The sequence below is a fragment of the Muscardinus avellanarius genome (genome assembly GCF_963383645.1).
Source record: "Muscardinus avellanarius genome assembly, chromosome: 11".
Classification (NCBI taxonomy): Eukaryota; Metazoa; Chordata; class Mammalia; order Rodentia; family Gliridae; genus Muscardinus; species Muscardinus avellanarius.
In genome coordinates this window covers 62912734-62972145 of record NC_137797.1, presented here as the reverse complement: position 1 = coordinate 62972145, position 59412 = coordinate 62912734, and the positions used below count along the sequence as shown (strand labels likewise).

General features: G+C 50.9%; 1 protein-coding gene across 1 annotated transcript; it reads right to left on the bottom strand.

The window, feature by feature from the left end:
- Window positions 1–7077: 7077 nt before the first annotated feature.
- On the bottom strand, window positions 7078–29623 carry CTDSP2 (CTD small phosphatase 2; the record flags this gene model as incomplete). The annotated part of the gene is made up of 8 exons (XM_080706252.1): window positions 7078–7203; window positions 7363–7548; window positions 7665–7757; window positions 9856–9912; window positions 10426–10527; window positions 11059–11097; window positions 14974–15122; window positions 29560–29623. 8 exons carry the CDS (start codon window positions 29621–29623, stop codon window positions 7078–7080), a joined length of 816 nt encoding a protein of 271 aa, XP_080562378.1.
- Between the last annotated feature and the right edge of the window lie 29789 nt (window positions 29624–59412).

Genomic DNA, 59412 nt, shown 5'->3' with positions numbered 1-59412 from the left:
TTGATTCACTTTGAATACGCTGTGTGCCTCTTTTCCCAGGAGGCGGGCACACTTCCTTCACCCTCATGGGTGTGGTAGAGCGAGGCTTAGAGAGGTTAGACAACTTGCTCAAAGGCACACTCTACAATGAGATTCATAGCTGATCTTAGAATCTGTGCGTTTAGTCACTCTGACATTTGGCGGCCCTTCCTAAACTTTTCTGCATTTGGTGGCATGTGGAAACTTGATTAGAAAAAATAGCTCTCAATTTTCACTCTCATTCCCTCCAATGTCCCAGATTCCATACTTGCAAAGTCTTTTCCATAGTCACCTTTTAACCTGAAATTTTGGCTTTTACCGTGAAAAATATTATCCTAAAACTCAAACAGCCCTTTCTGCTTTTGTCTTATGACTGTTATACGCCCTGGGCCTGGAAGAAGGAAAGAGAAAGTGTAAAATGTCAGGGCCGGGCCTGGGACAAAGGGCTCAGGGTGCCCGCCCGCAGGGGAAGGCGGGGTGGCCTGGTGTCCCCAGCTGGCAGGTAGCTTCCTTGTCCCCCCATAGACGAGCTTCTCTGGAAAAGCCCCACCCTGAGGTCTCCAGTTCCTTTGGGCCTGAGCATGGAAGAGCTGGGAGGAGGAAGTAGCAGAGAAGTCCAGGTGGATCGTGTGCTTGCCGCAGTCAAGGCCTGCCTGGGTTACAAGGCACCTGCACAAGTCCAAGGTCACCTAGAGGCTATGACATAGTTTAAGCACATCCCTGGGTAGGAGCTTACAATCTGACAGTACACATAGTTAATGAATGCTTTCTCCCAGGAGGCAAAGGAAAAGGGATGCGATTTATGGATTTGTGTCAAATTTAAAAAAAACCCCACCACTCAGGAAGGAACATGGATTTTGCTGTTTGGAGGCATAGTGTGCTTTTAAGAGGAGCATGTCTGGGGCTGGGGTGTAGCTCAGTAGTAGAATGTTTTCCTAGAATGCTTGAGGCCCTCGGTTTGATGCCTGACACTCCCACCCCTCACCTCAAAAAAAAAAAAAAAAAAAAAAAAAAAAAAAAAAGAAAGGAACTTATCTATTCTCTTCTTGAGCCTTGGATGAAGTCAGGTTTTGATATTATATGCCATTATCTAATATGGACTTAGGGAAAAAACAAAGCAAAACAAAAAATAACAAAGGGAAACTCCCTTTGTGTACTTCGAGAGCAGTGATGCAGAGCAGCCAGTGTTTGAGGATTTAATTTGATAACTTGCACTGCCCCACCCAGTGCTGCTCAGAATTGCCAGGAGATGTTTGAGCTTCCTTCAGACCCTGGATTTCAGTCTTTAAAGGCAAATGCACGACGACCCAACTAGGGAAGGAGACCAAGGCAGGGAGTTCATTACTTGGAGATAAAGAAACAAAATGGCATTGATTTGGGCTGAGTCTCAGAGCCCCAAAGCCATCCCATCTTCCCGAAAGAACTTCGGAGTCAGAAAGGAGCTCACTGGGCTGGGGACCCTAAATGCAGGAGAGGTATCCCCCCAAAAGGACTTGTCACACTGGAATACCCAGAAAACCTAATTCCATCTGCAACATCAAAGTCTCCCGAAGCGGGGACCTCCCTCTCTCCTCCCCAAGACTCAATTTATTAACTCAGTATCTTTTGCAAGGACCACAGAGATGCTTAGGAGGACAGGGGCAGTTTTGAAATTCCAGGTTAAAAGCCAGTGGCCTATTATCTCAGAGATGCCCTCATGGATGGACCCCAAGCAGGAGAAGCTGGCTTAACTTCTGCCTTGCCCCCTACCATCTTTCTCTAAGGAAGGACAGGGAAAATGTACTCACTATTTGGTTGTGAAGGGCTTCTGTGCTTCTCAACAGGAAGCTTCTAAAACTGGTCACAAACTCCTGGCTCAACCCTTTAAAAGTCTTATCCCAGAAGAAAAAGCCAAAGGAATTTCCATTTCCTTTTTCTTTCCTTTCTCATTTAGGGTTGACTGACAAAGTACTCATAAGCCCAAAAGACCTTACCTTGCCTGGTGTTCGCAGTTTCTGGTGAGTAAGCAGCAGCAGTCGAGGCGCTAGCCCCAAAGCAGGAGGCTCCAGGTGTGACTGCCCTAGCAATGGCCGCACAGACACTGGGTTTTATTTGCTTGTGTTTGCATCTTAACCGCATTTTCCTTGTCCTGGCCAATCACGGCCAACCTAGCCCTGGGCTTGACTTATTCAAACTAGAGGGAAGGCTTTATCTGTTCCTATTCAAAACAGCAAAAACAAGAGCAGACTTTTAAAGGCTTCTTTTAACTCCAGCTCCACGCCCTGATCTATTGATTTTTTAAAAGTGCACAGCCCATCAATAATGCAGGAAAGAGGGAGGGAGGATATGAAATTTGCCATCTTGTAGATATGAATGCATTATGCTGATGACAAGGAAGAGGCCTGCTGTGTGCCGGGGTGTGCAGGCCAGCAGCGCCTCCCTCACTGGCTTCTGGTTATTCTGCAGAGGGAGGGGATGTCTGGGAGAGGGACCAGAGGGTCTTGCTTGTGGGGTTCTCCACCAGCCAGCCATCAGTCAGAGTGGCACTGAGTGCCTACTGTGTGTCGGGAACCGTGCTGGGCTCTGAGCCTCAGGGCTCCTGGTATGGCCGCAGCAGGGAAGGGCACGGGAGAATCAAGACTCCAAATCCCTCAGGGCTCTGGTTCTGCCCAGCAGTCAATAGGACACCAAGCATGTGCTTGTTAAGAATCTCCAAGGCAGCAGGCGCCAGGGAGGAGCTCCGGCTCCTGTAACCTCCACGGGTGCTTCAGCTTCATCAGGACCAAAGGGTTTTTAAAATTGTGTTTTGTTTGTGGTGCTGGGGATAGAACCCAGGGGGCATTCTACTTCCGAGCTACACCCCCAGCCCTATTTTTTATTCTTTATTTTGAAACAGGGGCTCGTTAAGTGGCAGAAGTCCTCATTAAGTAGCTGAGGCTGGCTTGAGGACCATTGATCCTCCTGTCTCAGCCTCCCAAGTACTGGGATTACAAGCATGTACCACCATGCCCGGCTCCAAAGGGGTTGTTTATTAATTTTATTAACTAATTTTTTTTGTGTGTGTGTGTGTGGTACTGGGGGTGGAACCCAGTGGCTTTTCTGCCTCTGGCCTTTACTCCCAGACCTATTTTATATTTGGAAACGGTCTCACTAAGTTGCTGAGAGTCTCACTAAGTAGCTGAGGCTGGCTTCGAACCTGTGTGATCCTCCTGTCTCAGCCTCCCAAGCACTGGGATTACAAGCGTGCGCCACCACGCCCGGTTCCAAAGGGGTTTTAAGGGAGGTTAAGTTCAGTCAGCTAAGTGCCCCAGGGAACAATGACAGGTTAAGAAAGCAGTTCTCATTCCTGGTTAGGTTTTTAAAACCTGCTTTTATTAATTAATTGTAAGTAATACAAATATTCCAAAAATATAAACAGACACTTAATGGCGTCCTACATTTCAAGTTTTTGAATATAACAGATTTGTCAAATCATGAAGCAAGGTAGTCAGAACCCACAGCCCAGTCACAGTGGGAAGCAGACTCCTCCCCTCCAAATGGCGTCTTGAAGCAAGGTAGTCAGAACCCCACAGCCCAGTCACAGTGGGAAGCAGACCCCTCCCCTCCAAATGGTCTTGAAAGGGGAATGTGGCAAACTTGGGGGTAATTACACGCAAAGAAGCTTGTGGGCCCAAGAGGAGGGTCTGTTCCATGGCGGGCCCCACAACAGGGGTGGAGCAGCTTGGCCAGACCCCGGGCCTCCTCTCCCACGTTGAATATGCATTTATTGGCATAAAGAGAAAAGAAAAAGGCGAAACTAAGCCCCCATTTTACAAAAGAGGTGACCGAAGGACAGGAGCGGTTAAGTAACCACCGGAAGCTCTGATGCGCAGCGGCTTGCCTTCCTCACCCCCGCGGCCTGGCTGGACATCTTGCCACCCTTGGGGCTGCCCTCCCGAGGCCCCAGAACAGGGCAGGGGCAGCACACCTGCACGGGCTCCGCTTCCCAGGGAACGGCTGCCGGAGGCTCCCCTGCGTTTAGTGTGAAGAAGCTTCTGGCCATGTCAACAGAGGTGAGTTTATACATTTTCACAAAAATCTTTGGGAAGCAGGAGGGAGCTAAACAGAAAGTCCCCGGTTAACTGAAGGCAGAGTCACTCAACCTCTCTAGGAAGGGACCCAGGGCCCGCAGAGTGTCCCCTCTACAATGTGCAGAGTGGAAACCCTTACTTGACCCTTTACCAAACTGGTCCTGTGTCCAAGGCTCCCCCTATAAGAGGGACACGAACATCAGGCTTTTGATTTAGAAGCCCAATCAGAGAGACACACTGTGTCCCTGAAGAGGCACCTTAAAGAGCTGAACCTGGCAGGTGGGCAGATTCCTGGCATGGCTTGAGTTGGTGCTGACATCAGGCTTGGCGGCCCAACACCCCAAAGACCAGTTCCAAGTGGGAAGGGCTGTTAGAAAGCCCTAGAACAGATCATGGGATGAACTGGCTCCCTTCCAATCTTGCCCTCCCCCAAAGGCGGGTCTGCCCGATTCCTCCAATTCCTCCGAGGAGCAAGGCTCGCACTCGCTTGCCCCGAACGCCCTGCGAAACCAGACAGAGGACAGCAGTGACTTCAGGCTGGCTCTAGTTCACATGAGACCCTGTGTAGGTCTGAGTTGTTTCTCTAAAAGAGAGGGGAGTGGATATGGCATTTTTGTGGGAGAACCGTAGGGTGGGCGAGAGGGTTGTATCGGGACGGGAAATAGAGAGCAGGACTTCATGCGGAGCGGCAGGGACACCCCCTAGCCAGCTCGGGCTTTGGTCATGCACTAAGCACTTGGACAGGCCTGACAGGGAAGGGAGGGCACAGGCTCTCCCTCCACAGAGAAATGGGGAGATGCAATGGAGGGCGGAAGTTCCTTGGAATTCAACTGGCTTGGAGCCTCTTATTGCTTATTTAGTTAGAAAATCTTGGCTGGGCCAGATGGCAGAAAGCCTGGACAAGGGCTGACCCTCAGGGCGGGGCTTGGGAAAGAGGCGCCTTCCTTCAGGAGACGGGGTCCTGGCAAGCACCTGCAGCCCTCTTCCCTTCAGCTGCGCAAGACCCCGCAGGCACCAGGGAATGACGCTGGGGAAATGACCACATGGGCTTTGGAGGCTGCACTCCACTTCTGTGGCACCAAAGAGAAAGAGAAGGCCTCACACCTTGCAACAAGGAAGGAAGAGGGCATTAGAACAAGAGAAAGATGCTAGCCAGCCAGCGAACACTCAACACGGCTGCTGCTCACTGCCCAGCCACTTTTTTCTTCTTCTCAGTACCAGGGATTAACCCAGGGGCATTCTACCTCCAACCTACACCCCTAGCCCTATTAAAAAAAATTTTTTTTTTGAAACAGGGTCTCACTAAGTAGCTAAGGCTGGCTGTGAACTTGTGATCCTCCTGTCTCAGCCTCCCAAGTACTGGGCTTTCAAGCCTGTGCCGCCACCCCCTGCTCCACGCCCAGCCTGGTCAGCTCCTCAGGCTGGACCTTGTGTGGGGAACAAGAGGATAATGGATGATCCTGAGCAGGCGGTGTCCCCACACCCAAAGCAACCCACAAATGCTTGATGATACCTGCCTCCTGGGAGTGCAGAGATGGGGATAGGACCTCAGGAGAGAGGGGAGAGAGGAAGGAGCCAGCCGGTCCCAGGGGAAGCCACGGTTAAGGCAGTGATGCTGAGGTGGGACGGCTGTTGGGGGGCCCTTCTGCTCCCAAATACATTAGCACTTCCCCATTTGTTTTCCACCCTAGGGGAAACTTTCATTTTGTGACCTTTAAAGCATCCGCTATTAAGAGAACCTTTGAAAGCCAGACACCCAGACTGCAGTGCGTGAGGGTCTTGCTCACTCCCGCTGCCCAGGCGGGAGCTGTGTGTGTTAGCTTGGCAATCGCACAACAAGAACGCCTCTCCTCGTCCTGGGTGAGCAGCAGGTCTTGGGCCCTGGAGAGGAAGAGTGACAGCCAGGAAGGATGAAGCCTGGGACACACGGAGCTCTGTGCAGGACAGGCCCCCAGGGAAGACACAACAGGAAAGAGCCTGCTGGGGCAGTGGAAGGGACCGAGTAGACCGGGAGCCCTAGAGCCAGCACAGCACCACACAGAATCCCTGAAGAGCAGACTGACGGAAGCAGCTCAGCTGATGTACAAGCCACGGGGACACAGTCATGCTTTGGGGATTTACCTCTTTCTTGTACCCAGCACCTCCCACACTGATCTCAGGCCCAGGACTGTTGCTGTGCCAGAAACAAAGCAGGCCCAAATCTCCATGTTTAGAAAGAGGATTTTAAAAAGAGTCAAAAGAACGGAAATCGGCACCCGTTCTCTTTCGGGGAAGGGAGAAGACCTTCCCCACAGGATCGCGACTCTGGCTAGGGGGTGAGGAAGGCAGGCCCAGAGCCGAGCCTGGGGAGGGAGACGCGGAAAGGGCCGCGGCAGGCACTCGGCTGGAGGCAAGTGCAGCCCTGGGCCCCAGGACCCGATGGCTAAGGGGTACTGGTTCTGGAAACAAGTTCTCATCTTCCCAGAAATGGCATCTGTGTGCAGCCACAGGCTGGAGAAAGTTTTCAGAAAGGTGTGTGTCCAGGGCCTCCAAAGGCGGCCTCCGGCCCGTTCTCTCTTCTTGGCATGGGCCTTACAACCCGGAGCAAGGCCATGCTTTGGCAACAGAGCCTGCAACAGTCTTCATCCCTGTAAAGCTCGGTGGCTCATACAGTGACAGCAGAGATGAACTCACTCAGGGGAGTATTGATCGTTCCGCTTCTCCCCAACCGCAACACTGAATATCCCGGGGCCACAGCTCACCGCAAGACACTCCATGCACACACTCCTGCTCCCCACACGCACACACCTCGGGAGCCCCACTTAGGCAGCAGGCGGCTCTGGGCACGGTTGGTCTGATCTGCCTGCTCGGCATGAGACCTGCCCTCAGGCTCTTCCCGATCGCTTCCCGCTGCTCCCAGGCCCTATTTGGTGGTGTGCCCCAGCTTCTGCTCGGTCTGTCAGGCTGATCAGAAAAGGCACAGTGTAGCAAAGTCCCCTACTGGGATGGCTGTGGCTTGGAAGCAGGAAGGCTAAGGGGCCCGCAGCTGCCCGAGGCTGGTGTAGACGTCATCTGCTCCGCTCAACTCCTCGAAGATTGGAATTAAGTTCAGCAGCTCAGTATCTGCCATGTCATCAAACCAGGACTGCACAGGCACCTGGGGCAGGAGAAAGGCTGTGTCAATCTTCAGCTGCTGTCGTTTCTTCCCTTCCTCACCAGGCCCCCTGGAGGCTGCTGGGTATTGCGCTCTTCTGTGGAAACCCGGCTTCCCTGGACCACTCCCAGCCCCCGCCACCTGTGCCTGTGGACCACTCACTGCATTCTCTGGGTGGAAGATGTATGACGCGGGTGAGTTGTCCAGAATGAGGGTTTTCCTCAGGTCTCTGCCCAGGCGGCTGAGGTCCTTGACATAGCAGCCCTGGTGGAACACACAGGATTCCCGGAACAGGCGGGCCCGGAACACCCCACAGCGGTCCAGCAGGTCCGTCACGGGGTCGGCGTACTGAGACGAGAAGAGATGTCTTAAATCCGAAGGCCCAGCGAGCAGCTGCCGCACCAGCCCCGTGGCTGCCACATCCGTTCCTGTTCTTTCCTCCCCCCACTTCTGCCCCCAGGTACCTTGGCCAGGCTGGCAGTGAAGAGAACACATTCGAAGAGCTCCCCCATTCGTCTCAGGAACTCATCCACGTAAGGCCTCTTGAGCACGTACACCTGGGGAGAACAGAGCAGCCCGTGGAGGCGCCCGCGAGGCCACGGCTGCATGGAGCGGGCCCCTTTGCTGCCGCTGGCATGGAGAACAGCAAACAGGCCCAGACTCCCATGCCCCGGTGTCTTGGGCAGCCAGATCCTTCACCTTCTGCTCCAGCCCAGACTAGTACCATCCCTTTGTCAGGTTTCTGGGGGCTCGGCGGTCCCAGCGTCACCCGAGTGCAGGAGGAGTGCACACACCACGTCCTAGGAGCCACTGTCCAGCGGTGGGCCATCGGCTGCCTCCAGAAACAAGTAATCAAGAATAGGCCTCACAGATGGAAACAGCCTATCCTGGATTACTTGAATCCAGCCACAGCCTCTGTGGGAGCTTTCTGTCCTCAGCTCCAGCAGGACAGTCTGTCCAGGTCCCCGTCAGGCAAGGGCACAGATACCTCCTCAAACCTCATGCCCTCCCACGGCCTCTCTGAACTGTACTAGGCAAAAATGACATTCTCCCTGTGGTGACCACAGCCTGCAGGCACCTTGCTGCATCCCGCTCCTGCTCCCCCTCCTTGTGCTCACTCCTGCCAACCAGCCTGTGTCCACCTTTCACGATCGCGCACGTGTGGCTCTAAAAGGTTCTTTGGCTACGCATGCCTCATCGTGTGCACTGTGCTGCTCCCGGCTGTCAGCCCAGGCAGGTGCATCTGGAACGATCCCTCAAAGCTCCCTTTATCCACGCCACTCCCTAGTTCACACAGTGCAGGCCTGCCGTAACTCCACCCACTCACCAGACCCCTTAGCTCTGCAGGAACCGTCTGCTCTAGGTGGCCACACTTCGCTCCCATTAGCCTGACACTTCTTCGGTCTTCACAAACGAGCCCTTCCCTCCTGCAATTTGTCAGGCTTGACCGCCCCTCGCCATTCTTTGTTCAGAACCCATCTTGGGTAGGCAGCACTCATCATTTTAACGTCACCCCTCTTTTTACTATTTGTGCCTCCCTTGTTTTAGTGGTACTGGGGTTCCTGGAAACCCTTCTATCTCCGGGCTACACTCCCAGATCTATTTTATACATTTTATTTGGAAATAGGGTCTCCTAAGCCAGCGCGGCTGGCTTTGAACCTGCGCGATCCTCCTGTCTCACCTCCCATGCACGTGGATTACAATCGTGCGCCACCACGCCCGGCTATTTGTGCCCCTTCTTGTTAACTCGAGTTCGTGGTATATATTTGTTTGCTTCAAGCGTGACTTCATCTTTTCCCCATGGGTTCTGTACATCTCTGTATCCTCAACCAGACTATAAGAACTGCTGGGTCTAACAGAGCACCTTAGTTGGGTTAGTGGTGCAGACAGCCTTTAATGGAGGTGGGACCTTGACCAACCCACAGAAGCCTCAAACCCCATTCCCCATGGATATGCAAATGAGTATCAAGGCTATTAAGCCCCAAGGGCCCCTGATCCTCAGTGCAGGCCTTCTAGAAGAGCCAGTGTTCTGAGTAAATGGGGAGTTTCCCCCTACCAACCTCACAGGGTCTGTATCCCCGGACTGAGCAGGCTTTGCAGGGCCAGACCTGGTTCTGTCCAGACCCAAGTGCTCTTTATCTGCCTACTGGGCACTTATTTGGGCAGTATCCACTGTAGGGACCCACAGGGACGGAAGCAGAGGTTCCACAGAGGGGGAGAGGCCTGGGCTGGGAGGAAGTTCCCTAGCTTCTCACAGGCGCTGGGCATGGGGATGGGCCTTCCAAGCAGAGAACCACCACTACGGGTTTGCTTGCCTGTACCAGGCCGATACCAACTATTCAGGAATAGAGAAAATGTAATAAATCCCTAACAGTGTTGGCCACGTGGGAGGATAGTGATTAATGAATATTACTATTATTAAATAATATAAACTGTTTTTTCAAACCACCTGGCTACAAAGAGGAAAAAGGGTGACAGCTCGAGGGGCTGCAAGTTCTCTTTCCAGATGAGAACATCTCAAGTGTCAAATGTGCCAATAAAACAGGAGGGGCTAAAGTCACAGAAGAGGATGGGTGATGGCACCCAGGCGGGAAGTGCAAGCAGGCAGAGGGCAGACTCCCGCCCTGGCTGCACGCGGCCCGGCAAGCAGCTTACCTGGTGCGTGGTCCCCTCGATCTCTACAGGCACTATGAAGTCGGCATTGTTGATTGGCTGAAATGCAGAAAAGTCAACAACTACACATGGTGGGAGAAACAAGAAGTTCCTGCCATGCCCTGATCGGGTAGGGGAAGAGATCTTACAGACTCCAGGAAGCTCCTCTTGCCAGCCCACTTCGGCGGTTTTCCCCACTTCTGGTTTTCCCCACTCCTCAGTACCCCTAGCCTGGCCAAATTCTACCTGAGCTCAGAGTGTCAAGGCTTTCCTGAGTTAAGGCATATCCTGAAATTGGGCCAGGCCAGGACTGACTGGGTGGTTGTGGACCTGTGTAGGCCCTGGCGGCTCCCTGTGCTCCTCGGCTGGGAGCAGGCGCAGCCGTTAGGAGGAGCAGAGGGTTCCTACTTAGCACTCTTCAGCACGGCCTCTAGATACCTGTGACACCAGGTGGCCTGGCCTCTCCCTTCTGGCCACTTCTTTTTGAACCTTCAGCCTGCCTCCCAGCACCTGTGGTCAGGCTCACGGGCAGGCCTGAGATGGGCATAGGAAAGGTTCCAGATGTCAACTTACCTTAAAGGAGCTATGCACGAGGGTTTCATCCAGGTCGATGACCACACAGATCCGTCCTTGATCTTCCTCTGTCACCTCTGGGAGCAGGCAGGTCCCAGGAATCTAAAACCAGATAGCTAGGCTGCTGAGCCATGTTGGCCAAGAAAACCCAATTGTCCCCCTCCGCAGAACTCTGGGAAGAGCCGGGCTCTTTGTGGAGATGGAACCACCAACCCAGGACAGGCACCACTTAAAGGCAGGGAACAGAGGAAGGAGAGCTGGACCTTGGTTTCAGCCTCCCAGCGGGACTACAAAGTGATGTGGTCACTGGAGATAGCAGCCAGGGCTGGCGTGGGGTGCACAACAGCTACAGGGAGAGGGGAGGTGGCAGCAGCTAGCCCCAAAGACGTTAACAGTGGGTCGTTGGCAAACACTTTCTTTTTTTTTAGGTGGTAGTGCTGGGGATTGAACCCAAGGCCTCACGCATGCTAAGGCAAGTGCTCCTCCACTAGGCCACATCCCCAGCCCTCTCAGCAAACACTTGGTATGAATGGCGTCCTCGGACAGGAGAGTGGCTGGCTGGGCCACAGAAGTGAGGGCATCACCCTGCCCGCTGGGCTGGCAGGGAGCACAGGGTCAGCCAGATCCACATACCTGATAGAACTGGTACTGCAGACACTGGAGCAGATCCGACTATGGGAGAGAAGGGAGGCATCAGTGCCCACTCCCCACCCTCCTCCTGATGCTGCAGACCACCGCTCTGCGGCCCCAGACCCAGCCACCTGGAGATCCCTCAGAGGACGAAGCTGGCCTTTTTAGGAGCTGGGCAAGAAAGGGAGAGGCCAGAGCTCTTCTCCACAGAAGACCTAATTAAAGACGGACAAGAAGGAATCCCTGGTTTTCAGGGGCCGCTACCTCTCGGCTGGATGAAGTGTGGAACAAGAACTTCAGTGGCTGACGCTGGGACAAAGGCGAAGGCAGAACCAAACCCGAATTCCTACTGTGGCCACTTAGCTCCCACGGAGTCCCTAAACCCAGCCTCTTGGGGAGCGTGTGTTCTGTGCCCTCCTCGGGGAGCGTTAGGGAGCACTGAGCCACCACGGAACAGCAAGTAAGCCGATGTAAAGCCTTTGTGGGCACCCAGAAAGCAAGGGAGGTGGAATGCAGAGCTATCAGGAAGACCCTATCCCAACCCGCCTTTTGCTAATAGTAAAAATGTCACAGTTGTAAAAATTAGTAAGTGATCATAATTAAAATGTGGAAGAAGCCGGGTGTGGTGGCGCACACTTGTAATCCCAGCATTTGGGAGGCTGATCGCGGACAGCCTCAGCTACTATCGAGTGAGGCCCTTTGCAACTCAGTGAGACCCTGTTTCAAAGTAAAGAATAAAATATAGGACTGGGGGTGTAGCTCAGAGGTAGAATGCCCCTGGGTTCCATCTCAAGTACCACTTAAAAAAAAAAGTGGAAGAAAAATTAAAATTCGAGCACTAGAAAACTTCAGTACTTTTTTTTTTTTAAGGGTCTGGGGATGGAACACAGGACATTCTACCTCCGAGCTACACCCCCAGCCCTATTTTTTTCTTCTTTATTTTGAAACAGGTCTCACTGAGTTGCAAAGGACCTCACTAAGTAGCTGAGGCTATCCTCGAACCACAATCCACACGTCTCAGCCTCCCAAATGCTGGGATTACAAGCATGCGCCACCATGCCTGGCTTAGTGCTGGTTTTTAGTGTGTTTCCTTCAAGCATGTATTAGCAGTCTTTATTCCATTATTAATATTATTATTATTGTTATTATTTTGACTGGAGCTGATTCTATCCTCCAAATGCTAGACATATCCTTTAGTCATCTGACCAATCAAAAATACCAAAACATTTAGCCGGGCGCACGCTTGTAATCCCAGTGCTTGGGAGGCTGAGACAGGAGGAGCGCAGGTTCAAGGCCAGCCTCAGCTACTTAGTGAGACTTGCAGCAACCTAGCAAGAACCTGTTTCAAAACAAACGAACAAACAAATAAACAAACAAAATATATATATATATGACCGAGAGTGTAGCTCGGAAGTAAAATGCCCCTGGGTTTAATCCCCACTACCATAAAAGAAGAAAAAAAAAAATAGTAGGGCATAACCATTGCTCTTCACTGCCAGCTCGGCCTCTACAAAGTAAGTAAGGAGGTCTATCATGGCTTGTAGACACCAAGCAGTGGTAAAGCACCCAGGAATCAACTAGCTACAGAGCCACTCGCAAGAGTGCACCGTCCCCTGGAAGGGTAAAGAAACCTTATTTCTACAGGTCTGGTATTGTGGCACTCCAGGAATTTATTTTATTTATTTATTTATTTTTTTGGTGGTGGTACTGGGGTTCCTGGAAGCCTTTCTACCTCCGGGCTACACTCCCAGACCTATTTTTTACTTTTTTATGTGGAAACAGGGTCTCTTAAGCCAGCGAGGCTGGCTCCGAACCAGCATGATCCTCCTATCTCGGCCTCCCAAGCGGGGATTACAAGCGTGCGCCACCACGCCCAGCTCAGGAATTTCTGATATTAGGAAAAGTTCACTGGACTTCTAACTTGCAAATTCCCCTTCCAGGGTCTTCTGTAAGAAACAACTCAAGACTTTGATCTGTGCCTCCAGAGCGCAGCTACTGGTGCTTTGCAGGATGCCACAGAGGCCTATCTGGCTGGCTTATGCCAGACACTAACCTGTGCGCTAGCCACGTCAAATAAGGAACAATTGTGTCCAAGACAACCCACTGGCATACTGCAGAAGTGGAGAACTTGCTTAAGAATCCACTGTGAAAAAAAAATTTAAAAAGAGAAAAAAAAAAGAATCTGCTATGATGAGAACATTTATCAAAACTATTTTTTTCTCTTCTTCCTGTTGTTGGTAGGTCTGAACATTAGATATTTTCCTCCCACTACATATTTTAGGGTAAAAAGTACCTACATTTATGACTGAGTGGAAAACTGGGACAGAACTCAGGTATTGAAAGTATTTCTGTTCTTATTTATGTGTAAATTTTTAATGTAAATGTTGAGTTCTACAGTCTCAGTTACTTAGTAAGGCCCTCTGCAACTTAGTAAGACCCTGTTTTCAAATAAAGAATAAAAAAAACAGGGCTGGGGGTGTAGCTCAGAGGTAGAATGCCCCTGGGTTCCATCCCTAGTACCACACACACAAAAAAAAAATTAATCCAAGTTTCAGTGAATAAGTTCGAGCAGTTAAGCTTTATAACAATTATAAATAAACCTATTAAATGTTCCTAGAGCTAAAGCTAGTGGCACATGCCTGTAATCCCAGGACTTAGGGGGCTAAGACAGGCTAGTTCACAGCTAGCCTCAGAAACTCAGTGAGGCCTTCTGCAACTCAGTGAGACCTTGTTTTAAAATAAAAAATAAAAGCCGGGTGTGGTGGCGCACGCTTGTAATCCCCACGCTTGGGAGGCTGAGACCGGAGGATCGCACAGGTTCGAAGCCAGCCTCAGCTACTTAGGCTCTCAGCAATTTAGTGAGACCCTGTTTCTAAATAAAATATTAAAAAGGTCTGGGAGTATAGCCTGGAGGTAGAAAGCCACTGGGTTCCACCTCCAGTACCACACACATAAAAAATAAATAAATAAAAATAAAATGGGCGCAGAGGTGGAATACCCCTGGGTTTGAACTTCAGTACCCCCCCACACATGTACAAAAGGTAAATTTCTAGTTGACAGCAACTAAAAGGTATTTGTAGCATATATATCACATAGAACCACTTCATACATTCACGGTACTTTTCTAAGTTGTCCTGCATGCAAATATATATTGTTAATGCTGTCTGTCTTTTATGCTGTCCTATGAGCTTGCTTAAATACATTAAACTATGAGACACCAGTCGGGCACGGTGGTGCGCGCTTGTAATCCTAATACTTGGAAGGCTGAGACAGAAGGGTCACAGGTTTGTGGCCAGTTTCAGCAACCTTCTGAGGCTCCTTGCAATTTAGTGAGATCCTGTTTCAAATTAAAAAATAAAATAGGGCTGAGAGTGTAGCTTAGAGGTAGAATGCCCCTGGATTCAATCTCCAGGACTATAAAAAACAAACAAAACAACAACAACAACAACAAAGATCCTGGTGGTTCTAATTAATTCCTTGGCTCCTTGCAAGTCAGGTAAACCTGGAAAGTAGCTTTGTGTAATAGAGAACAACAAACAGGGGCTTTAGAGCCAGAGGGATCGGAGTTTGAATCCTGACACTACCACTGAGTAGCCATAAACTCCTCAGGGCTGCACACTCCCTGGGTCTGAGCTTCCAGTATCCTCCCCTGAGAGTGGGAATCCTGTGACTCCCTGTGAGTTTGCTGTGTGAGTAACAGGAAACAATGCAAAGCTCCCACAGGGGCCCCAGAGGGACCTCTGGATGGCCCACGCCACAAGTGGGAGGCCAGAGAAAGGACTAAGTGAAGGACGGAGCGAGGGCCTTCGAGCCAGAGACCTTTGCAAGGTCAGGCAAGGCCCCTGGCCACAAGGCAGGAATCCCGACCCTCTCCCCGCAGCCCCTTTCTGGCCAGCTTGCACCACCCCCACCAGCTACCTTAGCAATGGTGTTGGCTTCCTCTTTGTATGCAGCGAGCTCAGTGGAGGAGCTTGACTGGCCAACATGCTGGGCACGAAAACAGCAGAAAAGGGCCTTGAAGATGTTACGTCCACGAGGCTTCTTAGGAGAAGACTTGGAGACCAGGCCTAGAGAGGAGGGAATGACAGACATCAGCTACAGGGACATCAGCCTCTGACAACAGCTACCCCATGCCTCACCCCTGCTAGGCTGTAAGCCTAGCAGACAACCACATGGCTAATGGTGAAGCATGCAGGTTTACTCCATCATCTGCTGCTCTCTGATTTGGAAAACAGGAGCCCTGAGCTGCCGAGGGTTTGCTCCTCACTTCCTGGGTGGCCGTGGGAGTGAGAGTGCCCAAAGACAGGCCAGGTACAGAACAGAAGGTGCCCTCAAACCTAATTAATGAAGACAAACCCTCCCTAACACCAGCCCCCAGAAAGACCACCATTCTAGAAAAGGGAGCAACCTGGTCCCCTTCAAGTCAATGGAGCTGCAGTTTGGTTCCGTGTCAGCTCCCCAATACGCTGGGCCAGTGGCTGCAGAGTGGAGCCCGGTGTGTCTCAACACTCCAGACTAAAAACTCCGGGGCCACATCCTCAAGGAAGAAGGTACGTTTTTTGTTAACACCCGTGTCTCCCTCCCATGTCCTAACCACTTTCTTTAGTACTCCCTCCCTTTAGAGACAGGAGCCTTACTGGTAAAACACTGGTGGATCAAGTTTGTAGGACATGCACACCAGCCCCAGATGCCAGGGCAAAGAAAGCCTCTGCTCTGCGCAGTTGAACAGGAGTGGGGAGCTGCGATGGGCACTGTGGCCAGGAGGTGGCGCTGTACAACCACTCTCAGCATGGTCCCTCATCACTAAGACCCAAGAGCCCCAGCAGAAGCTCAAAACACTCCTTAAAAGCACAGGTACACTCTCTTTGAGGGGGGAAAAATGCAAACCAAATGTGCCACGAGGCTTCCCTGTGTTCCTCTTTGGGAAGGGATAAAGGAAAGGGGAAGGTGTTATGGCAGGGTCCACCCAGGAGCCACCGGGAGCTCCCTTAGCTCAGACCAGTTCTTAGAGCCGCAAGGAGGTGGCCCTTGTGCACAGTTGGGTGAGGGAGGGCCACAGAACATCCAGTTACTGGGCTGCCTATGACCCTGGAAAGGAAGAGAGAAAACCAAATGTTCCCAGGACCAAGGGTGAGGAAATGACCCTACACAACAGCGACTCAGCTGCACTGCGACTCGACTCGGGAGGAAGGCAGGGCCCGCCCACTAGTGCAGCCTGGGCCCCTGCAGGGTGGGGGGCCCCCGGAGCTTTTTCCCGCTCCTCCCTGGTGAGGACAGATCCCTGACACTGGTATGACCACCTGACTACCAGGAACCTTCTAGAAAATGATAGCCTTTCCAGCAATTAGCCCCCAAGCCTGGCCGTTACTTTCAAGTTCCTGGCCCTGGAGGAAGAACTAAAATTCTTTGGCTATTTTTGTCATGAAGTTGTTGTGCTGGAGACATCCTTTAAGTTTGTGTCACAGAGACCACATTCAGAGCTGAAACCAGCACTTAAAACAGTAAGGCTGAGAGGTTCCTTGAGCCCTCTGCACCCCGTACACACACACTTTTCTCACAAATCTACACAGAAATCAGAGGGAAAGGACTGCTTCCCCACCTGCTTGCACCCCTGTTAAATTCCACCCCAGGGGTGCAGGGCAGACCCTGCCACAAAGCTGGAAAACCAAAGCCAGGCCGCTGCTTTTCCTCTGCCTTAGGGTTTCTCATGCAGAACCACACTCAGAGGCTTAGCCAGGCACTGGGCCTTTCTAAGAGGCCACATGGGCCTTTCCTGAAGAGAAGCTTCAGGAATGCACTCAACATCTTAGTGACAGCCACTGTGAAGCCTGAGTAATCCCCAAGAGGCAGCAGGGCGAAAGGGGCAGCTGGCTGGGGCCAGGAGAGGCCTCCTGGTAGGCACAGGCGCCTGGGGCCTACAGGGGGATGAGGATCTTCTCAGAAACACAATGTGACTGGCAGCCCCTGTGCCTCGGAGATCACAAGTGTGCTGACCCTGGGGGCAGGCACTCAAAGCAGAACACTCCAGACCCACAACAGCAAGGTCAACACCCGCTGTCCCTTCCCCTCCCCTGCAGTCCCCCCTTCCTTCTCCAGAGCCTGCCCTCGTAAACATGATGCCAGAGATTTCCTCAGGGCCTGCTTCAGCCTCCCCGCAGGGCCTGCCATGGCCCCAGGGGCACATTCTGTACAGGTGTCAGCCTCTGTAGCAGGTGCTCAGAAACTGATTGGCTGAGTGAGTGAGTCTGGGCACCTTAGGGCCTCTGTCACTTCCACAGAGGTAGGTCCTGGGCAGGGCCCCGCCAGTCAGCAACCACCCAGAAGAGCTACAAACACAAACGCCTCCTTTATGTGAGGAGAGGAAGGCTGGCTGAGGAAGCTGGCCCCTGAGGCAGGCCACTGAGTCTTTCTGGGTCCCCACCATGTTTACTGAGCACCATCGATGTGCCAGGCCTATAATAAGACCCTTGACATTACTACTACCTCACCACAAACCTATCTATAGGTACAAACCCTCCAATTTGCAGAAGGGAAGTTGGGGCACAGATAGGTCATGCTCAAGGTCATGCAGGTAGTGTAACAGCAGAGGTAGGATTTGAACCCAGATATGCCTCAACCCAGAGCCAAGGCTCTTCGCCATTACCCTATATGGCCTTTGACAGTGCACATTTATTCATGCAACTAGAGAGAGTACCTCGAGGACTCTTGGGGGAACTTTTGCTCTATTCCTCTTGATGGGCTGGTGAAGGATCAGTTTGGGGTCTGGCCCCCTACTGTGCTACGCCCTCTTGGGCAAACCAAAGGCACTAGACATTCTGGAATTTCACTCCAGGGAGCCCGCCGCCATCCCTGCCCTGCACCTGCTTGGATGAGCAGATATGGGGGAGGGAGGGGCTGGAGCCAGGGGCTTTGGTCTAAGACCTGCTTTGTTCAGTGGGTTAAAAGGTGAATGGGAACCATACGCTACAGTGGAATCTTAAACTTGTGTCAAAGAGGAGCTTTCAAAGGCTGCTTCCAGCCAGCACCAGCATTGTGGTGCCTGAAGGCCAGGTACAGACCACCCTCTAGCCCCAGTGTGAGGTGGGGAGGGGCACAGCCCACCGCCCCAGGAGAGGGACACTGGACACAGGAGCATGTATGTACAGGCCTGAAGAGACCTCACTGGGGACAGCTTGCTTCCCCAGGAGAAAAGGCACATTGCAGTGGGTGGCGTGGAGCGCTATGACCAGCTGCTCTTCTCCTCGTCCCTCTGCTGCTGCCCTCTTTGTGGACACCCAGTCCTCCTCTCCTGCCTGACCGCTGATGTGTGTCTGCTCTTCCTGCTCCAAACATGTCAAGGCTGAGACATGAGGAGTCCAAGTTTGAGGCCAGACTCTGCAACTTAGCATGGACCTCTGCAATTTAGTGAGAGTCTGTTTCAAAATAAAAAAAAAATAATAATAAGGCTGGGGTATAGTTATGAGGTAGAATGCCCCTAGGCTCAATCCCCAGTAACCGCCCCCCCAAAACACACACACAAGAATTAAGTGGACAGCTAAACACAGGGAAGCCTGGCCACCCCTCCAGCCTATGGATGCGAGGCCTCCTCCAGAGGTGGGGTGTAAGGGGTACCCCTCTATTTTGAGGGTGACCTGGGCTGGGATCCAGACTCCACCAGTTACTCGTTCAACCACACACCTTATTTTCTGCATCCATAACTGGTGTAGTACGAAGACCTCACTGAGGACTTAAAGCATAAACAAATTTGGAGCAGGTCCGCGCAGTGTTGTCTGTCATACCAGCCACTCAGGAGGCTGAGGCAGGAGAACGGCTAAGTTTGAGGCCAGCCTACACAACTTTGTGAGACACTGTCTCAAAATAAAGTATAATGCCGGGCGTGGTGGCGCACGCTTGTAATCCCTGCACTCAGGAGGCAGAGACAGGAGGATCGCGCAGGTTCAAAGCCAGCCTCGCTGGCTTAGGAGATCCTGTTCCCAAATAAAAATATAAAATAGGTCTGGGAGTATAGCCCGGAGGCAGAAGGGTTTCCAGGAACCCCAGTACCACCAACAAAACAAAACAAATAATAAAAAATAAGTAGGACTAGGGGTATAGCTCAGTGGTAGGATGTTCCTGGGTTCAATCTCCAGTATCATAAAAACAAAAACAAAAAATAACAACAAAAATCCCCCAAAATTGGAGAAGGCCTTGTGCAAACTCAACACTAAATGTGGTAACTGTTTTAATTATCTAACTGGCAACATCCTGGGCCTCATTTGTGGAATTCATCATGGATCACTAACTGGTGACATCATGGGTCTCATTCCAGGAGACCAGCAGCAGGGGATTAGAAGTCCTCCTACCCCATCATGTGGTTGAAGCCCAAGAACATAAGATAAAGGGAAAGTGCCTGGGATTTTCATTGGCACCAGGTTCTGAAAAATCAAAATCCCTGTGTCTTCCCCCAAATCCACTACAAAAAGTTATTTCAGTTCACAAACCCCAAATGGTACTTGTGAATGACAAGAAAGCTGCTAAGGCTGTCCTACTGATGTGAATACTGCCCTCTCCCCTTGCACCCCCCCCACTCCTCAAGAAGTACCATGCATGTAAGAACTGTAGATCTCTGACTGGAAAGAAGTAAGCGTGTGCGGGGCATGGTGATGCACACTTGTAATCCTAGTACTTGGGAAGCTGAGACAGGAGGATTGCAGGTTTGCCGCCAGCCAGCCTCCGCTACTTAGTGAGACCATGTTTCAAAATAAAGAACAACAAATAGGGCTATCAGAGGTAGAATGTCCCTGGGTTCAATCCCCAATATGGTAAAAAAAAGTGTGTGTGCGTGTACACACACACACACGCGCGCACGCACACACACACACCCCTTACCAGGATAACACTATTTTTAACCTTCTCCTGAAGGTCAGGTCCAGATAAAAACAACACAGTTTCGTGTACCAGCAAAGAACTCTTCCCAGGAAATCCGTCCAGCACTGAGCTGAAGGCAACCTCTCAGACTACAGGGTTTGAACAGGCCCATTCATAGGCAGGGATGCTTTCTTGACTCACCCCCACCCCCGGCCCCCAGAAGTACTTCCTTCCCCACCGCCTTCCATCCCTTTATAGCAAAGGGTTTGGTCTGGCTGTCACTATAAAATGGCCTCTCTGAGGGGCCCCCTCCTTAGCAATTGGAGGAAGAAGAGTATTTGGAGCATTTCCGGCCCTTCTTGGCCAGCTGCCTGGGCCCTCTGGCCGCCACATCTGATTGGGGCTCCAGTGGAGTGGAGTCTTCCCAGGTTGTCAGCAAGAGGCATCTATGCCTTGGCTAAGGACAGGCGCTAAAGTGCCAGGTGGATGGAAGGGTTCCTTGGACCAGCAGGGGAGTGGGCAGAGGTACACAAGAAGGTAAGGGATGCTTAGACATCCCCCACATAGAAAATACTGGAAACAAGGGGGAGGGTGTACCTCTTTCCACAGTGTCCAGTCACTGACACTGGTAGCTTCAGCTAACAAGGTAGGTAGGACCTCGCCCAGCTCAGAACCAGGTCCCAAAGTTTCAAAAAATAGCTATGAATCTGACTACACAGACCTTTTTTTTTTAGGGGGGAGGGGTGGTCTGGGGTTGAAATCCAGGAGCATTCAACCTCAGAGCTACATTCCCTGCCCTATTTTTTTTTTTTATTCCTTATTTTTGAAACACAGTCTCACTAAATTGCAGAGGGCCTCACCAAGTAGCTGAGGGCTGGCAGTGAACCGTGATCCTCTGGTCTCGGCCTCCTGAATACTGGCATTACAAGCATGCGCCACCACGCCCAGCTTACATGGGCTTTTTTTTTTTTTTTTGTAAGCAGTTAGAGACGTGCTCTTTGGCTCATGCCAGCACATTCTACACTGCTGCCCTTCTTGCAGGCAGCAAGCGGGGCAGCCCTACGCAGCCAAGGCCTCCATTAATTCCCCTTCCCTGGGCAGGAGGGCTCCCACACTGCTCTCCTTTCTAAGAAAGGACTTCTTTCAGTCTTGGGTCCTTAATGCTACCTGTGGGACGGGGCGTGGGCATCACCAGTAACAGGCTACCATGCCTCCTGGCTTCCCCTGCCCCCTTCAGCAATTTGGTCTCTCATTTCTCGTCTTAGGAACCTTCCCTCGGGATGGACTCAGTGTGGGGAGAAGGGGATTCCTGGCAACTTGTAAAGCATGAACAACATACTCTATTGATTTCAGAACTGGCTACAAAGGAGCTATTGGCAAAACCGCTCCAATGTTCTATAAAAAGTTGCTGGGGTGTGGACTCCAGAATGAGAAGGTCCTAGACCAGAGACAAAAAGGAGGCCTTTCCTTACAGATAGGTCAGATCTGATGGCCCACAGAGCAGGGGGGACAAATCTGAGATGCCAACTTTAAGGGCTGGCCGGGTATAGTGGTGGGCGCCTATAATCTTAGTGACTCTGGTGGCTGAAGAGGGAGGCTCACTAGTCTCAAATTAAAAAAAAAATTTTTTTCTGCGGTACTGAGGATGGAACCCAGGGGCATTCGACCTCCGAGCTAAACCCCCAGCCCTATTTTTTTTATTCTGTATTTTGAAACAGGGTCTCTCTGAGTTGCAAAGGGCCTAAGTAGCTGAGGCTGTCTGCGAACCATGACCCTTCTGTCTCAGCCTCCCAAATGTTGGGATTATAAGTGTGTGCCACAATGCCCAGCTTCAAATAATTTTTAAAAAGGGCCGAGGACGTAGTTCAGTGGTAGAGAAAGCGCCCCTGAGTTCAATCACCAGGATTTCTTTCTTTTTAGGCCCAAGGGCTGGATCCTGCGACTGCCTTGGAGGAGGCCCTACCCCACGCAGCACCAGCTAGAGCTGGTGACATTGTAGGGAACTGGAAACCTGCCACACTGAGCCTTCCTCCTCCTAGGAGGGTGCTGAGCAGCTCTCTGGGGGCTGACAGAACCCCGCCAAGTAGGACACACACACCTTCGTGGTGGCTATTTCTGTTCCCTCATTGGCTCTCTGCCCCTGACTCTTGGAATGCTCCAAAAAGACCAAAAGGAATCCAGAGCCTCTTCCTCCTGCAGCTGTGTAAGCCTGCTTCAGGTTGACACATTGGGAGCGCAATGAGGAAACGGTGGTGGAGGCACAGGACAAAGTGAGGGACCCCTCGGGCCAGTGACCACGACAGTGGCGGCCCAAGGTGCGAGGCTTGAGTTTAAGTCCTGCTCTGGGGGTTGGGGGTGCAGCGCAGTGGTAGAGCGCTTACCTAGCATGTGCACAGCCCGGGGTTCCATCATCCCCAGCATTCAAATACAAAAAGAAACCCTGGCTCTGACAAGTGTGCAGTGTGCGGACAGGGGCCTCAGTGTCTTCACTTGTGAAATGGAAGACTGCCTGTATCTCAGAGGATGTTACAAGGATCTTGGGGGGGGGGGTGTCCTGACCCTAATAAGAGCTCAGTAAGTGGCAGCTACTACTCATGAAGGCCAAAGCACTTTCATACTCTTATCTCAACCTCAAATGTTCACAATCAAAGGGACCACAGATAATTTCTCCTCATTTCAGAGGTCACAAAAAGGTAGCGATGGGGCCAAGCCTGGACTTTTCTGAACTCCACAAAAAAGTCACTCCCCTCCCTCCCTTCTCTCTCTTTTACTTACACACACACACACACACACACACACACACACACACACACACACACACACGGAGGGGCTCTGCAGGACTATAAGAGTGGAGTGTGCCAGGGAAGCCCCTCCCCGCCGCTCTGCAGGTATACTCACCTGCTCCTCCCACCCGCTCAGCCTCACCTGGGCCCAGCCAACCAGTATGGGTGTGTCCACCTGAGCGCATGAGCTAGGAATCAGGAAACCTGCTCCTGCCCCAAGACAGCTTGCCCGCAGCTCTGGGCTTCAGGCCCCTCACAGGCTGGTGGGAAAGCTCTCCCTGTGTGGTCCCCTACCCGATGGCTTCAGGTCATGTGGACGGTGAACTCAATGGACTGCCGACGCACAGGAGAGGAACGTGGCCCTGGCTAAAGCTGGACTCTGCCGTGCAGTCTGGCTGACACTGGGCTGTGCCCCAGGGAAGGGCTTCAACTCTCTTGGGTCAGGGTCTGCCTTTGTTGGTCAAGGGGGATCGATTCCTACTTCCTAAGGATTAAGTGAGATACTAGATATAAAATCCTTGCCGGTGCTAAAAACCATATAAATCCTGGCTGTGAGCATTACTGGGTAAGCAAGGATCCTTACTCTGTCCACGCACCCAGAAGATTTTAGGACCCATCTTTAGGAAGCACAGGGTCTTGAACAAACAGCAAAACTGGACCCCCAAGGGGAACCTTCCTGCTCAGAGATGAACAGGCAGTTGGAGCTACTGCTGTGCTCTGCTGGCTCTTCTCCGAGGACACCTGTCAGAAGCCCGGGGAGCTTGGAACACAGGCATGCCGGTCCCACCTGCCATGCTCTGATTCAGCAGGTCCCAGGTGGGGCTGTCTATTCTTAGTAAGTGTCACAAGAGATTCTGATGTACGTCCCTGGCTGATAATCAACGTCTAAAAGTCGCCAGGGGTCTCTCTCACCAACCCTTTTCGGACCGGAGGCTGACTCAGCCAGCATCTGGGTCCCTCTCCACCGTATCTGCCTGGCTTGGTGTCCTGCAGCAGGCCTCGGTGACACATGCCCAGGGTCTGGTCTGCCTTTCCAGGGGCGCTTGTTCTGTTCTGTATGTGAGTCAAAAGATCTGAGCCTGCTGTTTCTTCCTGCAGGTCCCAGCTGCTGTGAAGGAGGGCCCCACCCAATCTGCTATGGAAACAGAAGAGCCGGGCTGCACTGTCCCTTCCCACAGGCCTGCGCAGTGAGATCTGTGCCTTCCCACAAGTCTGGTTCTCACTGGGGTTGGGGCCATGCTTGCTCCCCGGGAACAGTGCAGGTGGGAAAAGCAAATTCAGCAGGATGGAAAAGCTATGTCAAGAGGTAAAGGGGTAAAAGAGGTATAGAATAAAAAGAGAGTAAAAGCAAAGCCTTATTTACGTTTGGGGATGGGTCTTAAGAGCTCCTGGGAGGGAAAAGGGATGCCAGGTCCACTGAGATCATTCAAGGCTCCCCGTGAGAACAGCTGACATGCACACCTCCGGGGGAGCTGTGCAGAGTGGTCTGCAGGAACAGATCCTGGTGCAGGCACACCCAGACACGAAGGGCTGGGTACTCTGCTGACAAAGAACCTTCAATCCAGTTGGTGTCTGGTCCAGAGAGGCCCCAGTTCTAAGAAGCCAACTTCTCCACTTTGATGCCTACTACTGCCTAGGTAAGGCTTGCATGGTGATGTGCTTATCTGCATCCCAGTGGGGAAGTATCCCCCACTGGAAAAGAGGGAGAGAATCCTGTCAGAGCCACACAGCACCCCCCTCCATGTTAATTTTACTTCCCAGAGCCAACCTGCCTGAGACTGGATGGGAAGCGGTTTAATGCTCTGTGCCCTCTCGATGTTCTTCCCCAAATCCAAAACTGCAAGGGCGTATCTTAACAACATTCATTTCTCTTCAAAACCCGTTTCTTTTCTCCCTCTTGTTACTAAGATTCCCTAAAAGAAATCTGAATAGCAGAGTTCATTAACTCTCAGTGCTAATGCAAACAGTAAGAAAATGGAGCACATTTCTACATTTCATGTGTTGTTATACCCACCTCTGAGAGGTGGCGCAGCTACTGTGAAGGTTTAGATGGGCTTCGGGTCTCTCACAGGATGCCAGACTCCCCGGCCTCCTCCCTCCCCCAGATGCCCAGGCGCCAGGCAAGGGCTGAAGCCCTAAGACACAAACAGACAAAATCCCATCCCAAGGCACACTGGCACAAAGAAGGGGTCTGTGCAGGAAGGCTATGGACAAACCTCAGACTGTTCCTAGAGGCCCAGCCCCCACATCAGTGTTCCCCTGGCCCCACAACCCACCTGTCCATAAGAGTAAATCCCACAAGACCATCTAGTGTTTATACTGTGTGTCCTTGAGGGAAAGGAGGACTAACAGAGTAGTAATTTGCATAAAAAAGAAAAACATTAACATTTTTTGGTAGGTGGTACTGGGTGTGGAACCCAGGGGCTTTTCTACCTCCTGGCTATACTCCCAGACCTATTTTATACTTTATTTGGAAACAGGGTCTCACTAAGTTGCTGAGAGCCTCACTAAGTAGCTGAGGCTGGCTTCGAACCTGTGCGATCCTCCTGTCTCAGCCTCCCAAGCGCGGGGATTACAAGTGTGCGCCATCACATCCAGCTACAAAAAACATTAACATTTATCAATCACCTAAGTACCTGAATTATAAAAGGGTTGATATTATTATTCCTATTTTACACATAAATTACTTGTAATACTAAAGTGATTTCTTAGGTTTCATTGCAAATACGAAGAATAGGGATTTGAACTCAGGCCTCAAGCAATGAAGTGTAAGTGTGTGTGTGTGTGTGTGTGTGTGTGTGTGTGTGTGTGTGTATTAGTTACTGGGGAATGGACCCAGGGGCATTCTACCTCTGAGCTATACCCAAGCCCCATTTTTTACTTTTATTTTGAAACAGGGTCTTGATAGGTTGATGTTGAGTCTCATTACTTGCTAAGGCTGCCCTCCAACCTTCAATCCTGATTATTGGGATTATAGGTGTGCACCATCATACCTGGCTCAAGCCACCAATTCTGCTGGATGGACAATTCTTCCAAGTAACAGACACTGTAATTGCCCCATAAATCACCTATATTTCATTTTGCTCAATCCAAGAACCAAACTTCCAAAGATGGGAACAGAAGACAATAACCCAGTTTTCCCAAAATCTATGAGGAAGAAAACTGAGAAGGGAAGAGAAGCTGGGTACACACACACACACACACACACACACACACACACACTTATATATTGCTTTTTCTTCCCATATTTAAGAATGTTTCTACTAATTTTCTACAGAAAAGTTGGGAGCTTCAATTCACCTTGGCTGGAAATGTGATTTCTAAAATTTTTTACCATTTAACAAAATCCACCAGAAGGGATTTGGGAGGCCTCACAGAGAGGAAAGTGTGGCCTCTGTTCTCAACTTTTTTCAACTTTCCTCTGGTTGAGGAGGAGGAGACAGGAACACCACCCCCTCTCCCACCTCCAAGGACTCCCCCCTCCAGGAATTCCAAAGTCCTGCTCAGTTGAAAGCTTCATAAGTCAACTGCATAGCCCCTGCCCCAAATGTTGAGCATTTTACAAACTTAGCTGCTGGGTTAGGAGAACTCCCCTGGGGTCCTCAGGAAATAAGCTGAACTGACCCTGCAGACCCTTCTGGCCACTGACAGTACAAAGAGACCAAGACCAGGGCTGGATGGGGACCAGGAGAGAAGAGCCAGCTCTAAGCATACGCCCTGGACCGTGCAGACGGTGCCAGGGAGCACCCCACCCCACAACGCCAGCCCAGGAAGAGGCCCCAGCAAGATTCCCTTGGCATGCTGTTCCTGTTAAGGGCTTAGCTAACATCTACAGTGAGAAGTGTTTAGTTTCGTTGAGTGAATAAGGCAGAATTCCTTTTGTGGAGAAAGTAGGCTCCAGAGAAACTTGCTACCAGTATAACTTTTAGGGAGGTCAGAGTCTCTGAGAATAATCCTTGGCTACCAAGACCTGCTGGTTCCACGTATGAGGAGCCAAGCCTTCATCTTCCATCCCAGAAGAAAGGGCATCAGGTGTCACCCAACTGCCTCCAACTTGCCCAAAGGATGCAGGTCACTGAGCTGGGCAAGAGGCTGCCTCCTCTAATACACATTGGGAGGCTACAGGCTGACCCTGTTTCCTTGGCTTTTTCCCCATCTATATGCAAAACCCAGCAGACAATCTTCCAGCAACAGGGTGACACCCTCCATGGGGCTCAGCAAGAGACCATTCTTATCAAACCAATATTAAACTTTTCTTATTTGTGATGTTAGACACAGTCCTGTCCTTGCTATACCAGGAAGCCATTTCACCCATCTGTCTGGGAAGATGATCCAATTTTGGTGCTTTTATCATCAATGCTTTCAGCAACTTTGTCCTACTTCCCCTACTGTAATTACTTTTGAATCATCAACACACCCAGACAATCTTAAAGCTCAGAGAACAGAATACTAAAAATGAGAAAAAAATCTGCAATGGAAAACAACTTCACTGAAAAGCTACCCAAACTAGGAGCAATTTTTTTTTCCTTTCCAGACATTTATTAATAACTGCCTCACACTCCTTCCCCCTTTTCCAAAGGTAAGCAGGGCTTGGGGGAGGAATAGGAACTCCTATAGGTGGAGCTAATTAAAACACTTGCTCCCTAGCCTGGGTTTCAGTTTTTGTTTTAAGATGCAGGTTCTCTTTCTAAATGATGTGGGGCTCAGAAAGTTGGCTTGCTGGTTGCTGGGTACCCAGGAAGCAAGCATGCCTCCTCTGGAATGCAATCAAATTACAGGGGGAGAGGAGGGGGAGACCCATCGCTGTTGGACTGAGAATTCAGATCCCTCCAGGGATAAATCTTGAAGGATAAACTACACAAACAAAAAGAAAACAAAAACCAAACTCAACTCTGAGAAAACCCAACAGACAGCAGCAACTTGACATCCTCCGGAAGCCAGTTGCTTTGCTGTCTGTTGCCTGCCCTGGTGCGTGAGACTCCTAATTCTGCTTGGTAAGGTGCCCTGCCACAGTTCGCCTGTCCTCCTCTCTGGTGTGGCCGGCCACCGCCAGGCACCCTGGGGCACACAGGAGAAGGGCCAGGCAGAAGCACAGAGCAATTCTTCCTGGCTTCTCATCAACGCTGCTCTCTCCTGTATCCCTTCACACCCAGATTTCCTCACCCATGGCTAACTCCTCAGGTCCTTCCCCGGGAAGAGGATGGGAAGAGAACAGGAAGAGTCTGGCAGTGACTTATAAACACAGCAACCTCCCGTTGGGAAGTTGCTGCCTGGGTCACACAGCCAGGTCAAGCAGGCAGCCAGAAGAGAAGGGATCCTGCAGCACCCAGGCAGGGAGGAAGGGGCATTTCCAGGCTTGGAATCTGAGTGAGCAAGGCTCCCTCGCTCCTTGGGACAGGCAGAAAGACCAGGAATTCAAGGGGCAGACGCTCCGCGATTGCACTGTGGGAATTCTGGAGAGGCTGGCACACCACAGCCACTGCTTTGCCTCTAGGCAAGTTAGGGGAGCCCCCTTGGAGACATGAACCCCAGGAGTAAGTGATGTGCTGTTTAACCCTGCCAAAGGGGGATGTGGGACAACACCAAGGCCTGCAGCTAGAGGCTCTAGACCTCTTTCACATCTCGGGCCCTTCAGGCTCAGTTAGAAGCCGGGAGGAGGAGGCAGGAACGCTCGGGATTCGGTTCCAAGAGCATGCTCTCTCCCCAGCCTCAGGGCCAAGTGTCTCCAGTCCTGGGAGTTCTCCAGAAAAAGGCCATGCTAATTCTTATCCCCGGGGAAATTCTACTCGCTCTTTTGGACACATTCCTCGAGGCCAGAAAAGCACGGGCGGGGGTAAGGGGTAGAGTTTTGGGGTTCACACTGTGACCAAACTAAGCGATTCCATCCTCAGGTTCCAACCTTCACCCAGCCGCTGCGGGAAGTCGAAGTCGAGGCCTCTCCCCCGTTTGCAACCCCTCACCCACTCCTGAGAGGGCCCACGACCCCCTGGCGTCTCCATCCGACCCTCAGGAAAGCGGGGGCCGCGAGCTGCTGCCCACAGACAACTCGCACTTTTCGCTGCGCGATTCAGAAACACGCCGAGTCTGATGCCATCCGGCGAATTATGTAACCAGGGACACCGCTCCCGGGCTAAACAAACGCGGCTCTGTGTGTGCAGCGGCGGCCCCGGGGGAGCGCACCGGGGCAGGGAGGGGCTTCGGCCGGGCCTCGGGTCGGGCTTGTTTGCTCAGTGAAACCGGAGGGAGGCAGCCGGGACGAAGCCCGGAGCCGCCGAGGTGCGAGGCCCACCGCCCGCGGGCCAAGTCCGGTCTGCCAGGGCCCGGCCCCTCCCCCACCGCGGCCGCCCCCGCCTCCGGGCGGTGAACTTGGCCCCAAGTCCCCCCGACGCCGCCACCGCCACTGCCTGCAGCCGCGCGACCTCGGCCTGGGGGGCCCGGGGAAGTGATGAGCTCCAGTCCCGGCTCCTTCCAGCCCGGGACCCCCAGCCTCCTCCCCACCCTTTCCCGCGGTCCTGGGGCAGCTGCGCGCGGCGGTGCAGGAAAGTGGCACCCCCCAACTCAGGAGGGGGCGGACGCGGTGGGCTCCTGCTCCGAGTGCGACCCTCCGTCGCCGGGCCCCAGGGGGAGGGGTGCGGGTCGGGGTGACAGCTGCGCGGATGACACCCCTCCCCCTTGGGCGCCGGGAGCCCGGTCCCTGCGCAGCCCCAACCCGGGTCTGAGTGCCGACCGGGACGCGGGGGGACACACCCGGGGTCATGCTGGGATCGCCCACCCCGAGCCCCGGGAGTCGGGGGCCGAGACGCGGGTTCCGGGATGTGCTAGCCCCCTCCCCGCCCGGGGGCGACGCAAAGTTTTGGGAAGTTGCTGCCCCTACCTTGCTTGGTGAGCACCAGGGCGTCTTCCCTCCGCGCCTGGGTGATGATGGAGCCGTGTTCCATCTAACAATCCCGCGGGCCCGGGCTGGCTGGGCGGGAGGACCGGCGGGCGCGCGGGCTGGGCTGGGCTGGGGGGCCTGGGCGGGGGCCCGCTCGGGCTCCGGCTCCCGAGACGCGGACTCCCACAGCTGTTCACATCCCCCCTCTCGTTTCCTCCCCGGGCCGGGAAGGGAGGCGGCCTGCACGGAGGGCGGGCAGCCCGGGCAGTGGCTCCCCCGGGTGCCCCCGGCCCCGATCCCCCGGTGGCAGCTCCGGGCTCCTCAGTTTGGGTCCAACATGGAGAATCCGGTGCGAAAACAAGAGGAGGAAATGGGACACGGGGCGGTTTCCAGGCTCCCCCCTCCCCTCCGTACTCCAGATAAACAACCCGCGGCTGCAGAGCCCACCCCCGCGCGCCTCCCGGCTCTTGACCCGGCCTCTCCGCGGCCTGCAGGCGCTTCCCACTCGGGGCCCGCGCCCCAGGCCCCGGACCCCTCCACCTGTGAGCGGCCGGGGCTGCGGACGGTCCGGAGCTTTGCTATTTTGGTACGGAAAAAGCGAATCCCCGAGGGGGGTGGGGTGGCGGGCGGGCTGGCTGGCGGGGGAGACTTGAAACCGCTCCGGCTCTCCGATTGGTCTGGTCGGAGAAAAGGGGCGTGGCCCCTCCTTACTATGCGGTGCGAGGACCCAACAACATTCCAATCGCTGCGGCCACGCCCTCGGCCACGCCCCTCGCCGGCCGAGGCCTCCCAGTCTGCTCGGCCACACCCCCTTCCCAACTACTTAAAAGGCCACTCCAAAGCTCACGTTTCCCGGTCGGTTCTGGGGTGTTCCTGTCTCTGCTGCCTACTCGAGGAAGGCGGGACGGTTCCGCCCTTCGGGTAACCAGGGCAAGCGGAGAAGCCTAACCTGGTTCGGGCCTGGGTGGCAGGGTTTCTCAATTACTCTACTGACTGCTTAGCCCTGCCATAGCACCCACTAACACATAAGAGAGACAGCCAGAGAATCCCCACAGACGTGGGTGGAGGTGGACCTAGGACTCCAGAGTGTCGGAGCCGAAACCGATCCCGCGGCTGTCTGACCTCTACGCTTCAAAGGAAACCTGAAGTTCAGGGTTTCATTCAAGTCACTCATTCCCATTTAGGTGCGCCATTCTGCCCACCTAGCCTCCGCTGGATAGAAGTCTCCGTGGACACTTAGTCCGCCCTCACACCTTGCTCTTCAGGCCCCAGGGCATCCTCTTGGACTTTAAACGCGGAAGCTCTTTGCTCCAGGTTGTAGGTGAGGGATTTCCACTTGTCTTTAAAAGGTGGGCAGGTTTCAGCTCAACATCAGCTCTTGACCTCTGTGATCTACGTCTGTCCACAGGCCCCAGGACTTCCTTGGGAGGAAGGGAATTGTTAGATCAAGGTGGGGGGTGGGGGTGGTAGAGATTTGCAATGGGTGCCTTTCGAGGTACTTCCAGCCCTAATATGACTCTGGAATTCAACCTGGGTTCCAGGAGGGTAGTAACTTCTCTAGTCCCTGGGGAATGGAGAATAGCCTTCCTGCTGTAGTTTATATTACCCAACAGTGCCAGGACTTACTAGTGGTCAGAGGGCAAGCAGGTAGAAACGCACCCTGCCAGATGCTATATCACACAGTGTATATTCTTGTGTGCCTTAGCAGGCTTCACGCCTGTTCCTGAAACTCCTGCACACATACACAAAACCTTTTTATGTAACACCATTTTAATGGAAATGCTATTTTTCCAAAAATTAAAATGGCTGTTACAGAAGATCTGAATGATGCTTATGTAACTCTAAACACTGAGTTTGGGTAGATCCTAATTCATTAACAGAAGGGAAAACGGAGGAGTTCTGACATATTTACCTCCCACCATTAAAACAATAGAATCTTTAAGGTAAATCTTCAGTAGTCAGGTTGCTAGGAGGCGTTTCTGGATCCTGTCCCGGCCCCCTTATGAGGTAGTTCGGTTGCAATTGGGCTAGAATGGAGGACCGAAGGGAACCCGCCAACCTTTGCCATCATGTTGGGGAGGACACTAAACCTTTCTGTTTCCATTTCCTCATCCCCAGAGACAGTTTCTCCCCTTTTATAGTTTACAAAGTACTCTCCTATACATTATCTGTCTCGTTTGACCTCTCGCTACCTGGAGGTTGTATCAGTCAGCTTTTTGTTGCTGTGACCAAAAGATTAATATGAACACCTTAATGGAGGAAAAGTTTATCTGGGCTCCCAGTTTCAGCGGTCCACTCCACAGTTGACAGGCTTCGAGGCAGAAACATCTGGGCAGCAGGATGTGTTGGAGGAAAAGCTGCTCAACTGTTAGCTGCAGGAGGGACAGAGGGAGGGAGAAAGAGAGATGGGGACCAGGGACAGATAGTCACCAAGGCCATATCCAGCCAGGCCCTAATTCTCGGAACCTTCCCCATTGGGGAATATGCCTTTAACACGTGAGTTTGGGGAGGGGGGCATTGTGAACTCAAACCATCACAGGGGTTCACAGAGTAGATACTAATGCCTGATTTGTAGATGAAGAAATATGGTCTGGAGAGGTTAATTTACTCATCTGAAGCCACATAGCCTGTTAAGAGAAGGCAGGAACTGATCGCGGTGGCACGCACCTGTAATCCCAGGACTTGGGAGACTGAGGTAGCAGGATCACAAGGCCAGCCTCAGCAACTTAGTGAGACCCTGTTTACAAATGAAAAAATAAAGAAGAGTGTGGTGGCGCATGCTTGTAATCCCAGTAGTTGGGAGGCTGAGACAGGAGGATCACAGGTTTGAGCACATCCTCAGAGTGTAGTGAGACTCTCAACCTAGTGAGACCCTGTTTTGAAATAAAATAATAAAATAGGGCCAAGGGTTTAGCTCAGAGGTAGAATGCCTGGGTTCAATCCCAAGTACCACAATAAATAAATAAATAAATAAATCATGGTGGTTGTGATGGCACAAGCTTGTAATCCCAGCATTCGGGAGGCTGAGACAGGAGGGTCATGGTTTGTGAACAGCCTCAGCTACTTAGTGAGGCCCTTTGCAACTCAGTGAGATCCTGTTTCAAAGTAAAGAATAAAAAATTGGAGCCGGGCGTGGTGACACATGTTTGTAATCCCTGCGCTTGGGAGGTGGAGACAGGAGGATAGTGCAGGTTTGAAGCCAGCCATGCTGACTTAAAGAGACCCTTTTTCCAAATAAAAAAGTATAAAATAGGTCTGGGAGTGTATCCAGAGGTAGAAGGGTTTCCAGGAACCCCAGTACCACCAAAAGAAAAAAAAAATTGGGCAGGGAGTGCAGCTCGGAGGTCAAATGCCTCTGAGTTTCACCCCCAGGCCCCCAATAAGTAAATAAATGAAAGAAAGAAAGAGAGAAAGAAAGAAAGAAAGAAGCCGGGCATGGTGGCGCATGCTTGTAATCCCCGTGTTTAGGAGGCAGAGACAGGAGGATCGCACAGGCCCAAAGCCAGCCTTGCTGGCTTAAGAGACCCTGTTTCCAAATAAAAATATAAAATAGTTCTGGGAGCATAGCCCAGAGGTAGCCCGGAGGTAGAAGGGTTCCATCTCCAGTACCACCAAAAAAAAAAAAAAAAAAAAAAAAAAAATATATATATATATATATATATATATATATATATATATATATATGGCTGGGCATGTGGCTTGGAGGTATGTAACACCCCTGAGTTCAATCCCCAGTACCACAAAAAATAAAAATAAATAAAAACAAACAAATCAATAAGATGAGTGTGGTGGCACATGCCTATAAACTTAGTACTTGGGAAGCTGAGACAGGAGGATCACAGGTGCAAGGACAACCTCAGCAATTTAGTGAGGCCCTCTGCAACTTAGTGAGACCCTGTTTCAAAATAAAAAATAACATGAGGCTGGGGATGTAGCTCAGGGGAAGATGCTTCCTGGATTCCATTCCCAGTAACACCACCAAAAAAAAAGACATATTGTGAGATAACTGAAACAAGTTTCACGGGCCATGCTTATCCTCGCCGGGCACACACTCTGGTATTTTCTCTTGTATTCTGTTTTTCTTAAGGTGCTCTCTAAGTTGATTTCATGATTCTTCTCCAGGTCGTGAACGCAGCTGTTACCTTCTGTATGCTGTGGATGCCTCTGTGTAGGGCTCTGGCTGTCCTTGAAAGATGCAGAGATGATCCTGGAGCACCTCTTGCTCTGAGATCAGAAAAAGGTTCACAGTGGCGCCTACCTGTAATCCCAGTACTTGGGAGGCTGAGACAGGAGGATCCAGGTTCGCGGCCAGCCTCAGCTACTTAGGCATTCTGAAACTTAGTGAGACCCTGTTTCAAAATAAAGACTAAAAAATAGGGCTGGGGATGTAGTTCAAAGGTACAATGGCCCTGGGTTGAAACCCTTCTGAAGCCAGAGGCACAAGGCTGGGAACAGAATCCAGCAAGTGGGGGTGAGTGAGGGAAGAGGGGGAGTTCCTGAGAGGCCTGATAAAGACCCTCGTGTCCCCAGAGACTACAGAGGCACTGGGAGCTTAGTGGAGACTGGAATCCCAAAGCTCAGCCAAGGTTTGTATTCTAGATGCCAGGTCTTCGCACTGCTCTGCCCCCGGATTACTGGGAACTGGTCTCCACTCCAGGAAGCTCTCTGGGGTCTTGATGGACTTCTTTCCCACCGTTCAGGTGTTGAGGAAAGTGAAAGGCAAGTAGCCATTCTAATTCTATCTAAAATGGCCTCATAAATAACCTCCCACCTGCAGGCCCTCAGCCAGTAGTTTACTGTGTAACTTTAGGTAATCCTAAAGTGTGTGCGTGTGTGTGTGTGTATGGGTCTGGGTATTGAACACAGGGGCATTCTACCTCTGAGCTATGCCCCCAGCCCTATTTTTTAATTATTATTTGGAAACAGGGTTTCATAGGTTGATGAGAGTCTTACTGAGGCTGACCTTGAACCTGCGATCCTCCTGTCTCAGCCTCTCAAGTACTGGGATTATAGGTGTGTGCCCCCATGCCCGGCATAAGTAGTCTATTTAACCTGGTTCAAAGCTGATAGTGGAAGCCATAAAACTCTCCCAAGAGGAAGCCCGCTGCTCTGCTCTCCTCTAAGCCTGTATCTGCCCCCCCCCACCGCTTCTCTGGCTGCAGGGTTGGTGGGATGCATCCTAGAAATTCAGCACTGCTGCACCCCAGTGCTGAGACCTGGGAACAGTGGGGTGCAGCCGTCATGGAGCCATCGTCCTGTCAAGTCTCCTATGGCTACTGAAGTCAGACTCGGTGTTCCTGAACCAAAGCTGGGGAAAGGGAAAAGGAGCTGGAGGGGCTTTCTCTAGGAGACCTGTGCTGCCTCAGGACCCTGCCCTTTTCTCCAAGGAAAGTAAGCATGGGGGTGAGGCCAAGGGAGACCTCTTATGACCCTCTTTGATGTCCTGAAATGTTATTATTATTTTTTTTTTGCGGGTTTGGGGATGGAGCCCAGAGGCATTTGACCTCTGAGCTACACCTCCTGCCCTATTTTTTATTCTTTTTTTTTTTTGAAACAGGGTCTCACTAAGTTGCGGAGGGCCTCACTAAGTAGCTGAGGCTGTCCGCAAACTGTGATTCTCCCGTCTCAGCCCCCCGAATGCTGGGATTACAAGCATGCGCCACCATGCCTGGTTTATTATTATTATTATTATTATTATTATTATTATTATTATTAATTTAGAGTACTGGGGATTGAACCCAGGGGCATTCTACTTCCAAGCTATACCCTTAGCCCTATTTTTTATTCTTTATTTTGAAACAGGGTCTCACTATGTTGCAGAGGGCCTAAGTACTGAGGCTGGCCATGAACCTACGATCCTCCTTTCTCAGCCTCCCAAGTACTGGGATTACAAATGTGTGCCACGTTTTTTATTTGTAATTACAATACAATTTTTAATTTGTATTTTTTAAATTAAAAAAAATTTTTTTGCAGGTCTGGGGATGGAACCCAGGGGCATTCGACCTCTGAGCTACACCCCCTGCCCTATTTTGTATTCTTTTTTTTTTTTTTTTGGCGGGTCTGGGGATGGAACCCAGGGGCATTCGACCTCTGAGCTACACCCCCTACCCTATTTTTTATTCTTTATTTTGAAACCAGGTCTCACTGAGTTGCAAAGGGCCTCACTAAGTAGCTGAGGCTGTCCACGAACTGCGACCCTCCTGTCTCAGCCTCCCGAATGCTGGGATTACTGTATTTTTTTTTAATTACAAATGTCCATTTTCATGGTTTCTCTGATTGTTCCTGCAGTCTCGGTTCCGTTTTGTTTTGTAACTGGGAGGGTGGGGTCTCAGCACCAGGGTTCTGGACTCCTGTGTCCTTCTGTCACAAGGCTTGTGCAGTGTGGTCCTGTCCTGTCCTTCAGGGGCGAGGTCCTGGGCTTAGGTGTGGTGGGTCACAGGAGGGAGACCAGGGACAGTGCCTGAAGCTAGGCTTGGAGGTGAGGGATGGATACTGAAGGCTGGGGAGGAGGGAGGAGATAGTGGTAGGGAGTACTGCTGCTCTGTAGAGCAGCCTAGTAAGCCTCATGAAGGCTATGTTTTCTGGATGGTGCGTTCTGCAAGGTGCAGGCATGCTCTTCCCAATTCCCAGCTCAACCACCTAATACCTCTTGACTCCATTTCTTTTTTTTTTTTTTTTTTTTTTTTTGCAGTACTGGGGATGGACCCCAGGGGCATTCGACCTCTGAGCTACACCCCCAGCCCTATTTTTTATTCTTTATTTTGAAACAGGGTCTCACTAAGTCTCAGAGGCTTAAGTAGCTGAGGCTGGTCGCAAATCCGTGATTCTCCTGTCTCAGCCTCCCAAGGACTGGGATTACAAGTGTGCGCCACCACGCCTGGGGCATTTCGTCATATTAAAATGCAGAAAATAACAGTACGTACTGTGCAGATTATTGTGAGGATTAGATACTTGAAGTGCTCTGGGCCTGAAACACTGCATGTGCTCAATAGATGGTCCTCGCACTAGCCTTCCCTCCAAGCCTTTGCCTTCTGCACCTGTCACCTGCTCGCTTCCCCAGGCCCAACCCCGTAGTCACAGCAGCATCCTATCAGCATCGTCCTCCCTTCTTGAGCCCACTCCTGGACTTGCCAGCTTCTCCCCTCCCAAGTATTTGTCAGGCTCTTTCCTTTTTTTCCAGTTCTGCTGCTGCTCTCTCAGGGGAGGCCCGCAACAGGGTCCTCATCAACCTTTTTATATTCCTCAGGTCTCAAATCTAAATCCATCCCCAGCTTTCCTAGAAAATGAAAATCTGATTCTCTCTATATGGAATGAATGAGTAGTTTCCCAAACTTTCAGCATGAAGCTCATACGCCTAGCTGAGCACACAAGGTCAGCTTGCAACTCATCTGTTTCACGCTCCCCATACCCCCAGGGTTACTGTGAGGAGGGACTCGACCCCAGGCTCCGCTCCTGACACCCCCAGTGTGCGCACCTTGCCCAGGTAGTTCTCTGCCTGGAAGTCCTTCTCCTCATCTGGTAACTCCTCACCTTGAAAATAAACTTGTCACCCCTTCCTCAAACCCTCCCAGGTCCCTTCTGATTTAGGTCCCTCTTGGAGCTCCTGTATTTTATTTCCATTCTGGTTGTGTGTGTGTGGTACTCAGGATTGACCCCAACGAGGTTCTACTTCTAAACCACACCCTGTCCCCCCCCCTTTTTTGCAGTACTGGGGATGGAAGCCAGGGGCATTCTACCTCCGAACTACCTATTTTTTAGTCTTTTCATTTTTGAAACAGGGTCTCACTGAGTTGCAAAGGGCCTCGCTAAGTAGCTGAGGCTGTCTGAGGAACCACCATCCTCCAGGTCTCCGACTCCCGAATGGTGGGATTAGAAGTGTGTGCCACCACACCCGGCCCTATCCCACCTCTTTTTGTGGTTGAAGTTGGGCATTCTACCTCTGAACTATACCCCAGCCCTATTATTATTATTATTATTATTATTATTATTATTATTTTATTTGTAGTGCAGGGGATTGAACCCAGGGACATTCTACCTCTGAGCTACACCCCCAGCCTGATTTTTTTTTGTGTGTGTGTGGCACTAAGGGTGGAACCCAGGGACTTTTCTAACTCCCGGCTATACTCCCAGACCTATTTTATACTTTATTTGGAAACAGGGTCTCACTAAATTGCTGAGAGCCTCACTAAGTAGCTGGGGCTGGCTGCAAACCTGTGCCATCCTATCTCAGCCTCCCAAGCACTGGGATTACAAGTGTGTGCCACCACGCCCGGCTCCAGCCTGATTTTTTTATTTTCTATTTTTTTTTTTTTTTTTTTTTTGGTAGTACTGGTGTCCTGGAAGCCCTTCTACCTCTGGGCTACACTCCCAGACCCATTTTATACTTTTTTTTTTTTTTAATTTGGAAACAGGGTCTCTTAAGCCAGCGTGGCTGGCTTCGAACCTGCGCGATCCTCCTGTCTCCGCCTCCCAAGCGCGGGGATTACAAGCGTGCGCCACCACGCCCGGCTATTCTCTATTTTTGAAACAGGGTCTCACTAAGTTGCGGAGGGCCTCACTAAGTAGCTGAGGCTGTCTGAACCGAGATCCTCTGTCTCAGCCTCGGAAATGCTGGGATTACAAGGGTAATTACAAGTGTGCACCACCACACCCGGCTTCAACTCTTGTCCTTCAACCTGTGAGCCTCCCAAGTACTAGGATAACAGGCCTGTGCCACGTTATCCGTTCTGGTTTTTCCTGACTGCTTCCCCGGGCATTAGGTGCTCCACCGCTAATGGGCTTCAGGGCCTGGCACCCACTCTCTGTTGAAAACCAGTACCAGCGGGCACCTTCCCCTCTGGGCTCTGGGGTCCGGAGGCTGGGAGGCAGGCTGCTAGCTCCCTGGGCACTGCCTTGGCACCCAGGACGGGGGCGCCGTGCCCTGCTTACAACCTGGGTGACACAGACCTCCACCCGGGCTTCTCAAAACAGACTCAGGCCAACTGGGACTTGGCGACGGAGACAGACAGCCCTCACCCAACCAACTCACGAAGGGCCACGTGGACCGAGGCACCCCACGCAGGCCGGACCCCGCTGACTCCCCAAGCCTCCCATTCAGTGTGCCAGAATGTGAGATAAACACAACTATTTTGGGCAGAAGCCGACGGGGCTGGCCCCCTCCCCTGACCTCTACTCCCCGGGAGCACTGGTTCCCCATCCCCCCTGGCCTGGGGTGGGGGCACGTGACCTGAGCCCCCGCAGCCACTCAGTGCCGGGCTCCAGCTCTTCTCCTATATAAGGAAGCGGCAGGAGCAGATTGAGTTTCCCGGTCGGCTTTCACAGGTTCCCTGGACGAAGCCAACCCTCCCTCTTCCCTCGCTCCTCCCCGCCCGAGCGGGTGAAGGGAAAGAAGGGGCCCCTCTTGCGCCCCACCCCCAGCGCAGTCCCGCCCGCCCTCCCGCGCGGCCCCTCGGGGGCGCAGCTCAGGTCGCTGCATTCCAAAGCCCGGACGGCTCTTTGAGGTCACGTGGCGTGGAGGGGGTAGGGAGGCAGGGCGCACCCCCACCCCCGCGGGCTACCTTGAGGCCTTTTAGAGATGCAGGCTCCAGTCCTTTCTCCCGCGACCTCCCAGAGGCCAGCTTTGTATTGGCCTCTGAAGCCCCCAGGGAGGCACAGCCGGTGTTTACCCTCCAGCGCCTACAGGGTGTGTGGCCGGTGCTGAGCACGCGGCTTCTGTGCTCCAGACCTCCCCGCAGCCCGGGAGCGGTCTCCTACCTCCCCCTACCCGAGACCCCCGCGGCCAGTCGCCAGCTGCACGGGTCGGAATCTCCCGGCCTGCAAAATGGACGGGGAAGTGAGAAGACTGGGTAGGGCCAGCCGCTTAGTGTAGGCCAAGATCTACCCTTGACAGGCAGACCAAAGTCCAGAGCTAATCCCGTCTGTCTCCTAGAGCTGTCCTGTAGGCCTGGGGACAGGGCAACTGAGAGGGGACCGATTTCCTTCTGAGTTGGGCTGACAGATGCCCCAAGCAGCTCATTCCAAGCTAGTGCAAACCCAGACAAGTTAGCCCCCTACTGGAGCTGACCCTGGTCACTGGAAGGGGCCCTGGTTTCCGAATGGGGTGGAGCGAATGAATAGTCTGGGAGTCCAGCACTGGCTCCAGGCTCCATCTAACTCTCCTAAGAAGTATGACCTTGTAGGAAGAAGGAAGAGTGGGCAGTAGAAAGGAGAAGGAAGGTATGGACTTAATATTTGGGATGAGAGGGAGGTCTGCGTTTTTTTGTGTGTGTGTGAATCGTGAATTCACTCCTCTGAATATTTATTGAGCCCTTACTAAAAGTGAGTCATGCATTCATCCAGTTGCATAATTGCTGATTCCCTACAATGCATGGGCCCTATGCTGGGGCTTCAGAGAGTGAAACAGTTCCTGCCCTCATGGGGAGTACAGCCCAGCGGGACAGTTAAACCCAGGGACAGTTACCATACAGGGTGCCGAAGGCTACAGCTGGAAGTGCGCGGGGGGACTCAGCGTGGAAGAGGAGCATTTAGCTCAAGCTAGAGGGAGAGAGGACAGCTGTGGAGGAAGTGCCACCTATGCAGGCCTGAAGTGGAAATCAGGCACCATGTGCAGTGAGGATGGGGTAGGGAGGGAAAGCCTCAGGCAGAGGGCACCGTGCATGCAAAGCCCCGGCACATTTAGAAACTACCAGGCTAGTACAGTAAGTAGTATGGCTGCCAGAGGAACAGGGGGATGTGGATAACTGCATTTGAGAGAGAGACAGAGAGAGACAGGTTGGTTGATGAATGTGCCCACCCAGACAGCACCAAGACAAGATGTAGTCCACTAGACTACAGTCCTCTAGTCCATTAGAGATTACTATGGAGGCAGAGACAGGAGGATTGCAAATTCAAGGCCAGCCTGGGCAATTTAACCAGACCCTGGCTCAAAATTAAAAAAAATAAAAAGGGCTGGGGAGACCTGGGTGTGGTGGAGCAGGCTTGTAATCCCAGCATTTGGTAGGCTGAGACCGGAGGGTCATGGTTCACAGACAGACTCAGCTACTACTTAGTGAAGGCTTTTGAAACTCAGTGAGACCCTGTTTCAAAATAAAGAATAAAAAATTGGGCAGGGGGTATAGCTCTGAGGTAGCATGCCCCTGGGTTCCATCCCCAGTACGCAAATAAATAAATAAATAAATAAATAAATAAATAAATAAATAAATATAAAGGCTGGGGATGGAGTTCAGTGGTAGAGGGTCCCTGAGTTCAATCATTAGTACTGTAAAACAAAACAAAACAAAACAAAAAAACAACAACAAAATAAAACCCTGCACCTCTGAGGCCACAGTGAGAGCTGTAGGGAGGATGTATCACCAGAATTAGAGTTGCTTTATAAAATTCACATTTATCTTAGAAAGATAATATCATAGCTTAAAAAATCAAATAGTGCCAAAAAGCTTGTAATAAAAACAGAAGTCCCCCTGTTTTTCTTTTCCCAGCCCTTACCCTAGGCCCCAGGGGCCACCACTTTGAACTCTTAGTTGTTTCTTCTGGTATTTCCTTCCTTCTGTGTGTGTGTGTGTGTGTGTGTGTGTGTGTGTGTGTGTGTGTGAAAGAGGGAGAGGGAGAGGGAGAGGGAGAGGGAGAGAGAGAGAGAGAGAGAGAGAGAGAGAGAGAGAGGGAGAGGGAGAGGGAGGAGGACGATCCAGGGACATTCTACTTTTGAGCTACACCCACAGAACAATTTTTATACTTTATTTTATTTATTTATTTATTTTGGTGGTACTGGGGTTTCTGGAAACCCTTCTACTTCCGGGCTACACTCCCAGACCAAATTTTATACTTTTTTAATTTGGAAACAGGGTCTCTTAAGCCAGCGCGGCTGGCTTTGAACCTGCGCTATCCTCCTGTCTCTGCCTCCCAAGTGCTGGGATTACAAACGTGCGCCACCCCTTTTTTTGGTGGTACTGGGGTTCCTGGAAACCCTTCTACCTCTGGGCTACACTCCCAGACCTATTTTTACATTTTTATTTGGAAACAGGGTCTCCTAAGCCAGCGCGTGCGGCTGGCTTCGAACCTGCGCGATCCTCCTGTCTCTGCCTCCCAAGCGCGGGGATTACAAGCGTGCGCCACCACGCCCCGCTAGCTTTATTCTTTATTTTATAACAGGGTTTCAGCCGGGCGTGGTAGCGCACGCTTGTAATTCCCGCGTTTGGGAGGCGGAGACAGGAGGATAGCGCAGGTTCAGAGCCAGCCTCGCTGACTTAAGAGACCCTGTTTCCACATAAAAAAAAAAGTTAAAAAATAGGTCTGGGAGTGTAACCCGTGGGAGTGTATCCCGGAGGTAGAAGGGCTTCCACGAACCCCAGTACCACCAAAAAAACAAAAACAAAAACAAAAAAATAACAACAACAATAACAAAAAAAAAAATGGGGTTTCACTAAATTGCAGAGGGCTTCACTAAGTAGGGGAAGCTGGTCGCAAATTTATAATCCTCCTATCTCGGCCTCCCAAATGCAGGGATTATAAGCGTGCACCACCAGGCCTGGCTTCCTTCCTTCTTTCTAAATAATATATGTAACTGCCATTCTGGGTTCATTTATTTAGTTTGTCAGCCTTTTCTTTGGGAGAAGAGAACTTTGATGCTGTACTCTCTTCTTTCTCTCTCCTACCCCCATTATATGTTTTTATCATGACCTAGGGTTAAATCTATGTGCAGTGATTTCATTATCGACTTTGTAAATATTGTTTGTTCTTGAGGCAAGTATTCTGGTTACATTTCCTTTTCTAACATAACTTTCTGTTGTCTACCTTGTTTACATTTCCTTTCTTGTACATTTTTTTCTGGAGCTAATTGCCTAATTTTTTATTTGCTTGGTTTTCTTTGAATCTCTGGCTCTGTCTTCCCACACCCTTCAATGGTTCTGTAAAACACCTTCTCAGTACAATTTTGCATATGGCCAAGCCTGTCATTTTATTGGTTCTATTTTTTCTCTCCCTTGGAGACATTTGTCCTGGGGTGCTCCATCCTTAGGGTGCTCCATTGCTTTCTCGTAAATGTGTTGCTCACTAGACCTGTGGTGCACCTGTCATTCTGGATTTCTCTTCGCCAGTAGTGAAAAATTCCCTTCGCTGCTACTGTCTTCTTGGTCATCCCCCTCCCCTCCTCCCTCACTCCCTCCCCCTCCTCCCCCTCATCGTCCTCCTCCTCCACCACCTCCTGGTACAGGAGGGCAGATCCAGAGCCTCATGCATTCATGCATGCTGGGCAAGCTTTTTACCTCTGAATGACACCCCCAGCCCACCCCTGTGCTCTTTTTTTTTTTTTTTTTTTGGTACCAGGGATTGAACTCAGGGGCGTTCTACTTCTGAGCTACCCCCAACCCTATTTTTTTATTCTTTATTTTGAAACAAGGTCTTACTAAGTTGCAGAGGGCCTCACTAAGCAGCTGAAGCTGGCTGTGAACCTGCAATCCTCCTGTCTCAGCCTCCCAAGTACTGGAATGCTCGATTCCTCTTCACAGCACCCACTATTTTCTTCCTTCTTGGTTTGTTGCTAATTTTGTTTTGTTTTGTTTTTATGGATGGAATCCAGGGGCATTCTACCTCAGAGCTATACTCATAGCCCTCTTTTTTTTTTTTTTTTAATCTTGAAACAGGGTCTCACTAAGTTACTGAGGGCCTTGCCAGGTAGCTGAGGCCAGCCCTGAGCCTGCTGTCCTGTTTCAGCCTCCCAGTCCTGGAACTACCTGTGTGCACCACCACGCCCGGCCTGGCTTCCTTTTGATGAAGCACATACTCCAATAGCCTCCTGAGAAAGATCTGTGTGTGTAGATTTGGGGTGGGGGCCTTTCGGAGACTTTTCCATACTTAAAGTGGTTTTATTTCTCCTTTATACTTGATTGATAGTTTGGGCTGGGTAAGGATTTTTAAGTCAAAAATCATTTTCAAGCTGGGTGTGGTGGCACACGCTTGTAATCCCACTATTTGGGAGGCAGGAGGATCACAAGTTCATGGCCAGCCTCAGCAACTTGTGAGGCCCTCCACAACGTAGTGAGAACCTGTTTCAAAATAAAGAATCAGCCGGGCGTGGTGGCGCACGCTTGTAATCCCTGCGCTTGGGAGGCGGAGACAGGAGGATCGCGCAGGTTCGAAGCCAGCGGCGCTGGCGTAAGAGACCCTGTTTCAAAAATATAAAATAGGTCTGGGAGCGTAGCCCGGAGGTAGAAGGGCTTCCAGGAACCCCAGTACCACCAAAAAAAAAAATAAAAAAAATATAAAAAAATAAAGAATCAAATAAGGCTGGGGGTGTAGCTCAGAGGTAGATGTCTCTGAGTTCAATCACCAGTACCATAAAACAACAACAACGACGGCAAAACCCAGTTCTCACCAGGTATGGTGTCACACACCTATAATCCCAGGGATTCAGTAGACCGAGGCAGGACGGTCACAAGTTTGAGGCCAACCTGGGCAACTTATCGAGACCCTGTCTTAAAATAAAAAGGACTTAGAGCTGGGCTTGATTGTCCACATTTGTAATCCCAGTATTTGGGAGGATAGCAGTTTAAAAAAAATTTTTTTTTTTTTTGTGATACTGGGGTTCCTGGAAGCCCTTTTACCTCTGGGTTACACTCCCAGACCTATTTTTTTTTATATTTTTATTTGGAAACAGGGTCTCTTAAGCCAACCCGGCTGGCTTTGAACCTGCGTGGTCCTCCGTGATCCTCCTGTCTCCACCTCCCAAGTGCGGGGGATTACAAGCGTGTACCACCAGCCTGGCAGGATAGCAGGTTTGCAGCTGGCCTCAGCTATTTAGTGAGCTCCTCCACAACTTAGTGAGACCCTGTTTCAAAATAAAGAATAAAAAAAAAAAAAATTGGGCCAGCGGTATAGCTCCAAGGTAGAATGCCCTTCCTGGGTTCAATCCCCACAACCACAAAAAAAGTAAAAATAAATAAATAAATAAAAAGGACTGGGGATTTAACTCAGTGGTAGAATAGCCCTAATTAAATCCACAGTACCACAATAAACGAACAAGTTCACATTCTTTGGATACATGCAGTATCTTAACTCTCTGAAGATATTATTTTGAAAATTTCTTCTCCTAAACTGGGTGTAGTGGCACATGTTTGTAATCCCAGTACTTGGCAGGCTGAGACATGAGGATCCAGGTTCACGGCCGGCCTCAGCTACTTAGTGAAGTCTTCTACAACTTAGTGAGACCCTGTTTCAAAATAAAGAATAAATCCAGGCATGGTGGAGCATGCTTGTAATCCCAGCTTTGGGGAGGCTAAGACAGGAGGATTGCGGTTTGTAGACAGCCTCAGTTACTTAGTGAGGCCTTTGCAACTCAGTGAGGCCCTGTTTCAAAATAGAGAATAAAAAATAGGGCTGGGGGTGTAGCTTGAAGGTAGAATGACCCTGGGTTCAATCCCCAAAACCACACACACACACACACACACACACACACACACACACACACACACACACACACACTTCTCCCATTGTCTTGTTTCTGCTGATTTAATATTTTCTTTGCATTGCTTCTGTTTGTATCTTGCTGGGCCCTCAGCTATGGGCTCTCCTGGCTCTCCATTCATAATTGGGATCACGGCTGGGAACCAGGTGGAGCTCGGTGTGGGCACCTGGTCAGACAATCAGAAGCTGACTGGACTCTCGCTGGGAAGCGCCACTGTCAGTGTCAATAGCCCATATTGGTTTTTCCCTGAAAAAGACCTGCTAGTATATCTTCCTGAAGGCTATAAGCCACCTGCAGGGAGTCCTGGGGCTGGGTGTGCTGCGGCAGGGGAGAGGTGTGCAGTAGGGACCTCCACTTCCAGGTTCTGACTTGCACTCTGTTTTTGGCTTTTTTGTTGTTTGTTTGCTTGTTTATTGTGAGTCTAAGGATGGAACCCAGGGGCATTCGACCTCTGAGCTATACCTCCTGCCCTATTTTGTATCCTTCATCTGGAAACAGGGTCTCACTAAGTTGTAGAGGGCCTCACTAAGTAGCTGAGGCTGTCCACGAATCCTGATCCTAAATCTCAGCCTCCGGAATGCGCCACCAAGTCCCAGCTTGTTGTTTGTTTTATGGTACTGGGGATGGAACGCACAGGTATTCTACCTTGGAGCTACACCCCCAGCTTTTTTTTGAAACAGGGTCTCACTAAGTTGCTGAGGCTCAAACCTTTGATCCTCCCTGCTTGGCCTCCCAAGTACTGGAATTCTAGATATGCGCCACCTCACCCAGCTATAGGTCGGACACTGTGGCTCAGCTGACAAGTGGCCAGGTGCAGGTTATCTGTCAGAAGGAAGGTGGGAGAGGGGAGGAGAGGAATGTCCAGAGCTCAGAAAAGCCACTGTGGGAACTTGATTGAGAGGCTCCTAGAGAGGACCAACTGCAGTGAGGCCCTGTGAGGGTCTGTGATGAGTACTGCAGGATGACACGGGGATGGAGGCAGCCCTGTGAGCACAGCCACCAGCTCAGTTATCGGCAGGAGATGGTGGAGGCCATTAGAGCCAGAGAGAGGGGCCGTGAAGTGGCTGGTTTGGGGAAAGCCATGTGCCTTGAGGCCGAAGAGGATGAGACAGTATTGACAACCTCGGATCTGAGGGCTACATTCTCCAGATCAGACTCCATTTGAGCAAAGACTCAATTTGAGTAGGGAGCCCAGGGGGGGAGGGAAAGGGGCTTCCAGATCAGAGAGTGGAGGGCAGAGTTTTCATATTAGGATGCAGGGGTGGCAGGTCTGAGTGGTGACGGGCTCTCTCTCTGCAGAAGCAGTAGAGCACACATCTCTCGCACATCTGCCTGGGGCGCTTATGGAGGGAGGGCTGGAGGTGAGGTGGGGGACTGTCGGGGCCCACTCGGCTGGACCGAGATGGCACCCAGGCTTGTTGCCAGCGTGGATTCAAGATGGCGCCTAGGCTTGCAGCCAAGTCATGAGACTCACAAGATGGACGTCTCCTTGAGCATGCGCAGTGTGCCATGCTATGTGCCTGCAGAATGATCAGTGACGCCTACCACCAGCCTGCCTATTAGAAAGTCAGAAATGTGCATGCTCTAGCTGTGGAAGCTTGGGGTTGGTAGGGAATAGAAGGAGGGATTATGATGCTGATATAAATTGTGCTTGCTGTACGCATTGTCAGACATATTAATAGACATATAGAGAGAAGGAAGAAGAGACATGTTAAGGATCCATTAAAGAAGAATTCATATTTCAGCTGAAAAGGTGTCTGTGTCGTTCTCTAAGCCCCTGCGGGTCGGAGTCTTAGGGGACGATAGGGGACATGGTGGTAGAATTGTTCAGGCCTCTTGCAGGAAAGATGGTGGGTGGGTGAGACTGACTATCTAGATGGCTGGCTTCATGGGCACCAAAGAAGATGTGTGTTTGTTTGTTTATTTTTGAGGTACTGGGGATTTGAACTCAGGAACATGCTACCTCTGAGCTACATCCCCAGCCCTATTTATTTTATTTTATTTTATTTTATTGCGGGTCTAGGGATGGAACCCAGGGGCATTCAACCTCCGAGGTACACCCCCTGCCCTGTTTTTTATTCTTTATTTTGAAACAGGGTCTCACTAAGTTACGGAAGGCCTCACTATATAGCTGAGGCTGTCCACGAACCGTGGCTGGGATTACAAGCATGCACCACCAGGCCCGGCTTCTCCAGCTCTCACTTTTTTTTTTTTTTTTTCGGGTTTGGGGATGGAACCCAGAGGCATTTGACCTCCGAGCTACTCACCCTGTCCAATTTTTTATTCTTTATTTTGAAACAGGATCTCTCTGAGTTGCAGAGGGCCTCACTAAGTAGCTGAGGCTGTCAGCGAACTGCAATCCTCCAAGTCTCAGCCTTCAGAATTTGGGATTACAAGAATGCACCACCACGCCCAGCTCTTTTTTTTTTTTGGCAGGTCTGGGGATGAAACCACCCAGGGGCATTTGACCTCCAGATGACACCCCCTGCCCTATTTTTTATTCTTTATTCTGAAACAGGGTCTCAGTAAGTTGCGGTGGGCCTCACCAAGTATCTGAGGCTGTCTGTGAACCGGGATCCTCCGGTCTCAGCCTCCCGACCTGTGATCCTTCTGTTTCAGCCTCCCAAGCAGACATGCACTACCACACCTGGTCAAGGTAAAGTGTATGTGTGTGTGTGTGTTTTTTTTTTTTTTTTTTTTTTGCAGTACTAGGAATGGAATCCAGGATTCCATTCTACCTCCGAGCTATATCCCCCCAGCCCTATTTTTTTATTCTGTGTTTTTTTTGTGTGTGTGTGTAACCTGGGGTGAAACCCAGGGGCTTTTCTATCTCTGGGCTATACTCCCAGACCTATTTTATATTTTATTTGGAAACAGGGTCTCACTAAGTTGCTGAGAACCTCACTAAGTAGCTGAGGCTGGCTTTGAACCTGTGTGATCCTCCTGTCTCAGCCTCCCAAGGGCTGGGATCACATGTGTGTGCCACCATACCCGGCCCAGCCCTGTTTTTTATTCTTTATTTTGAAACAGGGTCTCACTGAGTTGCAAAGGGCCTCACTAAGTAACTGAGGCTCTCCACAAACAGCCATCCTCCTGTCTCAGCCTCCCAAATGCTGGGATTACAGACGTGCACCACCATGCCCGGCTATTTTTTATTTATCTATTTTTTGAAAACAAGGTCTCACTAAGTTGCAGAAGGCCTTACTCAGTTGCTGAGGCTGACTGTACACCTGCAATCCTTCTGTCTCTGCCTCTACTGGGCACTTAAACGTCAATGTTTTTGAGTATTTGTGTGACACCCTCCTCCCTTCCCTAGGACTCTCAGACCCATGGGCTTTCCATAAGGTCCTAGGGCTGTTTCCTTCCATCCTCCACCTCACTCCTGGCCTTGAACTTCCTCATCATCCTTCCTCACGCAGCCTGAAAGTATAGATCTGCCAGGGTTCAGTGCTTACAGGCTGCGGAAACCAACTCTGGCTAATGTAAGCATAAAGCCAATTTATTGGGGGTGCATGGGCAGCTCATAGATTCAACAACCACTCCCCACCCTTTTTCTGTGGGGCAAAGCCTTGACTTTCTTCTGCAATTTACCTGCCTTGTACTCAGGGAAGGAGACCCCCTGCTCAGCCAGAGGGGGTGAACGTCAGTGAGCCTCAGCCAACCAGGGAGCTTCCCTGCCTCCTCGCCAGGGATTGGTTTAGGCATAGACATGTAATCAGCCCTGGCTCAGGAGGCTCAGGGCAAGCCCACTAGGCCAGTGATTTCTGAATCACAGATAAATGAACTCAGAGCCTGGACTTCATTGAAGGTGGAATTAATTGCTATGCCTTGTTCATTGTTTAAGCCTCTTGTTGCAATTGAAATGTTCTGATTAACAAACAAATGCCAGTAAGGTAGTTGATGGCAAAAATAAATTGAGGGCTAAAGGGTAGAATCAATAAAAGATTTTGTGCTGGGCATGGTAGGCACGGTGACGCATGACTGCAATCCCAGTACTTGGGAGGCTGAGACAGGAGATCGAAGGTTTGGGGACAGCTTCAGCAAGTCACAAGACTCTCAGCAAACCTAGTGAGACCCTGTTTCAAAACAAAAAGATAGACGTGCTGGCGCACGCTGTAATCCCAGTACTTGGGAGGCTGAGATAGGAGGATCACAGGTTCAGGGCCAGCCTCAGCAATTTGTGAGGCCTCCACAACTTAGTGAGACCCTGTTTCAAAATAAAGAATAAAAAAAAAGTGTGTGTGTGGGGGGCTGGAGTCATAGCTCAAAGGTAGAATGCTCCTGAGTTCAATCCCTAGTACCGCAAAAAAAAAAAAAAAAAAAAAAAAGGATAATAAAACCAACAGGAAGCCGGGTGTGGTGGCACACACGTGTAATTCCAGCATTCAGGAGGCTGAGACAGGAAGATCGCGGTTCACGGACAGCCTCAGCTACTTAGTGAGGCCCTCTGCAACTTAGTGAGACCCTGTTTCAAAGAATAATAAGCTGGGCATGGTGGTGCACGCCTGTAATTCCCATGCTTGGAAGGCTGAGACAGGAGGATCGCACAGGCTCGAAGCCCAGCCTCAGCTACTTAGTGAGGCTCTCAGCAACTTAGTAAGACCCTGTTTCCAAATAAAATATAAAAAAGGGCTAGGAGTATAGCCCGGAGATCGAAAACCCCTGGGTTCTACCCCCAGTACCGCCAAAAATAAATAAATAAATAAATAAATAAATAAATAAAAAATAAAGAATAAAAAATAGGGCAGGGGGTGTGTCTCCGATATTGAAGGTGGAATTAACCGTCTCTGCCTATGAAAAGTGATAAACCAGCCGGGCGTGGTGGCGCACGCTTGTAATCCCCGCGCTTGGGAGGCTGAGACAGGAATATCGCGCATGTTCAAAACCAGCCTCAGTTGGCTTAAGAGACCCTGTTTCCAAATAAAATATAAAATAGGTCTGGGAGTGTAGCCTGGAGGTAGAAGGCCCCTGAGTTCCATCCCCAGTACCACCAAAAAAAAAAAAAAGAAAAAAAAAAGTGATAAGCCTTGTTCATTGGTTAAGCCTCTTTTTGCAATTGAAAAGTTCTGACTAACAAACAAATGCCAGTAAATGGCAGCTATCATCCCCAAACCTGCAAAAAAAAAAAAAATACATATGTATATAATAAAACATTTTGCTGGGCGTGGTGGTTCACGCTTGTAATCCCAGCATTCTGGACGCTGATACAGGGGATCGAGGTTCGGGGACAGCCTCAGCTACTTAGTGAGACTGTTTCAAAATAAGAATAAAAAATAGGACTGGGGGGTGAAACTCAGAGGTAGAATGACCCTAGGTTCCATCCTCTGTACCGCAAAAAGTAAAATAAAACATTTTGCCGGGTATAGTGGCACATGCTTGTAATCCCAGTACTTGGAAGGTTGAGACAGGAGGATCACAGGTTTGTGGCCAGCCTCAGCTACTTAGTGAGGCCCTCCACAACTTAGTGAGACTCTGTATCAAAATAAAATTCTTTATTCAAAATAAAGAATAAAAAATAGAGCTGGGGGTGTAGTTTGGAGGTAGAGTGCCCCTCAGTCCCAGTATTGGGAAAAAAATTTTTTTAAAGGCTTGAGTATATCTTGGAGGCAGGATGCCCCTGGGTTAAACCCCTAGAACCAGGGAAAAAAAAAAAAAAAAAAAAAAAGTCTCCCCTGAAGAGGAGATCCAGCGGACGGGAATGGGCCAGCGTACTCAGATGTCGGAAGGCAGCAGCTGCCCTCTCCTATAGAGCAGAGCGCACTGCTCCTTCGGGGAAGGGAAAGAGAGGGCCGCAGAGCTTGGTCCCTGAAGGCCAGGAGTGGCAGAGCACCTGTGGATGCCTTATTCCCAGGCCTGATGTGGAAATCACTTCCCCTGTGGTAGGACAGGCAAGGAACTCAGGCAAACCTGACTTTGTGGAGGCCGGGAAAGTTTAACTGGAGTATGGAGGGGACGTTGGGGGTTGGAAGAAGGATACTTGGGGGCCATGGGACCAGCAGGTGACCCATACCTCCGGCCTCCGAGAGCCCAGCTGCCTTTCTTGCCTCCCCTGCCCATCAGCCTGGAGGTCTAACAGGTTTCACCAATCAGTTGTGATGCTGAAGTCTTTCTTTGTGAGCAGTTTCTGCTGGGTATCGGTGCGGGGTGGATAACTATGACAGAAAGACAAGCTGGCCTCAAGGAGCTCTCTGGTCAAGGTTCTAGGACATGACATCTGAAACAAAACAGCTTGTCAGTAGGAGATCAAGGCCACTCCGCAGAGTCCTAGACTGTGGGCAGCCATCACACGCCGCCTGCAGTACATAGTGGATCGGTTTATCTGCGGTCTCCCCAGCCGGCCTCCAGCAGAACTCCTCATCACCGCTGCTCCCTTCTAAACCAAGGGGGAAGTTGAAACGTAATCGCAAGATTTCTGCGCTTGCTGTGTGTCCTTCCTCCAGTCTCTTGGCTGTGTGATGGAGGAGGAGTGAGGGACCAGCCAGCTGGACCGAAGCCCCCTTTGCCCAAAGATGAACAGTGCAAACATGGGGATCTTCAAAGACACCCACTGTCCAGCACGAGGTCCTAGTTTTGGGGGGGATCCTGTAGCTGAAGAGATAAGAACATATTGAGTGCTTATTCTGTGACAGGATCTTCAGCAGACAGACCATTGGCACTGTTCTTTTATCATTCAGCAGTCTTTTCTGGTGGGAATGTTTAAGCATTCCATTTCACAGTTGAGGAAGCTAACTCACAGAGAGGTAAGGTCTCTTGCCCTAGTCAAATGAACGCTAGTAGTAAGGGGTGGCCTTGGGATTTGATCAAACCCAGGCAGACGGGCTGCAGCATCCCTATAGACTCTGGTGCGGCTAGGCACGGTGGCGCACGCTTGTGATCCCAGTACTAGGGAGGCTGAGACAGGAGGATCACAGGTTTGAAGCCAGCCTCAACAATTTAGCAAGACTCTGTTTTGAAATAAAAAATGAATAGGGCTGGAGGGTGTGGCTTGAAGGTAGACTGTCCCTGGCTTTAATCCCCAGCACCCCTTCTACAGGAGGCCATGATGTACACAGTCCAATTGCTTGTTTTAGGAGTTTGAGCTAGAAGAGGCCGGATGTGGTGGCACAGGCTTGTAATCCCAGTATTTGAGAGGCGGAGACTGGAGGATCGGGGTTCATAGACAGCCTCAGCAACAGAGCGAGGCACTTTGCAACTCAGTGAGACCCTGTTTCAAAAATTAAAAAAAAGGAGCCAGGCGTGGTGGTGCGCACTTGCAATCCCAACATTCGGGAGGCTGAGACCAGACGATCATGGTTCAAGGACAGCCTCAGCTACTTAGTGAGGCCCTTTGCAACCTAGTGAGACCCGGTTTCAAAATAAGTAATAAAAAATAGGGCTAGAGGTGTAGCTCAGAGGTGAGGTACAATGCCCCTGGGTTCCATCCCAAGTACCACCAAAAAAAAAAAAAAAAAGAAAAAAAAAAAAGAATTGAGCTAGAAGGCTTGAGTGGTGGCACATGCCTATAATCTCAGTACTTGGAAGACTGAGCCAGGAGGATTGTGGGCTCAAGGTCAACTTTAGCAATTTAGCGAGGCCCTGTTTCAAAAATTTAAAAAGACCAGGCATAGTGGCACACGCTTATAATCCCAATATATGGAAGGCTGAGACAGGAGGATTGCAGGTTCACAGCCAGCCTCAGTTACTTAGTGAGACCCTATTTCAAAATAAAGAATAAAAGCTGGGCATGGTGTCTAACACTTGTAATCCCAGTATTTGAGAGGCTGAGACAGGAGGATTACATGGTTTTAAAGCCAGCCTCAGCTACTTAGTGGGGCTCTCAGCAACTTAGTGAGACCCTGTTTCAAAATAAAAATAAATATATATTTTGGTGGTACTGGGGATGGAACCCTTCTACCTCCGGGCTACACTCTCAGACCTATTTTATATTTTTATTTGGAAACAGGGTCTCTTAAACCAGCGAGGCTGGCTTTGAACCCCCGTGATTCTCCTGTCTCCGTCTCCCAAGCACACGGTATTACAAGTGTGTGCCAGCACGCCCGGCTCCAAATAAAATATTTAAAAAATAGGTCTGAAGCCGGGCGTGGTGGCGCATGCTTGTAATCCCTGCGCTTGGGAGGCTGAGACAGGAGGATCGCACAGGTTCAAAGCCAGCCTCAGCTACTTAGGCTCTTAGCAACTTAGTGAGACCCTGTTTCCAAATAAAAATAGAAAATAGGTCTGGGAGTATAGCCCAGAGGCAGAAAGCCTCTGGGTTCCACCCCCAGTACCACAAAAAAAAAAAAAAAAAAAAAAAAAAAAAAAAAAAAAAGGTCTGGGAGTGTAGCCTGGAGGTAGAAAGCCCCTGGGTTCCATCCCCAGTACCACATACATACACAGATACACACGTGGACACACACACACACACACACACGGATAAAAAATTGAGCTGGGGGTGTAGCTCGGAGGTAGAATGCCCCTGAGTTCAATCCCCAGTACTGGGAAAAAAAATATATATCTATATCTCTCTATATATATATAATAGGGCTGGGGTATAGATCAGAGGTAGAATGCCTCTGGCTCAACCGCTAGTACCAGGAAACACACACACATACACACACACACACACACACACACACACACACACACACACACACACTTGAGCTGTAGGCAATTTTGAGCAAGAATCAGCCCCCAGCCCCAGTGGGAGGGAGTTGGGATTTGAAAGAAGAATTCCAGAAGAGACACTGCCACTTTATTTTTCCTGAATGTTCCCCAGACAGAGAGCTCTGGATTTTGATTTGCCAGGTGTCTCTCTGCTCTTCTAATTAACACCAGAGTCAGCCTTTAGCCAGAGCCTGTTTATAGCTGGAATCCAGAGTCCTGTGGCTCAGGGGCCAGAGAGGATGTGAGGGTATTTCTGGGGTGGAGTTTCCTGGGATGAAGCCCCATCCTCTTCATCCATAAAAAGCTCCAATATGATCTCCCCATTTCTGGTGGTGGCCAGGGTGGCAGTGTGCAGCAGGAGCAAGAACCAGGCTGAAGCCGCTCTTCTTTGCCTTCCTAGATTCTCTTCCAAAATGCTATCAGCACTGCCAGTTGGAAAATATTTTTCTCCCTCCCTTTGTCTTCTTTCTTATTAAAAAAAAAAAAAGCCATCTGGTGTCAAATTCACTCCTGGCACATCATAAAGGGTAGGACTAAAAATGTCCCTGAAAACTAAAAGCAAAACCACACTGGCAGTGCACGTGGGATTTAATCTCAGCATCCTAGAATTTCAGAGTGGCCAGGGCCTGGGAGATCAAACCTTTCCTGCACACAAGAGGAAACTGAGGTGGTGAGGGATTAAGTCTTTGTTTCAAAAAGCTATATGGCGTGCCTACTATGTTCAAGGCACTCTAAAAGTATGTGGGAGGTAAATTATAAATATTAAGAGACAAGAACCTCCGGGCTGGACGCAGTTGTGCACGCCTGTAATCCCAGTTTTCTGGAGGCTGAGACAGGAGGATGGAAGTTCAGGGCCAATCTCAGCAAATTCACAAGAATCTCAGCAATTTGGTGAGACTCTTTCAAATACAAAAGGGCTGGGGGTATTGGCCCTGGGTTCGAATCCCCAGTACAAAGACAAAACAAAACAAAAAACCCTGCCCTGCTCAGTGGCGCCTGCCTGCAATCCCAGTGAGTAGAGAGGTTGATGCAGGAGGCTGGAGAGGTTGAGGGCAGCCAGGCCGGTTAGCTAGACCCTGCTTCAAAATAAAACATAAAAATGACTGGGGATGTAGCTCAGGGTGTGTACAGCGCCTTGGATTCAATCCCTGGTTCCTGGTAGGATCTGGACAAAAACTCCTCCTTCCTGGGTTTTCGGTGGGAGGTTCCTGCCTGGGTCCCGGGCCCAGGCAGAAGCGCCCGGCCGGCCGGCAGTCTCTCCGGCCTGTTGGGGCGCCGCGGGGACCTCCTCGGCCGCACTGCGGGCCAGCCCAGAGCAGCTCGTCCCTGCGGGGAAGGAGCGGGTGCCTCGGCCCTTCTGCCCTGTGCAGCTGCCTCCGAGGCTGGCTTGCTGCAGAGCGGCCCGGTGCAGGCCTGAATCTCGCTGCCTAGGAGCAGGTCTGCGCTGACGCCCTGCACTGTGCGTGTCTCCTCCAATGTGTGTGTGTGTGTGTGTGTGTGTGTGTGTGTGTGTGTGTGGTACTGGGGATTGAACCCAGGGGCATTCTACGTCCAAGTTCCAAGTTACATCCCCAGCCCTATTTTTTATGCTTTATTTTGAAACAGGGTCTCACTGAGTTGCAGAGGGCCTCACTAAGTAGCTGAGGCTGTCTGCAAACCGCGATCATCCTGTCTCAGCCTCCCGAATGCTGGGATTACAAGCATGCGCCACCATGCCCGGCTTTTATTCAGTTTTATTTTAATGTACAAAGTTTAGATTTATAGGAAAGTAGCAAAGATTGTATAGAGAGTTCCTATGTACACCTTTTACCCAGCTTCCCCTGAAGTTAACTTCTTACATAACTGTGGTACAGTTGTCAGAATGAAGAAATTAACATTGGTACAACACCATTAACCAAACTACATACTTTAATTGGCGTTCACATTTTTTCATTATGTACTTGCTCTGTTCCAGGATTCAATCTGAGTGCTCACATTGCATTTAGGACTCAAGGCCTTTTACCCTGCAATCCAGATCTCACTGTGTTAAGTCTCTCCTCCAAGGAAGGAAGTAGAATCCTTGGCAAAGGCTGAGCTCTCTGTTCTGGGGATCTAGAAAACACCTTGAGTCCAGGATCTCCTGCTGTTGCCATTAAGAGATCCCTGCTGGGTCTGCCTGCTGGCTGCTACACGTCTAGATCCTGAGGCCTACACTGGGTCCTCCCTCCCTGTTCCTTTCCTCCAAACACACACACACACACACACACACACACACACACACACACACGCACGCGCCACGGGCACCCTCTCAAAGGAGATGGAGATGCTGTTCCGGGTGGTTTGACCCAGGTCTGCGTTTCCTTTGGGACCTGATTCCTCTGTACCCCTCATACCTGACTCCCATTCCCCAGTGATCTTCCTGGGGGGCAGGCTCTTATTGGCCCCTCCCTAGCATCCATGCTCCTTTTTCTATATCCTGGAATCAACTGCTAGCCCTGAAGTGTTCAGGGGAACAGTCTCTATGTTGGGCCATGTTACTTGGTGACAGATCACTACTGAGCTAGCCTTCAGCTGCAGATAAGTGAGGGGCAATTCATTTTGACTGTCAGAAAGACGAAGAATGGCTGAGCGTGGCGGTGCACGCCTGTAAGGACTTGGGAGGCTGAGACAGGAGGAGTGTAGGTTTGAGGCCAGTCTCAGACCTTCCTTGTTTCAAAATGAAAAAAAAAAAAAGGCGGGGGGTGGGGAGGCTGGGAGTGTAGCTCAGAGATAGAATGCCCCTGGGTTCAATACTCAGTAGCAAAAAAAAAAAAAAAAAAAAAAAAAGCTGAGGGTGTAACTCAGAGGGAGAACACCATGGGTTCAAGGGTTCAATTTCCAGTAATACACACACACACACACACACACACACACACACACACACACACACACACGATTATGGATGATTATGGTCCCAGCTCCCTAGGAGCTCATGGTCTGGAGGGAGGGACAAATACTGAAAAATAAATAATTGTGGCCAGGCATGGTGGCGCACGCTTGTAATCCCAGCATTTGGGAGGCTGAGACGGGAAGACTGCGGTTTGCGGCCAGCCTTGGGTACTTAGTGAGGCCCTTTGCAAGTCAGTGAGACTCTGTTTCAAAATAAAGAATAAAAAGTAGGGCTGGGGGTGTAGTTTGGAGGTAGAATGCTCCTGGCTTCCATCTCCAGTACGCACACACACATTGTGTCCATTGTAGGATGTGCGCGTGTAGATGCTCTGTGCACACAGCAGGCGCTGGCACGGAGGGCAGAGCCCCTGTCAGGATTGTGGCAGAGCATGGAGACTGCTTCTCAGAGGAGGCCATGCTGGAGTTGGGATTTGAATGCTGGGTAGGGGTAATAGGTGCCCAGCAAGGGGCCGGGTGAGGGGAGAAGGGCATTCCTGCAGAATCAGTAGCAGGCGCAGCCAGGTGTCATGGTATACCCTTGGCATCCCATTCTTGGGAGGCTGAGACAGGAGAAGCACAGGTTGGAGGCCAGCCTCAGCAACATAGGAGGCCCTCAGCAACTTAGAGAGACACTGTTTCAAAATAAAATAGGGCTGGGGGTGTGGCTTGGAGGTAGAGTGCCCCTGGTTTCCAGGCCCAGTACCCTCCAAAAGCAAAACAAAACGAAAACAGGAGCCAAGGTGCAGGGAGGGGTGTTTGAAGGCAGGAGCTGCGGACTAGTCCAGGGCAGCTTGAGCCTGTGGTGAGGGAGGAGAGCTGGGCAGGTGATCATCGCAGGGGCCAGAGTGAGGAGTTGGACTTTGTTCAGCGGGTGGTGAGAAGCCAGTGAGGGATTTGAGCCAATTTGCTTCTTAAAATGGCCACCTCGAGCGGGGCGTGGTGGTGCACCTTTGTAATCCCCGCGCTTGGGAGCTTGAGACAGGAGGATCGCGCAGGTTCAAAGCCAGCCTCCGCTGGCTTAAGAGACCCTGTTTCCAAATAAAAAATATAAAATAGTTCTGGGAGTGTAGCCCGGAAGTAGAAGGCCCCTGGGTTCCATCCCCAGTACCACCAAAAAAGAAAAAAAGGCCACCTTGGCAGCTCTGTGGGTGTGGACTGGAAGCTGAGGGCACCCAGTGGGTATATGCATGAGAATTCAGGTGAACAGCAGTGGTGTCTGGACCAGGGCAGTAGGGTTCAGGTTCAGGCGATAGACTTGGAGTGATATAGGAAGCAGGCTTAGAGATGGGACAATGGTGGGGTGTCACGCGGAGCTGCAGGGAGCCAAATAACTTCAGGGTTCTGTCTCGTAGGAAGAGGAGAAGAGACGCTGAAGTGGAAGGGGAACAAGGTGGCCTCCTCTCCCACTACCAGGGCAGAAGAGTTGTTGTTGATGTTGTTATTGGGGATTGAACTCAGGGAGTTCTACCTCTGATCTACATTCTAGCCCTATTTTATTATTTGTATTTATTTATTATGCAAAACGGGATTGAACCCAAGGGCATTCATTCTACCTCCAAGTATACCCTCATCCCTATTTTTTATTCTTTTTAAATTTTTTTGGTGGTACTGGGGGTGGAACCCAGAGGCTTTCTACTTCCGGGCTATACTCCCAGACCCATTTTTATATTTTATTTGGAAACAGGGTCTCACTAAGTTGCTGAGAGCCTCACTAAGTAGCTGAGGCTGGCTTTGAACCTGTGCGATCCTTCTGTTTCAGCCTCCCAAGCGCGGGGATTACAAGCGTGCGCCACCACGCCCGGCTTTTATTCTTTATTTTGAAACAGGGTCTCACTAAGTTGTGGAGGGGCTCACTAAGTAGCTGATGCTGGCCTCGAACCTGCGATCCTCTGTCTTAGCCTCCCAAGTACTGGGATTACAAGTGTGTGCCACCATACCTGGCTGTATTATTTATTTTTATTTACTTATTTTGTGTAGCACGGGGTATTGAACCCATGAGCATTCTGCCTCCAAGTGACACCCCCAGCCCTATTTTATGTTTTGTTGAAACAGGGTCTTGCTAGGTTAATGATATTTTCACTCCTTGCTGAGACTGCCCTCCAACCTGTGATTTCCTTTCTCAGCCTTTCAAGTATGGGATTACAGGTGTGCTTCACAATGGCTGGCTCTATTTTTTATTCTGAAACAAGCTCACGAAGTCGCTGGGGATCTTTCTAAGTTACTGAGGCTGGCCTTGAACCAGTGATCCTCCTGTCTCCGCCTCCCAGAGTACAGTGATTATGGACATGCAGGACCACACATGGCTCAGAAGAGTATCTTGCGTGAGGCTGGGGATGCAGTGGGCCACAAACTGGCAGGCTGGGCCCCGCCTTCACTGTCCAGAGGAGACCCGTCCTAGGGCAGGGAGGCAGTTGCTGAACAGGTCAACTGAGGCTCATGGCCCCAAGGGTATGTATCTGCATGGGAGACATTGGCGGGGATGAGAGGGGAGGGGAGGAGGCTCGGGGGTGATGGGTGGGGATGGAGAAAGGGACACAGTTGGTCCAGAGGGAGCCAGAGGAAGGCATGGAGACATCCCAGGTGCAGAAGCCAGAGCAGAATTCAGCGTCCTCCAACTTGGCTGCAGAAGAGGAAGCGCACAGGGCTCCCAAGAGAAGGCCAGGAGCGGAGGAGGTGAGCGGGCTGCGATTCCTGAAGCCGCTGGAGCTTCCCCTGAAGGCACTCCTGCCCTAGGTTTGGTGTGGGAGGGGTCCAGGCGCCTGGACAGCCCTCTGCGGGCAGCTGGGAGCTAGGAAGAGGCCAGTGGCTGATTTCTAGTAACTATCCCTGCAAAAACCCCGGTTCTT